This window comes from Lotus japonicus, chromosome 1, assembly GCF_012489685.1.
Source record: "Lotus japonicus ecotype B-129 chromosome 1, LjGifu_v1.2".
Taxonomy (NCBI): domain Eukaryota; kingdom Viridiplantae; phylum Streptophyta; class Magnoliopsida; order Fabales; family Fabaceae; genus Lotus; species Lotus japonicus.
Genome location: NC_080041.1, coordinates 117898527 through 117952725, shown reverse-complemented (window position 1 = coordinate 117952725; position 54199 = coordinate 117898527). Strand labels below are relative to the sequence as shown.

Genomic DNA, 54199 nt, shown 5'->3' with positions numbered 1-54199 from the left:
TACAAACATTAAGATATGCCCTAGTTAGAGCATATTGGTTTTGCAATGACTATAGCTAGATTTACTTTGGTGTTATTTCAACAAGAAGACATCAAAAAGAGCAGCCACGTTGTATTTCATTGAGAAATTGACCAAATAACTTCACTTACAATCATATGTATGTGAGGTTCAGTATAAAACAATGCTTCTCATGATTCAATCATAGAAGATTAACAATGTAGTTGAACAACAAACAGGAAAACAAAATCCTTAATGCACATGTGTATGGGAGGAAAAGACTCACATAAACAGTGAAAACAACAGCAACAGCCATTATGGATACCCCCCAGTGGTCAGAATAATCATCCATCAATTTTCTGGCAACAAAGACACAGAAAACTGCAACCGGAGCAACAACAAGGAAAATTGTCAGCGCCAGTGATCTCACATCAGGTCCAAATATGAACCTTCCCTGAAGAAAAAATTTCTGCAAGAAAAGGAAGAAAACAACAAATAAGTTACTCGTAGTTATAAACTGTGGATTTCGATCACCAGTAGTACAAAATAGAACAGCAGGTGGCAGATAAAGATCGAAAAGGCTATATTTTTCTCACCCCACTTTTTTGTATTATTTTATCTAAAAGTTTCTTTTTATGGAGAAGATTCTATACAGGTTACTTAACTATAAAAACTTTGATCCCTTTCCATCATGTTCAAAGCAATAAAGCTTTCAAAATATTTTAGCAGACACGGTTAGAAAGCAACAGAAAATATAAATATCAGGTTCTAACATTGTACCAGAAAGATATTAGCTTAAATCCAACACATCAGTCATATCAAACAAAAACCAATTAATGATGTGGTTGTAAGCCAACATCATCAGTCATTTTACTCATGCTGCTTCAGAACCCAACATTAACCGCACCCTCAGAGTTATGTACCCTCATTAATCAAGCAGTAGGCATCTCCAAAAGTTCATTGGTTGAAAAAAAAAAATCCTCTTTTATTAACAACATCTTCACACTCAACACATAACACTATCATCTAGAGTAAATTAAAATCACTCACTTACACACACACACAATGAGGGAAAGAAGCACAACAATCAAGTACTTGCTAAAAAGGGGAAATTTTCCAAGACCAGAATAGTGACACACCAAATGACTAATTCAAGAAGCAATGTGAGAAATGGGTGAAACAAATACCGAAGAAACGAAATCAAGAACCGGAACTCACATTGCTTCCCTTCCAGGCTTCGTAAACCCGCAAATCACCGGATCCTGAACCCAGATCGGAGCGCTGGGGAGGAGGCACCACGTACATATCGCAGAGTTTTCTCACAATCGCTCACAGTTCAAAAACCCCCAAACCCCGCAGAGAAAAAGAACACGAAATGGCAGGAAAAAAGGTGAAAGCTTGACGCTCTCTAAACTTCGAAATCGAGAGCCATGAGTGGATTCGGCGACCCTTTTGGCCAAAGTTTCCGGCGAGCTTAACGGGTCGGGCTGGGTAGGCGACAAGGCATGATGGGTCACAGAAGGTGGTGCTGCACTGCAAAATGCAACAATGGAAGCAAGAGTTTTCTTTTTCTTTTGGGTGATTGTCGTGACTTGTGTGTGTGTGTGAGAGCTGGCTTTGGATTGTGGGCAAGGGGCAATCAATAGTGTGAGGGATTCAGATTCTCTTTTAGGTTTTTGGACAAGGAGAAAGATAACTCAAATACTCAATGTAGTTGCAAATGTGTAGTTTAGGACTTTAGGGTGTTTGCTAATTACAACACGACAATTGAGATGAAAATGGATAGTTAAGCAAGTTTTCACACTAATAATCACTTACCTTTTCCTTTTTTTAATGCAAGGTATTTATCTCTTAGAGCAATCACTAAATTTCTTTTGAGCGGATGTTGTTCGCACTAAATACTAAATGACGGGTCACGTGATGCACTTCATTTTTATGAGTAAAGAGTCGATTCTAATGAGATATATCTTCTAAAGTTAATTATTTTTACACTGTTCTTCAATGAAATTTATCACTCAGCGTCTTTCAAATATTGTAAATGATGTATAAATGAGTAAATGTCAATACATTTTTCAAATGAAGTGAAGTCGGTACAATAATAATAAACCATAAAGGAATTCAATGCATTTTGTCTTTAACTAAAAATCGTGAATATAAAAGTTTTTTATTGGTTAATAAGACAAACAACACACAAAGTTGTATGTAAGTTTTTCTCATTTGGACAATAACAGTGACACTTTTATGATTTATGTCTTCAATAACTATGCACATAAAGTATAAAGAGGTTAAATTTTGTTTCCAAAAATAAAATGTTTAATTACGAGTTGTCCAATCATATTTAAGAGGTATGTCACATTATCTTTTAAATTTAAAATTGAATCACATAAAATACCTGAATTTTCATATTTCTCAAATGTGATTGGTTCACAATGTGAAATTATTTTACTCTATCTATAATGTAAATACTTTACACTCAAATAAGATTGTGTTTTCACAAACATATGCTATCAATGTTCGTAGGAAGGGTTACGACGAAACACGCTTGTTTTCCATTCGGACCAATTATTGGTCAGACCAACTTTTAAACTCAAACTCGTCCCTAAACCAGAAGAACCCCAATGAAGCGTAGGTTAACAAAATTAGGCCAAAAAAGCACGGATCCGGGTTGACCCGAAAGACAAATTAAATGTCAATGTGAAATCGAATGAAAGAATTATAAATACTTCATATTTTGTAAAACAAACTAATTTCTCACCTTATTAATGAACCATAACCGAACCTGCACAATTATTAGATCAGTTGTACTGAATTTTGCATAAACAATGTTTCAATCTAACTATATAAGAAGATGTATTTCTATTATGATATTTAACCATATATACATATTGAGTTGTTGAGGTTGGAGCTATACTATGACACGAAACTGATAATCTACGTGTGATGTTAATTTACGAAATTCTAACCCGATGTGCACTATTCCTACATATGTAAAGTCATGTTTTGAAGCTAGTAGATAACTAGGGGTTTTGTGGGATCAGTTGTGCTTATTTTTCACCTTACCCTAAATGTTAACTCTGTTAGTTTTTAAACCCTAACTCGTCTCTAAACTTAAAGAGGTGTTGATTCAATGGACTTGAATAAGGACGAGTTAATGTGCAATGCACCCGCTACTACTAATAATATTCACTAATATTACATCATAAAAATAAAAAATAGTAAAAACGAAATGTAATTGAATATTTGTGTATTATACTCCAATTTGTATATAAACTAAGGAGTTGTCTAAATGACATAAAAAAATTTGAGTTAAATAACTGATTATCTTAGGTGGACCAATCACATTTAAGATATGTGGAATAAAATTGTGATATTTTATTTATTAATTTATTTATAGATAATTATATTGATTCATATTTTAGATGTATGTATGTGATTACTTTACATCAACACCAAAGTTGACGTGGCTTGTTTTGATTGGATGATATTATGATAGACCGATAGTGGTTTGCTATTAAAAAATTCTTCTCTAAACAAAAGAGATTGGACCCTTCTCGCTTTCAGCTAATATCAACTCTCCATGTTTTAGGAAAGACATACTTAAAGTGACTATTATATTAATGGCATATAGAGATTTTTATTTTTACTTTAAGTTATATATGTTATGATTTTTTTTTTGGTTATTATAAATGTTATGATTTAAGTTATCATAATTAATTTATATTTAAACACGTTATAAACAAATTCATCAAAAAAAAAAAAAATTGTTCAATCGTAAGCTAAAGACCAAGAACGTGCTGCAGTGTGAGTGAGGTTTCTCTTTCTATCTTGTGTGTATCTATGCAAAGATTTAATGAGCTGGACATTCGAATGACGACTATCTCTACTTTATAGTTGAGTTAGTTTGTCATCGTCTAACTAACCTATGCCTTATCAGTTTTGTTGACTAATCTCGTTTTCTCTAACCAATGAAAATGAAATTTCATATATATATATATATATATATATAGGCAGTTTACGTGTGATTTTTCTTTAAAAAAAATTCTAATTTTGGCTGTGTTTACGTGTGATTTTTACACGTAAATAAATTAATCTAAAGAGCAATTTGGAACTTGAATTCGGTCATCTTGGTAAGAGTTCTCAAGTTTAGTGGTTTATATAAGTAATAGAGAATGTGTTGAGTTTGTGCTAAAAATAAAAGTTGTTATATTTGAAAGGAAGAAAAGCAAAGAACTTATTTGAGAAATGTGCTTACCATAAAGAAAAACTAATTAAAATATAACTTTTCTTTTATTTGCAAAATATCAATGAGAGAAATCCAATAGAAACTCGAATTTCATAATTTGGATCCAGTTGTCAAGGAGAACTGGCAATGCCGAAGGCAAAAAAGATAACAGAAAATTTCAAGAACAGCCTGTTATATTAGAACAAACAATTCAAAACTTTGCATGTGTAAGATTCTATGAGCCATGCTTCAAATAGGCCCATCTCTAAAGAATGCTCACATGTCAACTGTAATGTACAAAACTTTCTGTAAAGATCACTGGACAGTTGACAACAACAAAGATCCTGAGTCATACATGCCAGAAATCCACAGCACCACTTTATCCACTTTATACCGTTTGGCATCGAGCACCTATAGAAACTTATACTTAGTACATTTTCTAGTAGATAAGCTCCAATAAAATAAGCCCGTGCCCGAACAAGCTCTTTGGCCCCTCAAGAATTAGACTGGAACATGCCCAATATTCCGCTTGTTAGGATTTTTCATCATGACTCGTTTAGACACTAGTTAAGTGCAATGTGAACGGACTTGCATCCTGACTCATAAGAAGAGTTTCGTTCACTTTTCGTCTTGAAGTGAATGCTAATTTAACGTCTGTTTGCATTAATGCCAAGAGGTATCCAAACATAGCCTCAAGCTTAAACGTCGCATACATTTACATAACAGTAAATCTCAGCAATCCATTGTAACTTTCATCAATTTGCTATCTATTTTCCATTATAAACGAAAAATTGTGTTTGCATCCAACAGTATTAAGGTATGCTAAAACATTGAGCTGTTAATAATATCTCTTGTTTTAGTGCAGCAATCCTTAATAGTGAAAACTCATGTCAAATCACATTAAGTTGAGCCTCAGCTTCACTATTTCCTAAACACCACTTTTTATAAATAGCTGGCTAACCAATTCTATTTGTCTACATTTAAATATTGAACACATGCTTTCCCTTTATGTTGAACCTTCCTTGATACCCTGTGCATGTAGAAAAGAGAACAAAAATTCAATTTCACTACCTACTTGCATCCTCAGGAGTACTTTGGCCACTTTGTTTTCTTTTATGTCTCCATGTCTCCCCCCAAAGCTTGGCCTCTGCAACAGCTTTCTCTCTCTGTGAGTCTTTAGCCAAAACCATTGATCCTTCTTTTGGACTTGGGGAGTCACCACTCTCCATCCCTCCTGTCTTAACTGTACCTGATACTTTTGGGACATACTGCTTGGATGACAAAAAATCTAGGGCTAGCATTATATCACCTGCATCAGGCCGGTGCCGCGGCTCCTCTCGAAGACACATGGAAGCCATTTCAATAGCCATCTTTAGACAACTTCCTGGGAAGTGACCTCCCAAACGCGGATCTACCAATCTTGGAAAATTCCTTTTGTCTCTAAACATTGGGCGTGCCTACAGGTATGTGGAAACCAAGTTCAGTTAGCCTTGCAGATGGAAAAACAATGCTGTGACAACTACTTACTTATGAATGAAAAGCATAGTAGCCAACTAAAACCATTGTGTATTCTTAAGTTATGATTTCTTGAAGAGTGATTATTTTAGATTATCTCCTCATAACTGAGACTTCAGAGTTCAGATAGCATTTAAGATTTAACCCAATTGGATATAAAGTAGAAAGATCATGTAATATTCTGAAACTCATGTTTGATCCCAAGAATATAATAAGCAATGTGTCATATCACCTGGATCCTAGATAGCAAATTGAGAAATCAAATATTTGTTCAATCTAAGGGCATTATAATTCCTTCCTTACCATATTCACATGCAAAGACATTCATAGATTAACAGCAGCTAATCAAACAAAAAAATGCTTATTAATTCAGCGTCTTCCTCTTTCAAGTGCACAATGATAAGTTAGAAATACTAAAAGAGACTGATGAGAAGATGCGTAAAGTTGCACCAAATCTGACATCTTTAGAATGTTGAAATTATGATAGAACGTAATCAATGTATAACAAATATCAGAAACTGGGTTTAATAAATCTTAACAGATGATTTTGATCAACGGTTATGATTCCATACATTGTCAACCATTATGATTCCACAAGTACGAAAATAAATATAATTTGATAGTACTTACCCAGTCAACAAGATGCTTTTCAGGGCCACGGGTTTCATCATATGCTCTACGTCCAGTAATTAGCTCCAACAACACAACCCCAAAACTGTATATGTCAGATCTCATTGTTAATTTTCCACTTGTGGCATACTCAGGAGCACAGTAACCATGTGTTCCCATGACCCTTGTGTTAACAAATGATTGGTCTCCAGTTGGACCAAACTTTGCAAGCCCAAAATCAGAAAGTTTTGGATGGAAACCTTCACCCAAGAGTATATTGGATGTTTTCAGATCCCTGTATATAACAGAAGGATTTGCTTCATGGTGCAGATAATTTAATCCTCTTGCGGCCCCAGCAGCTATCTTCATTCTGGTATTCCAATCAAGAGGTTCTTGGTCAGATGAAAGATCTGCACATAACCATAATCAAATCAACACTACTAAAATATAATCACAGATATGGATCAACATTTGCATAGGTAACTAGCGAATTCAAATTCACTGCAGTTAGATAATCCTGAACTCACTGAAGTCATGGGACATCAACTTTTTGATCTTTCATCGGACGACTCTGATTTAAATAGGTTGATTTTATGTGTACAGACTGGGGCCGTCTGATTAAGATCGGATCGGTCACAGTCTCATGACTTCAGTGAATGCAATATTATCTTACTGCTGGGATCCAGGTCAGTAACACTAGTGTGTTAAAAGAGTAGAAAATATGAACTACTTTGTTGCAAAAGAGGTTTGATTGATGATTGATAGAGATAAGGTATAATTGTACAAGTGAATTTTGGTTTTGAAACCATCATTATCTGCAGAGCCTTCAGAATTAACTTCTTTAACTTTGTGAAGTGCACACTATTTCATCCTTTCAGGTAAACTGAGCCTATATATAAATTTTTTTCATTTTTTTTTTTCAGGGAAAACTGAGGCAGGGTAGATAGGCCAGTAATTAGTAAGCAAGTGCAACTAATGGCAGTTTGATGTTAACAAAACTAAGTCTTGCATTACATTACCATGGAGATGAGATTCTAAGGATCCCATAGGCATGTATTCATACACAAGTAGACGTTGATCCCCTTCAGCACAGTACCCAATCATATTAACAAGGTTGGGATGATGTAGAAGAGAAAGCATGAGAACCTCCACAAGAAATTCTTTCTCTCCTTGGAGACCAGTTGTATCAAGTCTTTTAACAGCCACAACCTGAATAAATGTTCCAAACCTCTTGTCTTAGTAAAAGAATCAACATATTCAACACCAATGTAACAGGAGCAAAAAAAAATCCGTACATCAAATTATACCTGATTCGTTCTCTCTAGCTGTCCTTTGTAAACTGTTCCAAATCCACCTTGACCAATAAAAGTTTCATCCCTAAAATTTTTTGTTGCTGTTGCAAGCTCTCGGAAGGTGAATATCTGAGCCTTATTAGAACTGTCAGTATCCTCTGTTGGAGTTGCTTCTGATCTTCGTCCTGTATCAAACCATATCATGTCAACTCTGAGACATAAGCTTATTTCCTACTATCTCAAGCATTCTGGAGTCAACAGTATTTTCTGAGTAGCCAATAGATCAAAATAATGAAGGCCTTCCATCAGTCCAAAGCCAAACAGTCACAGAGCAGGCATTGATAATTTCACAATTACAGTTTCCATCCCTTTCATTACATTGCCATTTACTCTATCTAGTAGCATAAGGGTGTGTTTTGTTATTATACCAGTGCAAATAGAGGTTTACATGCACTTCAAGACAAAATGAACGAAATTCTTCTTATGTATCGAGATGAAAGTGAGTTCACATTGTACTCAACTGGTATCCAAACACAAAGTGTTACTGGATTGAATAGTGTTCAAAACTCAGGTGTGGCAAAACTATGTCTAACATTTTTACTTATAGGGAAGCCAAAGCAGTTAATTACTCTATAAGCTGATACGAACGTTTTTCAAAGACCCTCTCTGTCTAGTAGTGGTACTGGAAGATGAGAGGGTAAAAGTTCATCAACAACCTTCTAGGTGGGTGGGTTGCAAGAGCAGGGAAGTTCATTAAACTCATGAAAAAGGTAATGTTGAAACTGGCAAAAGACTCTGATCATAAAAATTATTTACACACTAAACTGCTACAATGAAAGTCTAAACATGTTATTGCTAAAGGTGAACTAATATTCTAAGTCTAAGTAAGATGTTTAGACCATTATCCTGTAATTTGGAGCCATTATGTATAATGTGTCCACATATCTACATGACATGTTTTTGGTCGCAAAATATTAACTCAGTGTGACAATGAAGATATCTAATCAATTTGTACTAAGTAGACACATGAAAAAGATATAATATTTAGTCTTTAAATAGGAGCTTTCTTCTAAAAATATTGACCATCTAGATGTAGCTGCTAGGGTTGAAAATATGCAGAATTAATTGATGGAGCTGTATTTAAGCTTAAAATGTTCACTATATTTGATAATCTTACGATAATTATCATGCCAAAGAATGATGGGAAATGAATGTCATTATAGAAATGATAACCCAAAGAGCATAATGAGAGTTGAAGCAACCAGAGAGTTCCAAGGGGAGGAGGGTAACCTTTAAGAAATTCAAATTACAAATAGTTTCCTTCAAAATTGATAAAAAGCATATACTCAACATGTGGATTATGTTTTCCTGATTATCATTTCTCAGTCACACCTATCTTCCCTCTTAGAAAATTGTGTGCAAATGAGACCTAAAAGTTATTGATCAAGAGGGAAAGGAGATTCTGGTAATCAGGAGAAGAACAGAGGTGCTAAATCATTACACAAAGTGTGTATGTCACCAAGGGAGATAAGCTCTTCCTAGCACGTTTTGTAACTTTTAGTATCCTAATATGATTTCAGACGAAGCATAAGCTTCCAAAAATGTTCAGAAGGTTCTATACGATAAAGCAGAAGTGATACTTTCCTGACTAAGGATAGTTAGCTAAGTGAGGCCCTTTTAATCACAAAAAATTGGAGCATATAAAATGAATATTTGGTCTAGTTTCCAAATTATGCAGATCAGGGCAAATTGAGTACTCTGTATGTTTGGATTCACTTAATCTGTGTTAAAAATAGCTAACAAATAAAATATTAAGAGAGATTAAAAAACAAAATTCCCAAAAAATAATCAAATCCAAACATAGTGAATAGTGAAGAATAAGCTCCCTGACAGGCCAAAAGAATGAAGGTATATCAATTCACAGAGACAGTCAGAAAATCCGACCGCAACGATTTCTAATCAAACGTAAAATTTACGCTCGTGCTTCACTAAGATTAGAGTGAAAAGAGATCATAATAGCTAAAAAGAAGGCCTTTAAGTGGTATGAAATTTGAGAATTTCCTTAATTGTGTAGTTATCTTGTTTGATTTACATTGGTTTTCCAAGGTGTGTGCTTTGTCTAGACTTCTAAAAAGTACCCTTAGATAACAACAACCCAAGCCTTTTTCTTTATCTTCTTTTTCAACCATCTTGCAAGAATTATAAGCAAGAATCAGCAGAAACTTCAGCTAAGGAGTAACTAGAACAAATTGTAATGCCAATTTATCTTAACTCTCACAAACAAACATGATCAAAAAATTGGAGAAAGAAACACAGAAAAACTGAAAATAAAGAATAGTAATCAGAATCAACCACAGTGAATGAAAGGCTTAAACCCAAAAACCCATTGAAATTTTTTACAAATTAGGGATTACATTTCAAGCAAGGTTTAACAATTCAAAACAAGAAAAATAGAGCAAATGAATCAAATGTGATAAGAAAACCTGAAGATCTTCCAGAAACAGTTGAAGCTACAGATTTAAGCTTCTTTTCCTCCTCTTCCCGATCGTTGAGATTCTTCTCCTTACTCTTCTTCCTCGAACCGAAACAAGGGCAACGACCCATTACCCTCTAGCACAATTCAGAACCAAAAGCAAGCCCTTTCTTGTATAACAACCACCCACCAATCAGAAACAGAGAGAAGAAACAAGAATGGAACGACGCAGAAGAATGCGTACACGGATTTCAATTATCAACAGAATCTTCACTGTGACACGTTGAAACGTCGTTGTTGAATGGAACGTTGTAACAACGATGCATGCATCATTGGATCATGCTATGCTACTATAACAACAACAACAATGTGTGTGGAATTTGGATATCTGGGTTGTGGGGAAAAGGAGAAGAATTTATTTGCAGGGAAATTGGAGAAAAAACTCAGGGGATTTTAATGGTACAGTTTCATGGTTTCTATGATGATGATGATGATGAGGGTGATGGTGATGGGGATGATGTGCATGCCAAATTTCATTTGTTTTTTGTGTGGGTGTACTTTCTCTCCAAATCTGTCCTTTTATGCCACATTTGTCTCTCTAACTGTTGCTCTTCATTGCTGAATTTAAGGTAGGTGGTGAGGTATACTTCAAACACTTTATTTTATACAACAAATATTGAAATATATTTTATTTTTTAATAATAATAACCATTTTTCTTATGTCAAAATAATGGAGAAAATTTGTTGGAAGATACTGATTAATTTTTATGCACTTACCGTGTAAATTTTTTTACACAATCATTCAATCACAATCTTTTATTTCCTATTTTAAATATTACTAAAATCAATTAATACATGTGTAAATAAAATTTGAGGATGTGATTGAATGATTGTGTAAAACTTATTTATACACAGTCAGTGCATAGAAAAAAAAAATTGATAGGGTGAAAATCAATAAATACATGCTTAAAAAAAATTGCACTGGGTTTTTAAAAAAAGTTTTTGCACTGATAATGCATCAACGTTTTCTTAAGGTAAATATATACACAAAAAATTATTTTAAGAGAGAATATTTTGTATGCACTTAAGAGTGAGAATAGGTCAAACTAATTAATTTTCCGATGTATAAAAAAAAGGTCAAACTAATTATGGGGTCTATGGTCTAGTCTATTTAATAAATTGATAGGATAAGTCTTTCTTTTAAAAAGCTTTCATTGATTAAGAAAGTTGACCATCTTTTGGTACATCGGAAAGATAAATTGCACCCGCCAAAAATCGATCCATGGGCCTACGCCTACCCAACTCATATGTCTCCTAGCTCCTACCACAACGGAATGATAAATTGCACCCTCCAAGTATTGATCCCTAGACTTCCCCATCCAACCCACATGTGCTATGAACACTTGATTCTTAATATATTTGGTTTAAAAAATATTAATAAATTTGAAAAATTTAAATATATTTTATTATTGTTATAAATTTATAATTAATATTTAATGCTTAACAATGAAGTAATGTTGATAAAATATTTATTTAATAATATTGAATACCATTATGAGCATTAAATTATTTTAAATTTAAGTAATAAATGTTTAATATGGTCAACTAGGTTTTATTACATTTTCCGATGTAAAAAAAAACTGAGTTTTATTACAACTATACATCAAAGTTTTTTTTAAAAAAATTACATCAGAGTTAATTGTAAATAATATAATTTGTGGTATGCTAGTTTGATTGTGGTAGTAGTCGGACATGCATATTTATGAGTGGGTCTCTACTAATCTCTCTTGTATGTGCTTGAAGCTCTACTCGATTGTCTTTTCTTTTGGAAATCCTACTCGGTAGTTTGCTGATACTTTTTCTCCATTCTTTCATACTTTCTTTAAAAAAGTATAATTTTAATATTTAATATATTTATAATTGATAAAAATCACTTTAACTTTTACAATTTTTCTGTGATTGATAATAATTTATACTTTAACTAGGTTTTAATTTTTATAATTTAGCGTATAGACCAACCAATGTGAAATAGCAATGTCCTTCCACCAAGTTTCAGCTATGATTTTTCCGTCGCTTGACCCAAATGCAACTGTTGATCATTTTATCTACATGGTCACAAACAAACTCAATAAACCAAAGAGCCTAGTTTTAGCAAGACATAGCCTTCCTACGCTTATTCTTCTATGATGTCAATCGGGTGTTCACTTTTTCAATAATTGTAACAAAAATTTCTCTGGTCACTCTACCCTTAACACAATAATAAAGACTTGATTTAGCATATAAAATTAGTGTCAACCATGACATCGACGTTAACTTTCACCCTTTAGTATCGGCTAAGTTGATGCAATGCCAACGCAAAGTGTCAAACGATCACTTAATTACACTTAAGTGCAGGACCATCCTGGCTGGTGCTACTTAGCGTTGACTAAGCTACTATTAGCGTTGGTTGAAGCGGATGCTAAAATCACTTACCAAATTAGCACCCGCCAGACATTAATTAGCAGCGATTAAACATCGAATCTAATTTCGTCGGCTAATTTAACATCGGTTCTGACTGACTTAGAGGTGAGGGTTGCTCTACCCTTTATAAGTACTATCTTGGTCATATATCTAGTCAGTGTGAGACTTTTAACATACCCCCTCACACCAAGGAATGGACATCTCAAGCTGGAATTTGCATGATTGGACATTTGCATGGTGGTCCATATATGGAAGGTCTTCAACAAATGAACCTAGAATAAGCTCTGATATCATCTAGAATTTGAGATGAGCTAGCTTTCCAGGAGCAGTTAGATCTAACCCAAATTATAAGATCATCTCGTATGTCCACAACGTAACCGGCCTGGCTGATGCTAAGCTTCAATGGCTTATCCGCCTCAACGACCTAATAAGCTCTCTCCCCCCTCAAACCATCGTTGACACCCCTACCAAGCATCGTTTCGCCCCCCGTTACCTCCCCCCTCGCCTCTACATCTCCCCCTATCACCTCCAACTCTCCTTCACTGCCCCCTCTACCACTAGATCCGCTTTTCCGCCCTTCCCCCTTCATTGTTCCCCCTTCCACCCCCACGACGCCACAAGTAGTGGCCAAACTTGGAGTAAAAGTTTAACGGGGAGTAAGATTTCAATACATAAATTAAAATATTTTCTCTATTAGCACTAGACATATATTCATAAAAGAATATATTGAATTAATTCATATATATATCTATATAAATATTGAAAATTACAGTAAGTTATGTTAATAATTGAATGATTAAAATTATTTTTTACAACTAATTCTTTGCATAATCGAGATCAGCTAACCCATATTTCATAACTCTCACAGATAAGGTTTTTGCAGCTTATCAAAGAAAAAAAGACAAGGTTTTTGCAAAAATATTATAGATATATACAGTAGTTTGCTAGAGTGGACATGTTTGTTTTTTACTTTTTTAGCATGCAAGGCAAGGTTTCCAAAGTAAAAAGATAAAAGAAAAGCAAGGTCAATAAGCAAATTTCGGATGCACTAATTAATGGGTAAATCTGAAGCCATGGTTTCTGTATTATCTCTATGATGTATATTTTCTTATTTTGCGTATCATGAAGTTGATTATGGTTACTAGTTTTTCTCTTTTATCATTAGGTTAGGTGCAACCTCTTTTTCTTGAGAATAAAGAAGTATATTGGGGTGAATTATACGTAAATCCTGCCATTAGTGATTGCTTAAATATAATGTTTATGGCGTGCCCATTTTTCAAAGAGCATATGGAGATACGTATATTATATTCAGAAATAATCTAAATAAAAAAAGCCAGAAGTAATTCAGAAGAGAAAAACGATAATATACCGACTACACCGTCAACTAATCAGATTTCAAGAATGTGTCACGTCAATTAATGAAATTAAATAAAAAAAAGGGATTTTCTAACATTCTTAAAATCAGATTGGTGGTTGGTGGACGGTGTAAAACATAAAAATTAAACTCAACTCATAATGAGTTATGTTTTATCCATTTTGATTAGTAGATAATCCACGGATGTATCAAAATTAAAGTACACTAAAGAAAAGGTCCAAAGGTTCATTTGAGGAGGCTTATAATAAGAAGCCTATTTAATACAGTATGCTGAAGAATAGGTCCATCCAAATGCTCAAATGGAAGCATGCTTCATAAAGATGATTCGAAGAGAGTTTGAAAGACGTCGTGGCTCAAGCTTCTACTCAATTTGAACTTTTAAAATCGGGAAACGAAGGAAACTTTAAGCATAGTGATGAGCACCCTCAAAGGACAATTAGGTCTACCTCGAAGAAATTACCTCCTAGAAGTGTGGACGTGGCAGCAGTTGGAACTCCCCACAACCCACGTCTTTAGTGGTTAGTCAGATCATGGGCAATGTGCTCATGAATGTGGAGGTTAACTAGAGCCACATGCTCGAAATGTTAGCGGTGCCTAGGTACCTGTTATGGGCCAACCTGCTACTAGGCTCAAACGTGTTATCAAACAGCCAATGAAGCGTACAGACTATTATAAATATTAGAATATGCTTATTTTTTGACAAAAAAAAAAGAATATGCTTATTTTAAATAATACAATGTTTAGCTTGCAAGTTTAAATATCTAGAGTATGTTATGGGCCGAGCCATTATGCCAAAACACATAGGTCACTACTATATGTAATTGCATTATGCAAACCTATGAGTTACAATGAATATTGACATTGCTCTATCCCTAATCTCTATCTCTTCTCTCCTCTCTCTCTGTCTCTCAGTAGCTGCTAGGTTTCTCTCTTGCTCTCTTAGTGTAGAATTTCTCAGAGCTGACCTTGATAAGAAATCACTCCTTATCAGTACTTTCCTTCAAGAGAGTCTCCTCCAGTTTTCTACTCGAATCCTTTGTATTCGAGTGTCCCACGCTTGGGGATGTCTCAACTCTCAAGCAATTTACTCGAACCCAACAATGACCACTATGGTCATACCTACTTTAGGACAAGTACCTTCAAACTTGGCACGTGTTGATCATGGCCAGACTCGAAATAACTTTACCTTTAGGGCATCGATCTTCAAAATACTCACTCATCATGAGTATTGTAAGTAACTATGAAATGGTTCCAAATACTCACTCATCATGAGTTTTGTGTTTAACCCTTTGATTCAAACTACAAACAACAATCATGAGATGGTATCTAGGCAAATGAGAAGGACTGCATGTGTTTTGGGGCCTGTAGAACTGTCAATTTAGCCCACAAGCCGTAGCCCACGTGGAAGGAGTGACTGACATCAAATTGATGGGGGAAAAAATGGACTGAGAATTCTTGAATGCGAAGGTGGAAGATGTAACATTCTATACTAATAAATTATTATGATTACCCAAGAAAGAATACAATGAAATGTGAATCTCAAACGCTACAAATTGAATGGGATGGTTTTCAAAACACTTCTCCTAGAATTACAGTAATTTTGAAGGGAATCAAAATCAATTGTGCCAATACTGGAAAGTTGGACGCCATAGGAAGCGAGACGATTAACATCGCGCGGAATAGGAGACTGCCAAATGCCATCCCACCAGCCAGGAGGGAGAAGTGGCGTGAAGGCGCATTGGTTGCTCTGGTTAGGACAACTCAATGGTCCTGCATATCGGTTCCACACATGGCCCCAACCAACTTGATTCTTCAAACCGTCGGTCAACAAATTACTCTGGAAACTGCTAAAAAATGAAAAGCTTGAACCAGAAGAAGAGTTGTCTCCTGAAGAAAACAATTTTTAGATGCTTCAGCAGTGTGTTTTAAGAGACATGGTGCAAATGTGACAAACAATAAAAAAATAATAGGAGGGACAGAGATGATGCAAGTACCTAGATTGCGTGCTGCAGCCAGTGCAGCAATCAATTGAGCATATGTAGTTCCCACACGCCGATGAGCTCCGGAAATAACAGCATATCTAGCGCGAGATGCAAGAAAAAAGTCTACAAAAGCAACCCATCTGGGTGCAGGACCCCAATCCTTTACTCTAAAATCTGACTTGGGCAATCCGTCAAAAATACTTCCTTTGAACTTTTCATAATCAAAATGAAGAACCTGGTCAAAGCACATAAGCATGATAATCAGAGGAACACAAGTTTACTGCATCCATTGATGCTCGTCTCACGCATCATATTCAGAAAGGGAGCTATAGAAGATGTTGAAGAAAATCTTTTAACACAGCAGATTGGCAACATGGAAGATAGCACCTTTGGCATTTGTAGTTACAGACAAAGTGTTAATTTCCATTTTTACTAGTAAAAACAATTTCTAGCATAGGGGTGGCATGTGTAGTACTCAAGATTCATAAACACACATTTTCACATGAATGATCACCCAAGATGAATGGAAAAATTACCTCGGCAAATTCACTTATGTTGGGAATGATACTTTTAACAAGAGAAGGAGTGTCTGACACCACAACCACCTTTGGTCTTGACATTAGGTGCTGACTCTGTATGGCTTTTTTTATGCAAAGCAATGCAGCCTGTACAGCTCTTATGGACCTTAAAAAATGACAGAAATATCGTCAATCAGTTACAGACATCTCCTGTTAGAAGGTAGACATGCCCCATTCCAGCCCAATGAAACTCAATTTTTTTGGAAAGCTACATAGATACTTTGTGTCAAATATGCATGTAAATACATGAATTTTTCTGAAGGACGAAAAATACCTATTTTGGCGGCAAAAAGAAAGGTACAAAAGGATACCGGAATTGACATTCAAACAACCTTAAACTTTTACCATTGCTATAATAAACCTTTCTGTTATGTTGGGGATAAATAGATAACATTTATTAATAAACCTTTTTGTTAAGTTGGTGAAAAATCAAGACTGCTGATTTAGAATACCATTTCTAAATTTATTGTATTTAAATATTAAAAAGCATTAATATATAATTACTGAAATGAAATAAAAAATAAAATAAAAACAAAAGCAGAGCCCTACATTTCCATTCTATGACCCCTTTGTAGCCATTCTCTATCCTAATACCCAATTCTTTGATTGGTTTCACTGACAATCTCAAGGAATGAGTCACTTCAGAGGAGATGAAGCTATGACTAACACAGCTGTCAACTAAAACAACAGGAGGCTCCTCGAAGCATCACTCCGAACTCCATTGTTTTTATTATGGATAAGAGGTTGGTGGTCTCTGCATTCTGAATTAGATTCCTGAGCCTCTTCATCCATTTTGACAATGATGATTTCTTCTTCTGAATTCAAACTCTCATTATCAGCTAACACCAACAACCTGAATTGTTTCTCAGAACATTGATGTATATGGTGATACTTTCTCCACACCCAAACCAAAGACCGTTAAATTTTCTATCCATCAACACTTGACAAGATAGATGTCCTAAATCACCCTTCGTTACTGTGAGCCCTCTTAATTACCAATCTGAGCCACCTTCTCGACAAGACCAGTATAACCATGGTTTCTATCAATGTGTTTTGTTTCATTCTCCATTAAAATTGTCAGACAGATTTTGGTTTTGAATTCTTACTTTGAAGCTACCATCCATTTCACTTTATATTTATTAAGAAACATCCCTGAATTTTGATTTATATAATAGAATTCTATCTTTTTTCCTTTTTTTTTGTTTTTTTTTTCAGCCAGTGTAGCTGGTGTATCCTCCCTATTTAGTGCTATGCACGGTTCCTTGGTAACTTCTAGTTTGATCAGGGAAACCAGAGAAAATGAATCTGCTAATGAAGGTTACAGAATCAATTCCTCAATATCTTGTTCATTCGCAACAAAAGATTTTCTCTGTGCGGCGGTAAAAAAACATGCTTTTTTGGACAGAGATACTATTTCATCTATGGGTGGGCTTCACCAGCCTCATTCCTCAACCATGATAGTTCCCATTCTATGAAAAGAGTATGTACTTCTAGTTTTATTACCTATTCATAAGCATCCGCATATGCAAAGTGATGTCAGGATTCTCCTCGCCACCAATAACCCAATTGACAGCTGCCTCAACATCTTTTGTAGGGGATATGAGAACCCTCATGAGCTCCCCAAATACATTTGGCCGAGATCCTAGAACTTTTGGGTCACCAAATAAATCAAAAGCAGCAATCCTCATCTGAGAGTGTATATTCTTTAAGAAAAATTGAGCCGCCACATGATCAGTAGTTCCTTGAAACCTAAAACATAAGGTTCATAGTCATTACACGATGCTTGATAGATTGATAATTGATAAGTAGAAGGACCATGTCACTTTACCATATGATAGGTTGCTCCCACTCCTTCCAATTGCTGCAGAGAACATTTGTTTGAGCTGGCTTTTCAAAATCATCAGTCCTCATAACAAGTTGCCTCCCATATTTGCTTTCACAGCCATTTTGTCTCCACAGATGCTTTATTTCTTTCATGGTAAAGGTAAAGTTGGAATAAGAAATGTATTCCCCAAAAGGATATTTGCCTCTGAAATGCAGAACCAAGGTGAAAATCAGAAAATGTGATGATAAATCTATATGTCCAAATAGTAAAATTTACAGATGATTCACAAGACACTATGTTACACTATATTGCAAGCTCATAGCAGGTTCATAGGCATCAATGGCAGAGCTCTGCCTATAAGTTTCATAAACTGTCAAGTCCATGAAAATTGGCTGCTATTTGAATGTTGCACAATGCTTTTGGAACAAGTTATGAAGGAACACTTTAAAATGTTTTAACACAAATTTATGTATCTCTTTCATATGAAGCAGATGCTCCACGGGCAGGTTTGATATCTCTTTCAAATTGAGGGCGAGCAGTTTAGATATTAGTTTTCTATAGAATTTTTCATGCAGAACTAGCTCCGGAATTTCCCCCATCCATTTTTAAAGAGATACAACCAAACTAACCTTGAAAGAAACTATCAGTCATCACGAAAAATAAATGCAGCGCGGAAGTTAGTTGGTAAAAATGAAAAAGAAAGGCTTGGGAAAGAACCAATATGCCTGGTTTGGCCAATGATCAAGGACCGGTTCAACATTATACTCAGTGCCGCAGCAGTTAAGACCTTGTACATTTCGTTCCCAAACCCCGCCTCCGCCGTCTTCCCTAGCACAAATCCATGACTACAGAACTGATCAGGAGGCAAATCCCTGATTCTTGAAGCACCTGAAACAAAAATTCTTCAATATCAGTCATCCTCTCCTTCAAAAACAGTTTCTGCATCAGCAAATCTTTCCAATCCACATATTCATGTCAATAATGTCATAAATCTCACTGTTAAGACTTCGATTAATTTTTCAGAAAAATTAAAAAAAGCGGCATAGATTAATAAATGCTAATTATGATCCATAAACTAAGAACTGAAATTCAAAAACAGTAACCGAACAACAAGTACCTACCATTCAAAACGAAATGATCCTCAATGATTCTCCTCACTCTCACTGTCTCCATCCCCACAACACCAGCTTCAAAATCCCTCCCCATCTCCTCCACCGTCGCACACGGCTTCTCCCCGGCGGCACCACCACCACCATCATCCAAACCGGAGCTGTTGGAATCATCGAGCTCAAAATCCCTCGGGAAATCCACCCTGATAGGTGGATCCAACGGCCTGATGGCTAACAACAACAGTCCCACACCGGTCACCATCGCACACAAAACGAGAAACGGTTGCAACAGCATTCTCCTCCTTCTTCCACCGCCATATCTCATTCTCAACAAACAAAAAAAAAATTCAGCTCAGTTCAGTTCAGTTCAGCTTCCTCTTAACCCGGATCTGAAGTTAAACTATGCAAGTGTTAAATGTTCTTTTCTCTCTCCTTTGTCTAAGCACAGCTCATATGAACCGGGTCTAAACCCGACCCGATACTGCACCCCGTCATTTTACCCGGATCCGACCCGTTAATGAGTGGCGCGCACTATGTAGCGACTCCGAAGCACGTACCAAATTAAAGTCAACGGTCAACTCTCTCTCTGATGAGAGAAGAAGATTAATCAATTAATTTTTTGAAAGAGAAGAAACTATTGATTCTCCTGAGTCTTCGCATTTTGTGAAACGCTTCTTGTTTTCTGTCATTTTTCCCTATTCTCTCCATAGGTGGAAAACCATAACCGTCGTAACAACCATCATGGAGAATAAAAACACCGCCGACGACGCTTCTCATTCTCCCGCCGAGGCAGAACCGGCATCGTCACCGCCACCTCCGTCGAATCAGGAGGGAGATCAGGCGGTGGAGGAGGAGGAGAAGAAGGAAGAGGTTGATGACGATGACGTGAAGTCTCCTCCGCCGAGTCTTGATAAGGTTTCAGAAGAGATAGATCAATGGCTCGCGACTCCATTGAAGGAAGGTGATGACAATGCTGAGGAGGGAGAGTCGTCGTTTGAGGTGCCTGGTTCCGTGGAGAAGTTTCTGGATCTGGTGGAGGAGAAGATAGCGAAGTATGATGCGGGAGCAGGGAAAGCTAAATGGGGAGAGGTTGCGGAGGAAGATTCGTGGTTGTTAGAAACCGTCGATCGGGTTTCTAAGCTGATGAAAACGCTGTCTGATCATGTTCATGAGAACTCAGAGGAGAAGGAGAATAATGGGAAGAGAAGCTCGCTTGTGAACCGCACCGGCATGATTCAACAGCGTGCCATGTCGGTTTTGGAGGAGGATTTCCGGTGGTTATTGGAAGAATCTAGAGCCCCAACCGAATTGGATCACGGCGAGAATACTGATCCCAAAGGGAAGCAGCAACAACAAGAAAAGTCGGATCAGGATCCTGATTTTTTTCTTCAACTCAAGGTGACGAATTTCCCGGGTTATTCAGAGGAGACGATTGTTAGCCTGAGCAAGATCGCCGGCGCAATGCTCTCCGGCGGTTACGAATCGGAGTGCTGCCAGGTGTACATCATGGCGAGGAGGAACGCGTTTGAGGAGATTCTGGTCAACCTTGGCCTGGAGAGGATCAGCATTGACGAGATGATCCAGAAGGTGCAGTGGGAGGCCATGGCGAGAGACATGATCCCTGCATGGATCAAGACGTTCTGGCAGTGCGCCACCGTGTTCTTCCCCGGTGAGAAGAGTCTCGCCGAGGCAGTGTTCCCCGAGCATCCATCTGTTGCGGCGGGGCTCTTCAGCAACCTCTCTCGTGGCGTGGTCATCCAGCTCCTCAACTTTGCAGAGGGAGCTGCGATGACCAAGCGTGCGGGAGAGAAGCTCTTCAAGCTCTTGGACATGTATGAGACGTTGGGCGATGTGATCCCGAAGTTCCATGGGCTCTTTCCAGAAGAGTCTGAGGAAGAGCTGAAGACGGAGATGAGCCTTGCCAAGTGCCGGCTTGGCGAGGCTGCGATCTCCATCTTCTGCGACTTCGAGAATTCCATCAAGACAGAGACCGTCAAGACTCCGGTCCCGGGCGGAGCCGTGCACCCGCTCACGCGCTACATCATGAACTACCTCATCATAGCAGGGGACTACAAGGAAACCCTAGAGCAGGTTTTCAAGGAGCACTCCAAAATTGAGCGTGCGGATTCCACCAGCAGGTCATTCCACGATCAAAATGGCGTCGTTGTTGACACCACCACGGAGGAGTTGTCACCGTTCGCGGCTCAGGTGAAGAGGGTGATGGAGCTTTTAGACTCAAGCCTGGAGGGGAAGGCGAGGTTGTATCGTGACATAGCTTTGAGCAACTTCTTCTTGATGAACAATGGTCGGTACATTCTTCAGAAGATAAAGGGGTCGACGGAGATGAGCCAGGTGATGGGGAACACGTGGTGCAGGAAGAGGTCGTCAGAGCTGAGGAACTACCATAAGAGCTACCAGAGGGAGACGTGGAATAGGGTGCTGACGTGTCTGAGACATGAAGGGCTGAACGTGAATGGTAAGGTGCAGAAGCCGGTGCTAAAAGAGAGGTTCAAGAGCTTCAACATGTTGTTTGATGAGATCCACAGGACGCAGAGCTCGTGGGTGGTGAAGGACGAGCAGCTTCAGTCGGAGCTGAGGGTTTCAATATCGGCAGTGATTATTCCGGCGTACAGAGCGTTTGTGGGGAGGTTTGCGCAACACTTGGACCCTGGGAGGCAGACAGAGAAGTATATAAAGTATCAGCCTGAGGATATAGAGAGTTACATTGAGGAGTTGTTTGAGGGAAAGGCGCCTCACCAGTCCACTGGTAGAAGAAAAACATAACCCTCTATTACATATATGTGATCATAGTTTTATTTCTTATTTCATATTTACTTTTTGTCTTTTGAAAAAATGATGAAGAGGAGGAGGAAGAAAAGAGGGTGAGGAAGGAGAAGCCATGCAGTGCATGTACACGTGCGTGCATGTTGTAATGAAGTTGCTTCCACATATGGTTGTCTTATTTGTTTGTTGTCGAGGGACTAGAAAAGGTTGGGTCTCGTAGAAATTTGCTACTTTTGTTTGTTGAGCAAGAGCTCGCTTTTGTTTGGACACAGAGGATAATGTTGGGTTAGTATGTTATGGCCATGGGCCCTCTTGTGTTCCAATCTTGAAATCATGACCTTCTTTTTTTTCATTGTTTTCAATTTAGTGAGTTTTAGCACATTCACATTTTAGTTTTTTTTTTCTTTCCCATTTACACTTTTTTTTATATTCTTTGTGCATTTTTTTCATTTTTTTATATCATTTATTTATCTCTCTTCTTTTATCTTCATATGGTAGAAGTGTTTTAGAAATGTCTACATAATTTTTTCATTTTCATTTGAGTCGTATGTATTTTTCTCCTTTTTCAAATTCTTTCTTCACCTATAGTGATATGTAGACCACTATGCCTGAAGAAAGAATTAAAAAAAAAAAGAATAAATTAATATAATGTATTTGGGTGTTTATGAAGTGTCTTTACCCTTAATGGTACTAGGAATCTAGGATTGAGACCCGTGCATAGCACGGGGCCTTCTTACGTAATTTTATCTATTTTCATGATTTAAATTTTATATAAGCAACTGACTGAGCATACGTTGTTGAATAACTAAAATTAAAAGCTATAATAGAATATGATTTATGTTACAAATGATATGAGAATATATATGTATGAGATGGAACTCAAGATGGCTGTTGTTGGCAAGTTTGGAAGTTTTCTCCTTGTGCCTCTTTTCAAGAAGATCTGTTTAGTTTTGGTTTAATTTTCCTTTGTACAAAAAAAAGAGATGTCTTTTAGTACAAGAACACAGTTTTTCACACCTCAATTTAAGTAAGAAAAAGTTTGAATCAGGACAACGAAAGAGAAAGAAAAAAACAGCAAAAATATGAGATGAGATAGATGATATAATTGAGAAAGATGATAGATAGAAACAAAGTAAAGTAGAAAGGGATTGGTAAAAAGATTAAGTGTAAATAAATCATAGCTCTTAGTACAATCGAGATAAAATAACCAACAAAGCCTTGGAATATGTAACTAAGAAATTCAATTGTCTTTCTCAAAGGTTTGAAATATCTATGAAGTTGGTGCAGAGTATGCTGAGGCGTGTGTTGTTAAGTTTGGGATTGAAGTTGCTTTAAACATGGGTTTTGGTCAATTATTATGGAATCAGATTGTAAGAGGGTGGTGGACGCTGTGTTGAAAGGGGAATCACGTGGTTCTTATCAAGCTTTTATTATGCAGGACATATCTGTGCTAAGTAATAGTTTGCTTTCGTTTAATATTAGACGCATAGGTAGGAATGCAAATATTGTGTGGTCCATAATTTATCTAAGTTTTCATTGGAAAATGAAGATAGATTGTGGGTAGGATTTATTCCTTTGTGTATCCAGCGTTTTGTAGTCCAAGACATTATGTCTCTTTCTATTTTATGGATTTCTAAGTTTGCTGTCAAAAAAAAAAGGCTTAATCAAGTTTTTGGTCCCTATCCTTTGTCATAAATATGGCTTTAGTCCCTCGCCGGAGCAAATGTGGGGATTGGTCCCCAGTTTTTGGCAAAATAGTTGGCTTTGGTCCTTCCGGCCGGTTGAGTCAACGTCGGAGCTCCGCCAGCTGACGTGGCCCTTGTCACGTCAATTAATGAGCCCAGCTGGATTTTTTTTTCTTTTTTCATTAAATTTAAATAAAATTAAGATACATGAAAATTAAAACATTAATTAACTCTCACTAATTAACCTCCCTTTTAATTAATTAAAACCCAAACCCAGATTTCTTCTTCATCATCATCAACACTATCATCCTTCCTCATCTTCTTCTCATTTACACTCCCAAATCCCAGAAGTTTACAGACACTCCATCCCCAACCCCATCTTCACCAATGATTATTCACACAACATCAGCCCCACCATCACCCCAACCCCATCTTCCATTTCTTTCTTTCTTTTCACGCTCTTTCTATGCTTCTGTTACTGTTTCTCTCCTCTCCTTCTTCTTTTTTTCTCTGAAACCCTAGCCACCTCTCCTGCGCCGCCGGCCTCTTCTCTGCGAGTGGCTACGATGGATGGCCCGGAATGGACCAGATCTGGGTTTTTCTTTACAAGGCTGGGTTGGGTTTTTCTCCACTGCAATCAACCAATCTGTGGATTCAGATCTGTCGGAGGGTTTAGATTCAGGTTTGATGCTGGAACCCGTGAAGAACAGAGACCCATAAGGAGTACTTGGACTGGAAAATTGGGTACGACACAAAAAAGGATTTTTGAATCACGATTGTGGGTTAGAGAAACGTTTATTGATGATGGTGATGATGAGATGATATTGTAGCAGCAGAGCGAAAGGCACCATCACCAGTTCACCACCACCACCTATTTCCTCGTTCTGTTTTTAGACTCTTTCTTTATATTCTTTGTTCTCCCTATATTTCAGCCTTCTATTCTCTTTCTTTTGTTAGACAGATCACCACCACCACCTATTTCCTCAAAATGGACCCTTTCATGGTTTCAGACTAGTGGGTTGTTTTCTGATTCGACAAGGTCCCTCATTTGCAATTCAAAAGACAAGTTGAAAAACCAACTAAATGGAAAATTGGGTATGACTCAAGTTGGGATTTAGAGATTGTAGATCTGGGTTGGGTATTTTTTTTTTATGATGATGATGATGGGTTGAAGATGATGTTAATACATGATAAAGAAGATGCAATGAATGAAGATGGTCCTGTTTACTAATTTAATAATTAGTGTTTTAATTTTTTTTAAATGAAAAAGGAAAAAAATCCAAGTGGACTCATTAAATGATGTGGCAATGCCACATGGGATTCCCGGAGCTCCGGCGTTGACCCAACCGGCCGGAAGGACCAAAGCCAATCATTTTGCTAAAAAATGGGGACCAATCCCCATCTTTACTCCGGCGAGGGACTAAAGTCATATTTATGGCAAAGGTTAGGGATCAAAAACTGGATTAAGCCAAAAAAAAAAACAACTGCTCAGCGACATCTCCTTGTAATGCATAAATATAGATTCCTGAAGATTATAGTGGAAGATAGATAATATGACATGAAATGAAATGTGTAACTCTGCTGGAAGCACCATGACATTCCAATTCATACACCAAAAGGACCTAATAATGGTAAATAACAGAAGATAGATACAAAATAGACTTAAGGTGATGTCCTATAGGACATTCATGAACTTTGATACGCTTAGCAGATTACTCAGCACCTGCACTAACATGCAATTAGTCAGCAATGACTCAAGAACCGCACCAAACTCATCATTTAAGATAATGCAGTAATTTTGAATTTTTTCCCAGAAGTGATTTTCCTTCTTCTTATAGGTGTATTTAATTTTGTGGAACAAAAAAAAACAGTGAAATGAGTGAAAAATGTCTTGTAAGCAATCAGTATATGGAGCAAATATTCACAATAGAAAACAACAAAACCATCTCTCGTAAAAATAGTACTAACAATTAGGAGAGAATTAAACACAAATAATTATTGCTATAAGTGAGTGATACATAAAACCAAGGCCAGAAACCATTGATTCCATTCACTTCCAGCACAAACATAGCGGGAGGCCTATTGAATGGATTAGGTATCAGAACCTCATTCACTTGCAAAAAGCAAAATATTATCATCAATCAAACCTCTAAAAAAGCATGATGTACAAATAAGGTTAGAAAATGAACATCACTGATGATCTTTTAAGGACCTTGGATGAGCTGGCAGCTGAAAGGGTGGAAGGAGGTGCAAAACCAAGCAAGACTGACACAGCATCACCAACTTCCTGAAGCAGCATTGAAGGATGCTGCAAAGTGAAATAACACCATCCAATGAGATCATTATTATTGAAACTAAGGGGATCTAAGGGGAGCATAGAAAGGATGAAGATGATGAGGACATTTAACCTTAATTCCAATAAGATCAATGTCTCTCAAAAGGAACAAACTGGAGAAAATTATAATATAAACTTGTTGTAATTTAAATTAGAAAAATTTTAGTTCTCAAGAAATCCTTTAATTTTTTTTGGCTATGATTGAATATGTACTACTACAAATTTGTCTTCATTGTATTCTAATATCAACAAAAATATGCGAAGGGAAAAAAAATCTCCTACTTCCTCACTCTCATTACCTATTTTCATTCTCACATCTCAATGTTTTTCCCTTACCATTTTTAACAAAACAAAGGATCTTTCTGGATCAGTTAATCACTTAACCAATTTAACTATCAGGTCTAATTGGTAATGTTTCCAATATAGGTTTTTCAAGTCAGAATTTCTTCAAAGGATCCTTATTCAAAGTTATTATGAACTAAGTTAGTCGTGAGAAAACAAAATTCACATTCTATTTATACAGGAAAATGCATCTGTGATGCCATGCCAGGGTAAAGAAATGATCCAGTTTACTTAAGGCATGCCAATTTTCTCTTTTCTAGAATTTAAAGGATAAATTTATAGAAACTCTAAAGTGCACATGTAAAGAATTTTTTTTAAAAGAAAAGCTCTTCAAAAGTAGTAGACAATGTAAGTGTGTAATGTTTTCTCCATCCCTCATAGTGTTGTTCCTTTACTTGTCAGCTTGTCCATTCTTGTTTTCAGGCTTTGGATCAACATATCTACTCATTTGTCTTCTAAAAACTCCTAGCACATCCTTCCTATCCTCTGAATTTACACAATTCGAAAGTTACTAAATACAGTTCAAAAACTTGCTTTTTCTTCATTTTTTCCTTATTCTCTCCACAGATGGTAAGTGGTTGGTTTCCTAAAACAATGCGCCTACAGTTAGCAACAAATGAAATTAAAATAATCCTTTCAGATTTTGAAAAAAATGGGTTGGAAGAGAAAGTTTGATCCCATACCAGTTACTACTGTTTGCTTCCAATGTTTTGATCAGCAAATGCAATTGATTGTTTCTATTTCCACTTAATGATCCCCTTAAGACAGAGTCCTTCAGCATCAGAAAAGAAGCAAATAAGTGAAAGATACTAAAGTCTATACTCTATAGTCTATAGCAATGCTAGGACAAAGTAAAAGTGACTATGAACAAATGCCTTAATGATATCTGACGATAAGTTCAACAAACATAGAAATATTTTTATGAACAAATAAATACATAATTGAGTATCCACACCAATAATGTCTAAAGTTTTCCCATTAGATATCTTGATCTTCTTTTCAAAGCAAACCACTTCTTGTCCTTTTGATTTTGAGGTTGTAGTAGTGTGCGTGTTGTACCTGCACACTAAATCTCTTCATAACTATCCTATTTAGCAGAGTTGACAAAGGATGTTGATCTTGTTAATCAAAACATTGGAATTCAAGACTATGCGGCCACAAATTTCAGTGTCATATGTATAACAGATTGCTCAAAGGATGGTATACCAAAATGTTGAGTAGCCTGTAAAAGAAATGATAAAACACAATGTAAGAGAGACAAATTACCCACAGCAGTATCCAAAGTAACATAAGAAACTCACATTATGAAGCATATCATTAAAGCCCCTTTAGATTAACTTGCATTATATAAGGTATATACCAACCAGGTTTGTTATGGCATATGACAGAGCCAATGTAGAAGAAGCATCATTCCCTGCACCTGAAATGTCTTCCCCTAAAAGCAGCTTCGCAAACCTAAGTGTTATTAACAATTCAGCTACTGAACAAAAGAACAATGAAAGAATTTTTAACAACGATAGGTCTTTCGCGAACAGGATAATTTTACTTATATCAGCTTAGCAAACCTAAGTGTTATTAGTGATCATCTGCTAAGTGATAAGCAGTAGCTTATGATCTTGTTTGATCATATTGATTTTAATGCAATATAAAATCTAGGCATAATCCTGAATTAAAATTTAGAGGCCAAAGAAACCTATTGATACAAATAATTATTGCCACCAATATACTCTCCTAAAGGCATTAGTAAAGTATTTACTTCAATCCTCCCTCCAATTGATAAGAAATTATATATTTGTTTCGCACTTTAAAAAGGGAACATTGAGGTAATGAACCTAAATGTCATGTAGATCAACCGTCATAAATGGATTGGCCTCCATCTCTTCCTCTATCATAGACGAAATTGTCTGTTGGCCAGCTTGCTACTGATTCTTCTCCCAACCAAGTTAATTGGTTGTGAATTGCCTGGTATTCTTTTTTATGCTCTTCTTGGCCCTTTGAGAGCTTATCTGCTCTATTTTCCAGATCAGGTGCTCCCTCAAAATGGAAGCACAAACCTCAAAACACACACAATATCACAGAAATCCCAAAGGAAATACCTATAGGAAATTTTTTTGGAATAGTTGAGTCCACTGACTTATACACAACCCCAATAGGTCCTCAATTGCAGTTTCCTATTTGCAAAGTGAGAAACTTAAGAAATGATCACATGTTCAACACTAAGGTACATGCAGCCAAAGAGGAAAATGCTTCATAGACATAGGTAAAAGAGTCATAAAAAAATATTAGAATAGGAAAAGATATGAACTTTACCTGGGGTGGAAGTAGATAGAGTTTGCTGCACTGAAAGTCTGATACAACAACACAGTGAAAGAAAATTCAGAAACTCTATCACTCTTACTATTTTTTTTTGAAAAGATAATCACATGAGATATAATAAAAGAGACTTGGGAACATAACTCTCCCAAGTAAGCTTAAAACAAAGAGTCAAAAAAGAAAGTCAAATAAAGAGTCATAAAAAACACTAAGAAACTCACAGATGTGATCCAAGACAAGGCACACTTCTTCAAGTATTAAACTACACATCAGCACCTCAAAGACACCCGCAAATTACCATTCCACAATCCTCATAGTGCAGAACAAAGTCTGCATAATTAGACCTGAACAAAGCAGTGTATCTTGAACCTTAGGAACTCAGGACACGCCACATCAGAGCACCAAAGAAATCAGTGACATGTGAAACTAAAGAAGAATTCGAGCAGCAGCAAGCACATAGATTCACATCCTTGTATCACATACCCCATCTATCAATTAATCACAGAATAATAAAAATGAATTTGAGGAAGTCAGCAGTAGCAATTGGTCCTAATATCCAACCCCCATACCAGCAAGGAATTACCATAAGGAGTTACCAACAAGTTTTACTAAACAACCTCATGCTGCAGCAAAAAAGACAATAGCAGTAGCAGCAGTAGCCGTAAGCATGAAACAGCACCCAAGACATATCAAAAACTTGCAGAAAGCATCACTCAACATCTCCTTATGCCAAGCTATTCAAAGTCAGCGCCATAGCCATAACAGAACAGAAAAAACAGCAGCAATACCTTCAAGTATAACAACCAGTACCAGTCCTTGGTTCTCCTTCTACTGTAGCATCAAAGAAGGGAAGTTTCCACAAAATGCTTAAACATCAAATCAGCAACCATCATTCAAGGTGGAATTAAAATCTCCACCTATCACCACTACCACTGGCACTTGTGACAATTCACTCTTACTATAATTTAAAAAGAACTAAAGAAAAATTCAAGGGTATTAGTATCACCACTTACAAAAGTGGTAGCATCTTCAACAAAATATGGCTTGACTGCAAAATGCATTCAAAAATCAATCCAAATAAACAAAATTTATCAGAAACTGAATAAAGATTGGTAAAGATTTTTTATTAAAATTTCTAACTCTATCTCTATCTCTAATTCAGTTCAGAGCACAGAATGAAGCACAAGAAAATACACTTGGTGGATGGTGAATTTATAGGGGAAGATTATTGCTTACCGTATAGTAAGAGCCTCCATCTGTATCTGTAATCTGTAATCTGTAATCCATCTGTAAAGCAACCTACACAGCTGTTAATGTTAGTATGAGGGAAGATGACGAAGGGTCTTGGGGAGTATGAACCCACGCAGTTGCTGATTGCATACACAGACAAAAAACCTTTCTTCAAGAATCCTTTGGGCATCTGCTGAGAACCACGTCACAGAGAGGCAAAATAAGTAATCCGTATGCCTTGAAGTACCCCTTTGGGCATCTGTCTTGTTTCCTCTATCTATTGTATTGGGTTTGAAGTACCCCTTGTACTTCAATTTCAATACAAAATTTGGCTTACCTAAAAAAAAGTAATCCGTATGCCAAAATTCGAGGCTGAAGGCATCTAATTGAGAAGTAGAGAAGGAGTGAGGTTGGGCATGATGCAATTGTGTGACAACATGGGCCATCAGCAAAGTTGGAAAAAGAAGTTGTCCCAAAAAAAAAAGGCCCCGTGAACAGTAACCAGGATTTGGAAATTAAGGGTAGAAGATACTTTTTTTTTTTTGATAAACCAAATTGTATTGATAGGAAGTACAAGGGGTACTCCACCCAATACAAAGAAAAGAAAGTTACAGACAAACAAAAAAGAAACTACATTAAGCAATTACCCATCTAAAATACAAACCAACCTACAGAACCCATACCCCACAAATAACATGACCCAAACCAAAAAAAGGCAACTCCACAAACTGTCAAATTCACCAACAAATGGACCTGCACTATACCAGTTACACGGCTTGCACACACAGCAAAGGATTAGTCACCCATTCAAAGAAAGTGTAAGAGAATCCCTTCATGTTTGATTTATTCCATACCCAAGATCTCCACCTTATCAATTCCATTGCTGATGACAGATCAACACTTTCTCCTCTGAAAATCGCTCCATTCCGAATCAACCAGATGGTCCAGACAGCTGCCAACCAGATCGAAAACATCCCTCTTCGTTGTCCCTCATTCCACCCAAAGCTGAATTGGAGTAAATGAGGATTTAACAGCCCAGGCAGCACAGTCACAGCACCGATCCAAGTATAACACTCCATCCAAATGTCCACAGCAAACTGACATGAAATTAAAAGATGAGAGGGTGATTCCTCCTCCGCTTGGCAAAGCCAACACACCGCCGCTTGTTGGTTCAGAAGTACACCTCTCCGCAATAAATTAGCAAGACAAGGAATGCGACCACGAATACAACGCCAAGCAAACGCTTTGACCGTCGGAGGTGCAAAGGAATGCCACACAGTATTGTAAATAGGGTCCACGGGATCAAAAGAAGGTTCCTGCAAGAAGTTATAAGAAGATTGAACACTATACCACCCTGCTGTGTTCGGCCTCCAAACCCATATGTCAGAAACACCTTCCACAAGGGAGAAACGATTAACCTTATCCAACATCTCACACAGCCAAAAGTTCTCCCTCTCCCCCAACGGCCGACGCCAAGACAGCTTCCACTGCCAAACATTGTGAACCCATGCTCCACACTGAGATACAGTAGCACGTTTCAAGGAGGAAAGATTATAAAGCCTGTAATGTATGTCACGCAGTGGTCCAAACCTTGTCCAATCCTCAAGCCAAAATTTTGTCTGATCTCCACACTTAACTAATTTCTGCACCCCCTCCTCAAACCAATCCACATCCTCAAATCGACACGCCGCCTGCACATCCCTCCACCAGGCAGATTCTTTAACATACAAATCAACCTCATACTTTGCACGGATAACCTGACACCACAAGGAATCAGTTTCTGTACGCCACCTCCACATCCACTTACCAAGCAAAGCTCTGTTAAATAAGTCAAGATCCTTAATGCCCAAACCCCCCGTCTCCTTTGGTTGACAAACATCTGCCCATTTAACCCAAGCAATCTTCCGCTCCTCCCCACTCCCACCCCACAAAAAATTCCGCATTAATCGTGTGCAGACTTTAACAACAGAGGCAGGTATCGCCGATAAGACACTCTGCACCAAGCATATTCTCCCCCCCAAAAGAAATTACGCTTCCACATAGACAGCCTCCCCCTCAGCTTCTTAATTACAGGTTCCCAAGTCTTGCTACAATTAGCTCTCCCTCCCACCGGAATACCCAAATAGACAAATAGAAAATTCATCACCTTACAATTGAGAAATGAAGCAAATTGCTTTGTGACCTCCAAATTAAGAGCAACAGAAGTCAGTTTGCTCTTATGGAAATTGACCTTCAACCCAGAACATAGCTCAATATTATGGTTGTATGGATTAGACTTTTTTTACTGTATATCTTTTAGACACATCAACAATTGATGTAGGATTATATTTATAGCTTTCAGTTAACTTAAGAAATCACAAAACATTTGGTTTTAATTAATTCATTTAAATAATATTTTATTTTTTGGATTCATCCACACAACATTTTCCTTTTTAAATTATTTTCTGTCACTTTATCTTTATATTTTTCTTTTCTTTTCATATCATATCATTTGTCATATCCTTCTTTTCTTTCTTTCTTCTTTCTATGTCTCACTTATTCCAAAAGATATTCTAACCAATCAATTAGCTTTGTAACAAATCTTTAAAAGATAATAATCATCAACTCTAATTCCCCAAAAGCTTAGACAAGTTACACAAAAAAAATGAATTAGTTGTGGCGGTTATTTTTTTGCATATTATGACGGTTATAACTGTTCTAGTTTACGTGAATGACGGTTTGGAAAACCTTCGTAATTACCTCCACCATTGGGTATAAAATGACGGTTTATATGGAACCACGATAACAACTGTGATACTATAGATTGCATTAAATGGATGTCACATTTCGTAAATATTAATGGTTTAAAACACCACAGTGTAATATTCAAATAGTTCTTTTTTTTCGCTTGAAAATAATGACACATAACCATCATAATCTTTAGTGGTGCTTTAAGCCGCCATTAAATGTAAGCTTTCTAACCGGGTGCATATTATGACGGTTATGACCGTTCTAGTTTACGTGAATGACGGTTTGAAGAACCTTTGTAATTACCTCTGTCATTGGGTATAAAACAACGGTTTATATGGAACCACCATAACAACTGCGATACTATAGATTGCATTAAATAGATGTCACATTTCATAAATGTTAACAGTTTAAAACACCACAGTGTAGTATTCAAATAGTTTTTTTTGCTTGAAAATAATGACGCATAAACCATCGTAAAATTTAGTGGTGCTTTAAGCCGCCATTAAATGTAAGCTCTCTAATCGGGTGCAATTTATTGCAGTCATAATCACCATTCTATACGTTAATTAAGATGATTTTAGCCACCATAGTTTGAAGAATGTGATTTTTCTCAGCTATTGGCGGTTCTAACCGCCACAATTTGAAGATTATATAAATTTCATTTTTTTTTATTATAGGGGAGAAAATTGCTTCATCTTGACAATTGTTGTAACGATTGATTCGAGGTGTAAAATAAAACTTGTAGAATTCAACTTTGCAAACATATACGGTGATAATGCTGAGTTAAGGATAAGAATTATTGAGGATGGTCTTCATGAACTATTCCTTGAATATAATACTGTAGAAGTACTTTCTTTGGCAACACCAAATATGGATGAAAGGAACGAGGATAAAACAATAAATACTTGGCCATTTCAAGATGGGTCATTTGAAACTCAGTCAACTTAAATGGCCATTTGAGATTGAGTCGTTTCAAGAAAGGGTCATTTGATTTTCATTGATCTCCTTTTGATATTGATTATCATGGATCATTGCATTTCAAAAACCAAACATGTATCATTGCATTTTAAAACAAACACAAATAAAATTAAACATGAACAAATTATTTAATAACAATATGTCTCAAGTCTTAAACACAGAAATAAAAACAATAATAAGTCTCAATCCCAAAGGATGTGTTGTGGCAGCGACATACCGGCAGTGGTGGCTGGCTGCAGCCTGCGTCCTGTGCGGCTGAAGATGTGCTATGCTGAATATGTTTGGAACGTTTCTAATCTAGGTTAGGGTAGAGACTTAGGGTTTTCTTTTATACTAAAGTATACATCAGTTTAAAAAAATTAAATTATATATAATTAAATTATATTTATTTATTATTATTAATAAAAATAATATATAAGTAGGTCGGCCAATCATGCCAAATATGCTTTTTAAATTGTTTAGGCCTGACATTTTTAGTTAAATAGGGGGTCTTTTAAAAAGCTTAAGCCTGACCTTTTTAATAAACGAGTCAGGCCGGGTCGAGCCTCAGACGAGCCGAGCCATAGGCCCTTGACGAGCCGCCTAACCTATTTCCACCCCTACTTGTGACACACAGTTTTGACATCTAGTTATAGAATTAGTTCTTATATTTGGAGAGGGAGAAACTTAGATCAAGTTCTTTAAATTCATTTCATCAAGTTTACCAATCATGTGATGACACATGTGCAATTATTTCTAAAAATAAATGTCATTTATTAAGAATTTATTGTCAAAATTTAAAAAGTTACACATAAACTTAATAAAATAGAAGTAAGGAACTTGACCTAAATTTTATCCTATTTGGAGAGGCATTATAGAGACAAATGATGTATGTAATAGTACCATGATTTGAAGTTCACCTAAAGGATTGAAGTTCCTTCGTATACAAATTGGTTGGGAACAAATTGTCTTTGGGGTCGTATTCCGTTTGTGCACATTCTAATACAAATAGGCAAATTGCAAGATATTTAGCATGATGGAATGTTGAGCATGCATCAATTGAGCACAGACAAAGGATGACTATTATACAACACCATCCGCTTATGATTCGATCTTGATGATGGAGACAAGCATCTAGGCTTTGGAAATTGATATGGAAATGAAATGCAGTTGAGAAAGTCCGTTTCTTTTTATATGTCTGAAATTCTCCTCTCATTAAGTGGAAACGACACCATTACAATTTAAGGGAGAAAAATATACTTTAATATATTTTATCTTGTTCGAAGAAATCATGTAAACGTAATAAAATATGTTACGAGTGTGAAAACGTAATTAAAAAAAATGTAGAAATGTGATATTTTTTCTATTTCACCTTTGTGTTGAAACACATGAATTACAAAACTACCAAAATTTATCTTTCACATTTATTCTTATTTAGCAATTAACTTATTAGTAATTTTTTTTGAAAGCAAAAGTATTATTAGATGAAATTGTTGATTGTACAAAAGAACTCAACAATGTGAGCATAGTCTCCTCCAATATTACATAGAAATACCTAAAAATCAACTTGCTTTGGTACACCAAAAGATATAAATTTTTAGAAATCCCGCACCTAATAAACACCTACCCTGCGCAAAATGCAGTAAAAATCGCAAGCGACATTAACAAGGTCCAAACCCGGATCAAACACTAACAACCAGTGAGAATGAGCATATATCAGTGACCTAGATGTTGCAAAGAAAAGTCACTTAATCCAATAAAAACAGAGCTCAACTCTCAATTGGAGGGGATGTGAATCAGCATATGACATCAATCCGGAAGCAACTTATTAGTAATTTTATATCTAATAGAATTTTACTTTATTTTTTTCAAACAACATTCAGTTTGGGTATAATATTCACATACAAATTCAATCTTTTATACTTCATTATATCAAACATAATATTTTGAATTGATATTTTTTATAAATAAAAGAAATATATAATTAGTTCGAGTACACGAGATACCAACCAAAAATTGTGTTTGTTATCTACAAAAGTAATAGAAAATAACACATGATAATTGGTAAGAAATATTTATCAAAATGACAAATGATGTTAATATTTAGATGTATACATTACGCAAAACATTATTTCATTCTCACAATATTCTTCTTGGAATTGGTTCGACTCCCATTCAAATCATTTGTCCATTTTTGAAATCTTTTTTCGTTAAAAAAATATAAAACTAGGGGATCAAGGATTCGAAACTAGGACCTACACAATAATGACAGTAGTGCTTACCACCGCACCACCATGTGATTTATGATTTCTAATGCTTTATATTATCTTTACTACAGGGCTAGATTTTCTTTTGCATAGTATCGCTATAAAAACTTAAAATATACGGGGGTGCGGAGCACCACTAAGCCACCCTGGTGGCTCCGCCCGCAGTGAGCACTGCCATGGTGGCTCACAATTTTGCGTCTCACAACAATTTAAGTGATGATATGAACGTTATTTGCATAGATGGTAGTTGGGTACAAGGCGAGATAACATGGATGTTGGTGGTGTTATACACGATCTCACTGGATGATGGTTATTGGTTTGTTTTGGCGAAGGTAGTGCATTTCATGTAGAGTTGCTCACTGTAGAAAGAGCTTTTCTACTTGCTTGAGAGTTGAGATACAAGAAAGGGAATTGTTATTCAAAGCCCCCGACCCCTATTCAGACCCCTCAAAATTGGCGAATTGTCCAAAATGCCCCTGTTAAAAAAAAAACTTCCCACTTTCTCCACTAACTCCCCCTCCCACTTCTCCCACTTTTTCAAACTTCTGAACCCCCCCCAACCCCTCCCCCAAACACATTTCTCTCATTCAAAATCTCCCTCCCTCTCTCACGCATATCCTCCTCCGCCTCCGCCGACCGCCGCCATCGCCAGCTACACCGCAACCGTGTGGAGTCGCCGCCACCCCCATCGCCACCTTCTGCTGCCAACAGCCCAACATTCTTCCCGGAACCCAGGTTCGTTACGTGATCCGACCCATTATGTTATGGTTTTGATCGCACCTTGTAGACGCGTCTGTGTCGCATCTTGAAGGTGCGTGTTCAAAATGCACGCACCTTAAGGGTGCGCTTGATACACACCCTTAAGGAGCGACACAGACGCACCCTGAGAGTGCCTCATAGACCCTTATCTGTCAAAGCTTCAATGCTATGTTTTTGTTATGTTTTGAGTCTTATGTTTCCAATGTTGGTTCAGATATGGCAAGAACAAAGAATTTGAGTGTGCCACCGGCCAACGAAGGGAGAATTCCCCCCACGGCATCGGTACGTAAGCCTCGTGAAGCCGCTGCCCTACGAAAGAAAGAAGAAGCACGTAAAAGGCGTGACGAGGCAACCCGTAAAAGGCGTGAAAGTAGTGCAACGACTGCTGCCAGTGCAGTACAGGAGCCTGAACTTGAAGATGATGATATGGTTGATGCAGAACAGGGTTCTGGTCAAGGAGAGGAGGAGAGTTCTGGTGAAGAAGAGGATGAGGGTTCTACTGAGGAGGAGGAGGAGGAGGAATAATAGGAGGATAAAGAGGATGACGGGCATACACAAGCAGATCAAGGTGAGGAAGATAATGATGATGATATATTCTTTCCTGGGGGGCCTTATGACAATACCTTGCTGAAGAGCTTCAAGCAACATATATCACTGGAGGTGTGGAAGCATTACAAGAAACCTGCTGAAGTGCTTGATAGGGGTGTCTTGAAAACCTAGCACCATGGGAATGCTATGCTTGGGAATGATAAGAAGAAGCATAACGATGTGAAAAAATGCTTTTTGACTTATGTAAAGGGAATGGTTGAGGCTGCTGGTCTATTGCTTTTGTTGACATGCAACTTTCCCTCTATTGACAAGACCATGCTAACAACGTTTGTGGAGAGATGGCAACCGGAGACATCCTCTTTCCATATGCCATTTGGGGAGATGACCATCACACTGGATGATGTTAGTTCTTTGCTACACATTCCTGTGAAGGGAAAATTCTTCACTCTCCCAGTCCTGACTCGTGAGGATGCAGCCAGTGCATTGCATAAACAGCTTGGTGTTACACAAGCAGATGCTGAAGAGGAGATCCGGAAGTCCTTAGGACCTTATGCTCGTTATACATGGTTGTTGAAGGTGGATGAAGACATGACTAAGGAAGGGAAGACCAAGAAAGCTGCTAGAGCCTTCTTGCTGCGTTTGGTGGGCATGACGATCTTCTGTGGGAAGACAAACAACAAGGTGGATGTTGCATATTTGGGGATGTTCATGGATTTGGAAAAGGTTAAGGAGTATGCATGGGGTGCCATGACATTGGCTTTCCTTTATGACCAGCTGAAGGACGCCACCAAGGTCTGCACCAATAGTCTTGGAGGATACTTAAATCTGTTTCAGGTATGATTCTACAACTCTTATTTTAGTTAAATTGTAATTAACGTAATTTAAGGTATCTCATCTTGATGTATGATTATTTGATTACAGACATGGATATTTGAGCACTTCCTTGCTTCATTGTTTGATCGAAACCTGAACAGGAAATACAGTGAGAAAGACTCGCGAGCTTGCAAATGGGTCACCAAGAGGGGGACTGTAGACTTGCATGCGAAGAGGCTAATCCTAGATGACCTTAGGGATAACAATGTTATATGGACTCCATATGACGAGCATAGAGTGGATTGGCCCTTTCAGTAGGAGTGTCTTTACAGTGGGTGGATTCGGCATTCAGGCATCATCCGGCCATATCTGCCAGAGCGTGTGTTGAGGCAGTTCCATATGCTCCAGGATCAACCCAATTTACCACCGCCAAACATTCCCCTTATTGAGGATATTGATGAGAGGTTTGAGAACATGTCTCATTGCGTGGCTGCTCAACATACTGACACTCCAACGACAACGCCTCGCTACTTTGAGTGGTACAAGACAATCTCACACCGCTTTGTGGTCCCTCCTGAAACAAGAGGTCCTGTGGCAGTAACTCTTGTGGTAAGGATCAATAATTTAATGACTAGTTTGATTTTGTTTATGTTACAATTTATGATTCTGTTTCATTGTTGCTTGTAGGATGTTCTCGAACAATTACGGGAGTTGAGTGATATCACAGTTGACCCCAGTGAGACCCCTCAGCGGATCCTCGAGGCAAACCAGCGTATGCGGGATATCATAATGCAGCACTTGGAGTATGGAGGTGATGATGATGACAGTGGCAGTGGCAATGAAGTTGCACCTCATGGTGGTGGTGGCCCTGACAGAAAGAAGAAAGGAAAAGCAAAAGCATCTACCTCGAAGACTAGTTAGGTCTAGTGTTTTAGGATTAATTAAAAGATGAATGTATTGAAGACAAATTACTTTTCACGTAGGTTGTGTTTTAAAGACAAGTTATGTTGTGATGTGATTAATTTTCCCTTAATTTAGTTTCCAATTGTTCTGTTTTGGTAACATGTAACATTTACTGTTCTCATCGCACACTCAGGGTGCGTCTCAATTGCATCCTTAAGATGCGTCTAAGACGCACCATGAGAGTGCGACATGTAACACCCAAACAATGTTCCATGCCAGGGTCCCTGTACACGACACAAGTTTTGAATTAATCGCACTCCTAGAGTGCGTGTTAGACGCTTCTACATGGTGCGACGCAGACGCTCCTTGGAGCAGCGTCGACGACGCACCCGGAGAGTGCGATTTGCAACTCGAAACCAGAACCAGATATGAAACAGAAACAGAAACATGGTGAAACAAATAAGTACTTTATTCATAATTTTTTGATGATAAATTACAAAATTTTCGAACATACAAGTACAATGACCCCTGGACCCTAAGTCCTAACCCTAGTACTTGACATATACAAGTACAATGACCCCCCATATGGGATACAATCAGGAGGGAGTCTTCTTCTTCTTTAGGTCCTCTTTCTTGGCTTCTGAGGTCCCCTTCCTTGTCTTCTCCTCCTCGGCATCCCGGATAGATCCAGTGCAGCCACCTGAGCCTGGGTGAGCCTTGATGTTTCCATCATAGAAAGGAGACTCCGGAGGGCATTTTCTACTAGAGCTTGGACCTATTCTATTTAGCAACTTTGAGTACTTTGAACAAACAAGGATGAACAAGGATGGTCACCCCTACATTAGCAACTTTGACACTCTGAATTTGAAATTTCACTTTCAAAGTACTCAAAGTTGCTAATGTTGGGGATAACATCCACATAACCCCAACCACTCAAAACCCCCTAAACCAAAATAATAACATTAAAAAGAAGACATAAGAAAAGCATAGAAGAGGAGGAGAGGAAGAAGAGAGGTGTTGTGTGAAAAATGAAGGATTGAGAAGCCCTTTTTATAGAGCTGCGATGACCTAGGTTGTAACGACGCACTTAATGACTCATTTAATGAGTTTTACCGGTTGTTGACTCATGATCAATGGCCGGTGCATTTTAAACGCACTCTCAAAGTGCGTCACAATCGCACCCTCAGTGTGCGTCTGTTTCGCACTCGGAAAATAAAGTTCAAACTGCGACCATCACGCAAGTTAAAAGTGCGTTCGAAAGGGGTAATTTCGGGTTTCAGAAATTTCCTCCGATCTAAATAGGGGTGGAGGTCTGAATAACAATTCCTTACAAGAAATTGGTTTGTGCTTCTGTCAGGAAAAATGTCATAAATATTCTGAGTATTGACAATGATATTAAAATAATCATTGTTTGAAGAATGTCATTCTTAGGACAAATGAACTGATGTCCACATATTGGAGGGTTACCCTTACACATATTTTCCTTGAACATAATGTTGCACATGCTTTATCTTGTCAAGTTGAAAAAATTCTCTTTTTTCTATTGTTTTTTTTTTGTCAAAACATTCTTAATTAAGTAGTCTCGAGTTTTTTTATTCCAATTGTAAAAAAAATTATTCTAAACATTTTCGAGAGTGTAATTCGCAAATTAAGATATTTTCAATTGTAAAAATACTTAACATGGATTTCACCATCTCTCAATTTATTTTGGCGAGTTAAAAAATTCGCAGTCCCTAAATATTATCAAAGAAATCACAAATTGTTTTTATTTTATTTCTAAATCAACATGTTTTGTTTTATTTTAAAATTTAATATGCACTGACTTAAAAAAACGGTCACAATGTAATCAGGAAATATTTTGAATATGAAAAATTAATTTGAATAATTAGTAAATAAAATAAAAATAGAAGTATCATTTATTTAATTTAACAACTTGATAAAAAGAGTTTAAGAAAAACAATGAAAATAATTGAAGAGGGGTAAATTGGGAAATTTCAAATCCCTTCTAAAAAAAAAAGAAAATCAGTCGCAGGTTTTGCTTACGCTGGTTTTGTGTACTATAAAAGGCAAAGACCGAACACAACAACACAAACCCGAAAGCAACCAACCTTGTTACCGAGGTCACAACTCACAACAACTCTTGTTCTGAAACAAACCACTCTCTCTCTCTCTCTCTCTCTCTCTCTCTCTAACCCCACACACCGTTTCTCTGAAACTCCAAAATATCTCAGACCAGTGTTTGCGTCATTCTGATTTCTTCCCCTTATCTATCTTCACCGGCATTCTCAGCTATGTATGTACCGTACCATTCTCTTGCTTCAATTCTTAATTCTTACTTCCGATTTTGCCTTCTTTTCTCTCTACTCTGATATCTACATTTGATTAATTATGGTTTTTGCTACTTGTTTAATTAATCATTGAATTCAAGGGTTTTTGTTAGTTTATCTGTTCTTTGAATTCAAGAATCATGGAGGGTTTGCCTGGAAAATTCAGATACAGTCCAGCCGAGTTTATGACAATCCCTAGTAAAATTGGTACTTTAGGCCTCTCAATGTGGGTTCTTGGTCCATGCCCATGAAAATTACTACTTATTCAGCTAAAGGTGGGGTTAGGGCAATCCCTAGCTAAACCCTTGTTTTATAAAAATTATTCATGTGGAATCTCTTTTATTGTTTCGTGGTGTGGTTATGAACCCTTGTAACTAGCATCTTTCAATGTGAGTTCTTGGTCTATGGCCATAACAATAACACTGCTTAATATGTAAACAATTTTTTTTTTCGTTTGACACAATTATATCATGTGCCTGTTTTATGAAGTGAGTTTTCACTAGTGTTATCAAAGATCCGCCATGGCAGGATCTCATGGCGGGTTTTTGGGTCTCTGCCATGGCCGATATCCCGTCATAATCTGCCATAACCCGCCTTCCACCATCTTTATTTGTCATATATAACGGGTTTTAGGCTCTCTGCCATAGTCTTCCATCTGCCATTAACAAAATTGATTTTAACGAGGTTATCAGGAAACTTCTTGTACTCAAGTGGAAGTTTTGATTTGCATCTGGAGTGAGTATTGGTGGACGATATACATATAAGGACTGGCTGTGTTTACTTGTGTTTCTTATATGCTTTACATTTGTATTTTCTTTATGTCCTTTAGTTGTGGCTTGTGACTTGATGTCATTTATATTGGCAAGTGCGTGAATCTCTGTCACGTTTGCATCTGTGTTTGTGGTTTGACATCATTGAAACTAGCAAGCATGTGCTAGTCACGTATGCATATTTGGTGGTCTGTTCTCTGTGTGCATGTCATGGAAATATCAGCTCTCGTTTGATTAGGGCATAAATAAGTGTTACATTTATATATGAAGGTTTTGTTTTACATTGCATGTTTGTAATTAAAGAAGAACTAATCAGCCAATTAATTAGGTATTAAATCTCTGAATCTTGTAAAGGATTGTTTACCTAGTCTCATAGCTTTGGTCGCGTGGGATTATTGTTATGTAATTTTATGTTTTTGAAACATTTGATATAGGCGTACCAAGGAATATCTTAAAACTTACCCCAAACTAAATAGTTTTCCAAGTATGCCACCATGTACCCAGTAGTTGGCAAAGTGATGTACTACCGCATACCCATAGGCCATAACCATACCTGTAGAGTATTCTGAACCTGGTACCGATGGTCCATACTCTACAGACCACTGGTATTTGAAGTATATGGAATTGGTTTCCTGTTGGGAAAAGATGCATTTGTCAGCAGTTTCATGTGTGTGTTTGTGTAATTACCAAAATAAAATATACTCGTCTCTTTTATGTATTGCATTTTGATTTATTTTACTGAAGAAGATTCTATCCTAATGTTCGTGTTTCTTTTGTTTTCTTTTTTGAAGGTTTTGATGTGAATTGTGGTTCTAGTTGATTTTGCTGTGCCAACTCTATTTGGAAAGATGGGTAGCACGTTCAATGCACAGATTTTAGTGGACAAACTAACCAAGCTGAATGGTTCACAGGCAAGCATAGAGAGTATCCTTCAATATTATTTCAATGTAAACTTTTCCTGTTTGTGTACAGTATTGTATTGTTCAAGCAGTTGTTTTATCTGTTTCCTCTTTATTGCGTTCGTTCAGCCATGGTTTTGTTGTCTAACATCACATATTTCCCTGAATATGTGTCTTAATTTATTTGGAAATTGGATCATTAGCCTTGTAATGTTCTCAGGGTTGTAATCCTCTTCAACTGGTTTGATAATCACCCTGCTCCCCCATTCTTGGTTTATTGCCATGATAGAACCCTTTCAAATGCTTTAAATGTTCACTACTAAATTCATCTGCATATGTGCTCGGACCCTCTCTCTCTCTCACTCACTTACGCACGTGCGCCCGCACACACACACATACACACATAAATATATATGTGGTTTCCTTTGGTTCTATTGTAATTGCTGGATATAAATATTTTCTGCTGCTTGGATGTTATCCTTAATGTGTTTAAGCTTTGTCACATTGGTGCATTTTTCATATGAACAAAGCCAAACAAGTTGTTGAAACGTGGGCTAGACAATTTCATTCATCTCCTCGTGAGAAGAGATTGGCATTTCTGTATCTTGCAAATGATATCTTACAGAACAGCAGGCGAAAGGGTTCTGAATTTGTAGGCGAATTCTGGAAGGTTCTTCCAGGTGCTCTTCGAGATGTGATTGAAAATGGAGATGAGTTTGCGAAGAATGCTGCACTTCGGCTGGTACTTTCATAATTCATTTTTCTTGACTACTGAATGTGACACGTGCTTTTTGACTTTATCTTTTCTTGTTTTTGCATATTAATTAAAACAGATGTTCTTAGATCTTTTGGTTTAAATGAAATATTGATTAATAACTTAGGTTATTGTTTATCCCAGCATTACTTCTTAAATGTTGACTCATTGGGATATGCTATATGTCTGTTCTTTATTTTGCGATAAAATGTATGGTGAAAGGAAAAAAAGAAAAAGGGACATGAAAGAAAGAGTTTAGTGTTAAATCTGTTTGATTCTGATACACTCTAGTATGATACTCTACTCTGATGGATATTAAGAATAAGGATGTTGTAGACTTGTAGTACCTATTTAATATCTATATCCATAAAAACGTTATCTAGTTTGGTTTTTGTTCTATATTGTGCTGGGCCGTGGCCGAGTTCTCCATATGCTTGTATTTGAAATGGCAGCACGCTAGCTGGCTAGCTCTTCTGCTCATGCATTTACCTTAGAGCTAGCTGCTTGTACATTTATGCAAGCCCTTTCCGTAATTTAGGGTTTGACTAACCTTCACCTTAGTTGCTGAGTTGTGAATTATTTTGTTATTAAAAGGCTTGGTACAATCTAAGGTCCAGACTCCAGACATATAGCAGGGGGAAAGTTTTCCTGCAGTATATTCTAAATTTCTCTCAAATTGATTTATCAAGATGATTTCACATAGAATAGCATGGTGGTTAGATGAACTGTAATTACAATTGTCAGAAGCTTACTCTTTGTGGATCATAAATCAAATTTTCTGCTGGAAAACCTTTTGATCAAATATACAATGTTAGGAAATCTCTAAGCACCTAGATAGTTGGAGAATTTATCTTTACTACAAGTCTTTATTTTATATCCTTGTGGGAGTTGCACAAACAGTAGAAAAGGTTATGAGAGATTATTTTTGGTTGGGAGCTTCAGATAATAAGACAGGATTATCTAGGGAATTTGGAGGTGTATTGTCATCCCATTAACCAAGTGGTTTGGATCTTGGTAATTTGATGTCTAACTGGCTAATCATCTATGTTGTACAGCAAGTACGGTACTACTTACTAGGACCTAGTATGGATACTGGTATAGGTGCCAAATATGGTAGTTTTAAATAATTTAAGATATCGTATGTTAATTTAAATTTTTGAAAACTAATGCATGCAAATAATGAATTAGTATTTTAAATTATAAAAGTAAAATTGCATGAGAGCTAAGAATACATAAATTTCATTGTATATCTTATAGTATAAAAGGAATTAAATACTTGTAGATTGTTGTGAAAGCATTTATGATATGAGAAGTTAACAACCTCATAAGTTAACCAGACTCTCGACATTAAAGAAACAAAAAAGAAGCTTATTAAATGGATCTGATTGGGCAAGGAGAGAAACAAGAAACAGAGAGAAATATTAGGAAGAAAACCCACTCTCAACTGAAAAATGGTGTTATCTTTTTTAGAGAAATTGCTTGGCGGCTACCCAAGACGTATCTAAGCCATATCTAGCTGTGTGAGGAACAAAATGAAGTTCCAATGCTTACTAATATCATTGCTGTGTGAGTAAATGGCTTGGTGTTTTCCTTTGGAACCTCACTTTCTCTACCTTTAGTTAAGTCATAGTAAGTATAGTTTAGATTCAAATGGGTGGGATGCCAATTCTGTACGCTGAGCCTTTTATTTCAGTGGTTGGAAAGTTATCTAAATGGTTACACTAATGCTACCTTTAGCATTTGCTTCCTGGAAGGTAGGTAATGCCCCTTACTTAAATTTTGGGTGGATCATTGGGTAGGACGTGCCCCTTTTAGTTGTGCCTTTCCATGTCCTCTTTAGAGTTTGGTGAATTTTGTATGGTATTAATGCCTACTTATATCCAATATTTGACTATCTACTGATGTCAAAGAATCAACCTGATCTTGTGATTTCCCAGAGAAGTTAATCAGATCTATCTGGCACTGCATCTATCTGTCTTGGTCTCTTAGAGAATCAGTTTGGTCCTGTGGCATTCCTAGAAACACTCTGGATGGGGTGTCTTAAGATCCTATATTAACTAGTTATACAGCCAAATAGCTTATAAAGCATCGGTGATCCTTGCCGTATAAGCTAGCTTTTGGGGTTGAGTTAGAAGCATATCAAATTCTAATACCTTTCTTCTCTATATACTTCTCTTGTCCACAATTTTATGTCCAAGATTCTATTTTTTATGGAAGGTTTACTTTTATGTTATTTAAATGGCAAGGAATCTTCTCAATTGGAGTCCCTTTTGGGCATCATTGACTTATATTCATTTGTGGCTCACTCAGATACGATGATTTGGTCCCTTGATTCTTCTGGGGCATTACTTTTGTGTCAATCCTTTTTTCTTTATCCAATACTTCATTGGTGAATACTATTTTTAGATGGACTATATGTATTATTTTAGGATAATTTTTTTACCTTTTTTCCTAAACCTGTAAATTGTGTCGATCTTGTACTATTATTAAGATACACACACACACACACACACACACACACTCATATATATATATATATATATATATTTCCTGTACCTCTATAAATTAGTGCTTGTAGCTGCGACTGCTTATAGAATAACTAAGAATATTTAAATCCTTGTTGCTAGTTCTTGGCCACATAAGGCTCTTTCCTTTGATGAGTGTGTAATGTATGCTGCTTGCACAGAATATGTTCCTCACTTCTTCTTACGTTGTTCAGCATTGCTGGGTGTGTTTCAGGTTCCTAAACTAATTTGTGATGATTAGTTTCTTGGTTTAATGGTTTTATAAGTGAAGAGGCCTGTTTTTTGTGACAATACACAAACTACGCTATAATTTGGTGCATTTGGTAGGAGTAAAACTGTTAGGAGTTTTTGTTCGCAAGTTACTTGATTTGTGATAAATGATAAGCTAAAGCATTCATGATCTATTTGATGCAAATGACATGGTCTTTTTATTGAGGTTTCCCTAACAGATATTTAGAGGGATTGAGAATTTCTGCTCGATTGGTTTCCTCTTTTTTTCTTGGTTGTTTTCTATTTTGTTCTTTTGTTTAGGAGTTCTCTTTGTAATTTGTTCCCTTTTCTTTAATAATTTTTTTCTTTTACTGATGTATTTTGATCCTGTTATGTGAGTCTATATTATACATCATTTTGGCGCTTATAAAAAAAATACACCATTTTGGCTTCAGTATATTGTACGAGTGACTCAAGATATGAAATGTTATCATAATGCAATTTTTTTTCCTTTTTGTGGTTTGGACCATTTTTTCTAAATAATGCTCTCTTTATCTTTTGTTCTATTTTGTGACTTTTAAGTTTTCAATACTGTATTTTTTTAATATTAATTTCATGCAAGACCATACTTTGTATCCAGAATAACTACTTTTAAGCAGTTATTTTGTTATGTAATGTGTTATTTTGGGCCTTGGCCTGCTCTTTACCAATTGTCCATGGTAAAATAAATTAGGCTTAATTGCACTTTTCGTCCCTGATCTATACCTCTTGTGCAATTTTGATCCCCTTTGTTTAAAACGAGCAATTTTGGTACACCAAATATCAGAATGTGACAATTGAGTCCTTCCGTCAAATTGCTAACAGAGTTAGTCTATGTGGAGCTCATGAGTGATGTGGATCTGACTAAATTTGCCACTAGGCTGCCACTTCATTAAATAGATTTTTTTATCAATATTTGCTTAACTTATTTCATAATCATTTCATTTAAGGTTAATTAAATAGGATATAAACACTTAATTAAACTAGATAAATATAACCCTAAAATTAAAAAATATCTAATCTCACGTAATCTCTGAATCTTCAGAGAAAAAAAATCTCTGAATCTTCATCTTCTCCATTTTCTTCCTCTTCTTCCCTCTCTCACCTAAATCTCCTTCTCACCTAAGCAACAACTTGTCCCTTTCTCTAAGCTCTCTGAATCTCCCGTATTGATTAATGATTATGTTCCTGACCTTTGTCTCTTCGTTTTATTTTCCTTCCCTCACACATGTTTATGTTCCTCGCATTGTCTATGTGTCTCTCTTTGGAGCTTCATCGTCCCCGTCAAAGAAAGAAGCGGTGGCCGGCGCGGAAGAGCTCGTCGTGCGGTGGTTGTGGGTGGCTCGTATTCTTCTTCTCCTTCAAAAAAACCCATCACCTCATCGATTCAGATTTAACAAACCCAGATCTGCCATCACATTTCCTAGAAATACACCTTGAAACTCACTAGATCTACACTGTGAACCATTGTTGTTTTGAGGGAGGAGGGTTTTGAGGTTGGAGGGAGGAAGGAGGAGAGGACGAGGGCAGAGGGTGGAGCGCGTGTGTGGAGTGACTGGGGCCAAAGGAAGGAGTCATGTTGGCGCGTGCGATTGTTATTTCTGGAATATGGGGTGGTTGGGGGTGATTGGAGATGAGGAGGAGAAGGAAAGGGTGAAGAAAAGGATTTTGAATCTGGTTGTGAATGTGCTGAGGTGTTGTTAAAAGCGTTGAATTTTTTTTTTGGATGAAGAGGGATGGTTGAGGATGAAGGGGGAGAATGAAGATGAAGAGAGTTAAAATATTTCTGGATTTTGTTGGTTGTTAGAGGATTGAGATGAAAGGGGAGATGAATATTATATGCGTTAAAAATTTATGGGTTTTGTGGGTTTTGATTTTCTTAATTTTTGGGTTAAGATGATGGAAGATGGATAATGAAGATGATAGGGTGAACAATTTTTTTTTGAACGTGATGATAGGGTGAAGATGAGAGTAATTTTAGGGATATTCTTTCATTTTTTAAATAATTTGTTTTATTTTTTATTATTTTAGTTATGAAAAAGGAATCTAAATAAGAATATTCTGTTTGCAATTAAACGGAGACTAACAGAAGGACCTAATTGTCACACCCTGATCTTTGGTGTACTAAAATTGCTCGCTTTAAATAAAAGGGATCAAAATTGCACAAGAGGTATAGATCAGGGACGAAAAGTGCAATTAAGCCAATAAATTATGTGAAACATTGCATTGGTGAAATTTCTTTCCATTTATCATTACTTTCTTCTTTATGCAGATTGGTATATGGGAAGAGAGAAAAGTCTTCGGTTCTCGTGGTCAAATCCTCAAGGAAGGGATTGTTGGGAAAAATGTGGAAAACAATAGCCGTGATGCGAAACCAATGAACATGAAGCTGGTGATAGTTTTAGTGATGATTATTTGATTTGGTGCACCTACGGTTGTTATATATATTCTCTTATACTTTCATTCTTACCTTTGACAGAGGCCATCTGCTGGGGATGCACTGGAGAAAATAGTTTCAGGTTATCGTGTTATTTATGGAGGGCAGACTGATGAAGATGCTGTGTTAAGCAAATGCAGGAATGCCATTAGTTTCCTTGAGAAAGCAGATAAGGAAATAGGTCATGATAGTGATTCAGGTATTTCAAATTAAAAATTGCTTTAATTATTTTGCCCAATTGCAATAATTGTGATTCATCTATTGTCTTGAGCACAAATAACTCAGTTGCTTTTTTCTTTTACGCTAATAACTTGTTGCTGATCTTCTTTTATTTTCTGATTCTCTTTAACATCTTTACTCCCTGAATGTCGAAAGATCAAGTGATGTTTTTGGTTAGTCAACTAAGTTCAGATGCAGAATGCAAATTACTGTTCATTTATATAATAAAGATTACTTGGTGTCATGAATCATGTTTCATATCCTTCTGCAGTGCGACCACCACTACCTCTCTCGATTTTTTCGGGAAATAGTATAAGCAATGAGAACCATACTAATATGTTTGGATAAATTTAGAGAAAAAAGCTTTAATATGGAGCCTTTTTTCTAGAGCTTCTTCTGCAGAAGCTACTCTTTCAAATTTATGAGAAAATGTTTATTTGGGCCTCTACCTTTTGCTCATGAATATCTTATCCAAATTACCTTAAAGTTATTAGGCATGTGTTTTTTCTTAATTTAAGAAGCACTTTTTTCTTTTTCTTTTTTTAAGGCACAATGAGATGAATCCAAAATATATTATGTAGAGTGAGAAAGAATGGACAGAAAACAGCAAAAGATTCTTATCCTCGTAATACCCTGATACGAATCAGATTCTGCCATAATTAACTTAAATTGTCTAATTAGTAGTGTGTGAAGATAATTCCCAGAGAAGTTAAACAAAAGCCAAGCTTGATCCTACTAGGTAGGAGCTGCTACATGAATGCATTAAGCAATGCAGGTTATATCGAAAACCATTAATCTTGGATGGACAAAGCATTTATCCTGCATCATTTTGTTGTTAGTGAATAGTGATGTGATTTACTGTATTAGCTCAAGTTAATACCTGATCTTAACTTGCTTTTATATCATCAATTTATCTCATTTACTTTGGGCGTATGTGGTGTCATGTCAAGTAAACTTTTTATGATAGTATGTTTTAGATAACATGTATTTAATTAAGTCGGAATAATTGTTTATTGATCTTATTGGATATTTTTTGTTCAATCATCAATGAGTAGGGAAACTCCAGGGACATAATGCCACACTAAAGGACTGCATTGAGCGATTAACATCAATTGAATCATCAAGAGCCAGCCTTGTGTCTCACCTGAGAGAGGCTCTCCAGGATCAGGTTTTTCTGATATACTGTTTATCTTTACAAAAATGCAGAGCCTATGGCATATAATTCTGACATGTTTTTGTTCCCAGGAATTCAAGCTGGGTCAGATCCGTTGCCAGATTCAGGTTTGGAACTTATCCCAATTCATTGATTCGTCAGAGTTTCTCTCATTATCTATATTCTAATAATATATGATATGGCCTTGTCTGACTACTGATTTTAACTTTAAGCCCAAGGCAAGAAAGAATATCTGTGTGTTTGTTTTGTTGGTCCATATTTTTTCGAAAGGTTCCTTTTGGTGGATGACTCTTATGATTGATAAATATCCATATATTTCTTTAAAAATTGTATTTTTTATTTACACTTCTATTTTGTTGAACTGTTGGACAATGGCCCAACCATCAATGGGTAATTTAGAACTTTGTTAGCATGAAACAAATAAATGTTTCAGCCTTGATAGAGTAGTAGAACTTGACTGTAATGAATTTAAAATGAATATTAGCCTTTTGCGTATATTATGCATGCATTGAAGGCTTTAGTTAATTATGGATTGTAACATTCATAATCATTTCAAATCACTTCATAATGTAATAGATAATTGGGAAAAATTGTACTGACCTCCCCTCTATTATTTAACTAGACAATAATCACCCTTACTTTATTGGGAACATTGCACTAACCTCCCCTGAGGCTTATCATCATTGTACTGACCTCCCCTAAGATTTATCATTATAACACTCAACACTCCTATGCTGTTCTAAATGATATATGAAGGAGGGGAGGTCAATGCATTTTGAAAACTAGAGGGGAGGCCAGTGCAATAATGACAAACCTCGGGGAGGTGAGTGCAATTACCCCTAGATAATTATTATATTGGTGTAGGTAGAGAAGTAGAAGACACTAGACAGTAGACAGTAAAAGGGGGCAGGGGCGATGTGGAGGAGTTTGTCCTGTTTGTTAATCTTCCATCCAATGATTTTCTTTTTTTGCCATTAATATCATTTTCTCATGTTTTAAACATCTTTCCTTGATATCTCTTGGTTTTATAATATCATGAACCAAATTATCCCAAAAGCTATTGATTTTATATTTGACATACACCCCTCATGCCAGAGTCATCTAGGCTTGAAGTATAGATAAAATGCATAGCCCCAGGGCCTTTGATTTCATGATACAACTATCCAAATAACTTAGGTTACTAGGTGAACAATCGTGAATGATTTTTATCTAACATATTTGACCGTATTTTGTGTCATTTACATTGCAGGCTGCGCGTGTTCAGTCAGAACAGGCAGGTGGACAATTACTGAATGGCAACAATGTGCAGCCAATAACTGAGCAGAGCTCAAAGGAAATTCAAACCTCCATGGCCCCAGCAAGTTTTGTTTCTGCTGGTGACAGGGAGCAGTCAGCTCCATTAATGTATGCTCCACAAGTGTCATTTGCTCAAAATTCTGGACCTAATGAGGAAGATCCACGCAAGTCGGCAGCCGCCGCAGTGGCAGCAAAGCTGACTGCATCGACATCCTCTGCCCAGATGCTGTCTTATGTGCTGTCCTCATTAGCATCAGAAGGCGTCATAGGCAATCCAATTAGAGATTCCTCTGCCGATTATCAACCTGAGAAGAGGGCCAAGCTCGAGAACGACCAGTCATCTTATATGCCATCTCAGAGTTCTCAACAACCACAACTTCCTCCCTTTTCGTTCTCTGAATCTATCCTACACAATGCGGCATCTACAACCAACCAGCAATCCACTCCCAATGAACCACCACCTCCACCCTCATCATCTCCTCCCCCGTTGCCGCCACTGCCACCAATGGCACAGTACCCTGTGCCGCAGTACATGCAGACTTCTGGATCTGTTAACAATATGACATACAGTTATAGCGTGATACAACAACCATCAATGGCAGCATTTCCAGCTGTTGGGCCTTCTCTGAATAATGCCTCTTCTTTTGCACCTCCTATGAATGCATATCAGGGTTTTCAGGGTCCAGATGGGAATTACTATAACCATCCCTCATCAATGCCTATGACTCCTATCTCTCGGCAGTAGTTGTTGCTTAGAACAGCCTTTTCGTACCTCTTTCACAGTTTCACCCATAACCTTGCTATTGGAGTCTGATTCTTACTATACAACATTACTATCAGATGTGCACTAGGACAATGTTTTTTTCTTGAGCAGGTTATTTATCTTTTGATTTGTAATTTAGCTGATATTGTTACCCTGGGGGCTTATTTAGATGTGTGGTTTTGGAGGGTTGTTAGGCTTTGTACCCGTTTGGATGCAAACCCTAAGAGCACTTATTGAAGCTTATTTGTTAGTGTTTTTTCTAGTAGATAAGCTCCAATAAGCTCTAATAACCCCGTATCCAAACAGGCTTAACTGCTGAATTAGTTAATGTTGTAGTTCTTCATAAAGTGAAAGCCAGTTTGCATATCTTCCAAAGATCACAGCGTCTTCCCTGCAGGTGGACAGTTTTATGTACAGACCAGTCTGTGTATTTTATGGATTTTATATGTTGTGCTGGGGCCAAAACTATGTAGGACCCAGTTAATTATAAACACTAATTTTATTTTTGTTATACATGACAAGATTTGTTTAAGATTATTTCATTTTTGTTTTACTTTGTTAGAATATCTTATGTGCTTTTTTGGTGCATTGTGTTTTATCAACTTGAGATTTTGAGATTTAAGCTTATTGAGGACAAAGGTAGGTTCTGGGCTTTAGGCCTTGGCCCTTACCCTTTGAAGGGAAGAAATTTAAGTTTTATAGTTTAGTGTTTCTCACCTATTGGAGAAGTTCTCTCTAGGGTTTAGGGTTTTCTGGAAAGTCCCCTAGACCTAGAGAATGTTATGGATCCCTACAAAGTTAGATTGCTCAGGTTTCTGTTTTTTAAATCAACTATGATGTGGTTCTATTTGGGATTCAGTTAACATTGGTATGCTGTAGGAAACTGATCAAGAAGTTTTTGTGAATCCCAGTAAAGATGCGGTCATTGGGAGAAGATTGTTGTGTTTGACGCATAAAATTGAGGCTCATGTGATGTTGGGCATTTGATTAAGATCCTATCCCAACAGAGAGAAAAGAGGTGCTAAAGCACTATAATTGAAATAGGTTTGAAACCGTTTAGTGGGTTTCTCTCCAGTATGGGTCTAATGGGTTTGGATTTGGATCTTGAGGGCTGCAAATTCACATGGGCTAGTAATCCTAATTCCTAGACAGGGGTTTGTAAGAGGCACTAACGAATATTACTCTGTTTACTCAACTGATTTTCTTTCCTCTTAGAGTTCCTCTCAGCCTTCTTTCTTGTCAATTCTTGCTTCACCAACCTTTAGCTCATCTTGTAGCGGCTCCTATGCGCCTCTTGGTCTCCCTTGTATAATTACTGCTCCATATATTCACAAATTTTTATAAGAGGTGCTGAGCAGAAATTACCGCTCCAAGGTCATTTAGAGACAGTTGGCCCAACAAGATATTGTAAGAAGAAGGCAATCGACTACTAAAAAGCAGACTTTAATTGTTTTGCTTAGTTGCTCCTTTTCGTTGGTCATCCTTATCTTAATGGATAATTGGTTGAACTGCTCATTGCTCATTCAGCTGAATCATCTTCCTTGCTCTATGATGAAGATATATTCTTCTCATTTTTTGACTTATTTGAGACGTCTTTCTTGTCTAGATGAGAAGGATTCATCTTATCTTGGCTTCTTTGGAGAACGACTCTCTTAATCTATTGTCTCAAATGATGTGATCAC

The 54199-nt window shown here is 36.9% G+C and overlaps 6 protein-coding genes across 8 annotated transcripts in view; 3 read left to right on the top strand and 3 right to left on the bottom strand.

Annotated features, from left to right (window-relative positions):
• The window catches only part of LOC130729745 (probable protein S-acyltransferase 7), a 6020-nt gene extending 4278 nt beyond the window's left edge, over nt 1–1742 (bottom strand). The window contains exons 1-2 of the mRNA XM_057581579.1: nt 1216–1742; nt 284–466 (exon numbers count right to left, since the gene is read on the bottom strand). Of these exons, the coding sequence (XP_057437562.1) occupies nt 284–466; nt 1216–1302 (270 nt within the window). The 5' untranslated portion in view covers nt 1303–1742. The remainder of the gene's footprint in view (nt 1–283; nt 467–1215) is intronic.
• Nucleotides 1743–4963: 3221 nt separating this feature from the next.
• Nucleotides 4964–10681, bottom strand: LOC130729744 (probable serine/threonine-protein kinase PBL7). Of its 2 annotated transcripts, none has more exons than XM_057581578.1 (5): nt 10119–10681; nt 7651–7844; nt 7363–7552; nt 6365–6753; nt 4964–5676 (listed from the first exon to the last, which is right to left on the bottom strand). In XM_057581578.1, exons 1-5 carry the CDS (start codon nt 10237–10239, stop codon nt 5287–5289), a joined length of 1284 nt encoding a protein of 427 aa, XP_057437561.1. In that variant the 5' UTR covers nt 10240–10681; the 3' UTR covers nt 4964–5286. The 2 variants fall into 2 exon arrangements, with proteins under 2 accessions (XP_057437561.1, XP_057437560.1); XM_057581577.1 differs by having other exon boundaries at nt 4966–5676; nt 7651–7820; nt 10119–10679.
• Nucleotides 10682–15413: 4732 nt separating this feature from the next.
• Nucleotides 15414–19859, bottom strand: LOC130729743 (uncharacterized). Its single transcript, XM_057581576.1, has 7 exons — nt 19450–19859; nt 19054–19216; nt 18332–18532; nt 18007–18252; nt 16462–16609; nt 15938–16160; nt 15414–15830 (listed from the first exon to the last, which is right to left on the bottom strand). The coding sequence occupies exons 1-7, from the start codon at nt 19760–19762 to the stop codon at nt 15490–15492; spliced, it is 1635 nt and encodes a 544-aa protein (XP_057437559.1). The 5' UTR covers nt 19763–19859; the 3' UTR covers nt 15414–15489.
• Nucleotides 19860–20062: 203 nt separating this feature from the next.
• On the top strand, nt 20063–22583 carry LOC130729742 (exocyst complex component EXO70B1-like). Its single transcript, XM_057581575.1, has one exon. The coding sequence runs from the start codon at nt 20179–20181 to the stop codon at nt 22219–22221; it is 2043 nt and encodes a 680-aa protein (XP_057437558.1). The 5' UTR covers nt 20063–20178; the 3' UTR covers nt 22222–22583.
• Nucleotides 22584–37055: 14472 nt separating this feature from the next.
• On the top strand, nt 37056–39122 carry LOC130721449 (protein MAIN-LIKE 1-like). The gene is made up of 6 exons (XM_057572247.1): nt 37056–37314; nt 37402–37529; nt 37638–38222; nt 38310–38498; nt 38610–38810; nt 38889–39122. Exons 1-6 carry the CDS (start codon nt 37056–37058, stop codon nt 39120–39122), a joined length of 1596 nt encoding a protein of 531 aa, XP_057428230.1.
• A 2061-nt stretch (nt 39123–41183) lies between these two features.
• LOC130729738 (UPF0400 protein C337.03) lies at nt 41184–53054 on the top strand. 2 transcript variants are annotated; one of them, XM_057581572.1, is made up of 8 exons: nt 41184–41397; nt 42993–43125; nt 43595–43842; nt 48901–49020; nt 49108–49264; nt 50340–50452; nt 50530–50565; nt 51708–53054. In XM_057581572.1, the coding sequence occupies exons 2-8, from the start codon at nt 43050–43052 to the stop codon at nt 52497–52499; spliced, it is 1542 nt and encodes a 513-aa protein (XP_057437555.1). In that variant the 5' UTR covers nt 41184–41397; nt 42993–43049; the 3' UTR covers nt 52500–53054. The 2 variants fall into 2 exon arrangements, with proteins under 2 accessions (XP_057437555.1, XP_057437556.1); XM_057581573.1 differs by lacking the exon at nt 41184–41397 and adding an exon at nt 41513–41706.
• The last annotated feature ends 1145 nt before the right edge of the window (nt 53055–54199 follow it).

Bases quoted from the DNA above. Each gene is read 5' to 3' on its own strand.
- LOC130729744 (XM_057581578.1), bottom strand. From the start codon at position 10,239: ATGGGTCGTTGCCCTTGTTTCGGTTCGAGGAAGAAGAGTAAGGAGAAG. The intron at 7,845-10,118 runs GTTTTCTTATCA...TATGTCTCAGAG, and splicing joins TGTTTCTGGAAGATCTTCAG to TTGACATGATATGGTTTGAT. The intron at 5,677-6,364 runs GTAAGTACTATC...ACATACCTGTAG, and splicing joins AAAAGCATCTTGTTGACTGG to GCACGCCCAATGTTTAGAGA.
- LOC130729743 (XM_057581576.1), bottom strand. From the start codon at position 19,762: ATGAGATATGGCGGTGGAAGAAGGAGGAGAATGCTGTTGCAACCGTTT. The intron at 18,253-18,331 runs GTAAAGTGACAT...CTTATGTTTTAG, and splicing joins TGGGAGCAACCTATCATATG to GTTTCAAGGAACTACTGATC. The intron at 16,610-18,006 runs GTAATAAAACTA...TCATTTTTTAAG, and splicing joins ATGCGGATGCTTATGAATAG to GTCCATAAGAGCTGTACAGG.
- LOC130729742 (XM_057581575.1), top strand. From the start codon at position 20,179: ATGGAGAATAAAAACACCGCCGACGACGCTTCTCATTCTCCCGCCGAG.
- LOC130721449 (XM_057572247.1), top strand. From the start codon at position 37,056: ATGGCAAGAACAAAGAATTTGAGTGTGCCACCGGCCAACGAAGGGAGA. The intron at 37,530-37,637 runs GTGCTTGATAGG...ACTTATGTAAAG, and splicing joins ATTACAAGAAACCTGCTGAA to GGAATGGTTGAGGCTGCTGG. The intron at 38,499-38,609 runs GTGGATTGGCCC...CATATGCTCCAG, and splicing joins CTCCATATGACGAGCATAGA to GATCAACCCAATTTACCACC.
- LOC130729738 (XM_057581572.1), top strand. From the start codon at position 43,050: ATGGGTAGCACGTTCAATGCACAGATTTTAGTGGACAAACTAACCAAG. The intron at 49,021-49,107 runs GTGATAGTTTTA...TACCTTTGACAG, and splicing joins AACCAATGAACATGAAGCTG to AGGCCATCTGCTGGGGATGC. The intron at 49,265-50,339 runs GTATTTCAAATT...ATCAATGAGTAG, and splicing joins AGGTCATGATAGTGATTCAG to GGAAACTCCAGGGACATAAT.